Source organism: Phoenix dactylifera, chromosome 14 (genome assembly GCF_051530095.1).
Source record: "Phoenix dactylifera cultivar Ajwa chromosome 14, Ajwa_hap1_PhDact_Kaust_v1.1, whole genome shotgun sequence".
NCBI classification, from domain to species: Eukaryota; Viridiplantae; Streptophyta; class Magnoliopsida; order Arecales; family Arecaceae; genus Phoenix; species Phoenix dactylifera.
Window position 1 is genome coordinate 22,308,580 of NC_143203.1, and position 71,695 is coordinate 22,380,274.

The 71,695-nt window shown below is 40.9% G+C and overlaps 4 protein-coding genes and 1 long non-coding RNA gene across 5 annotated transcripts in view; 2 read left to right on the top strand and 3 right to left on the bottom strand.

Annotated features, from left to right (window-relative positions):
* Positions 1–5,039: 5,039 nt before the first annotated feature.
* Positions 5,040–10,906, top strand: LOC103709935 (stem-specific protein TSJT1-like). Its single transcript, XM_039132281.3, has 5 exons — positions 5,040–5,319; positions 7,723–7,963; positions 8,049–8,169; positions 9,819–9,928; positions 10,626–10,906. Exons 1-5 carry the CDS (start codon positions 5,117–5,119, stop codon positions 10,659–10,661), a joined length of 711 nt encoding a protein of 236 aa, XP_038988209.3. The 5' UTR covers positions 5,040–5,116; the 3' UTR covers positions 10,662–10,906.
* Positions 10,907–25,401: 14,495 nt separating this feature from the next.
* LOC103709920 (RNA-binding protein Y14A-like) lies at positions 25,402–39,572 on the bottom strand. Its single transcript, XM_008795455.6, has 4 exons — positions 39,219–39,572; positions 30,315–30,451; positions 27,134–27,279; positions 25,402–25,783 (listed from the first exon to the last, which is right to left on the bottom strand). Exons 1-4 carry the CDS (start codon positions 39,496–39,498, stop codon positions 25,735–25,737), a joined length of 612 nt encoding a protein of 203 aa, XP_008793677.1. The 5' UTR covers positions 39,499–39,572; the 3' UTR covers positions 25,402–25,734.
* A 4,367-nt stretch (positions 39,573–43,939) lies between these two features.
* LOC103709936 (transcription factor MUTE-like) lies at positions 43,940–46,660 on the top strand. Its single transcript, XM_008795471.6, has 3 exons — positions 43,940–44,035; positions 45,042–45,434; positions 46,392–46,660. Exons 1-3 carry the CDS (start codon positions 43,940–43,942, stop codon positions 46,470–46,472), a joined length of 570 nt encoding a protein of 189 aa, XP_008793693.2. The 3' UTR covers positions 46,473–46,660.
* A 10,453-nt stretch (positions 46,661–57,113) lies between these two features.
* LOC103709921 (uncharacterized) lies at positions 57,114–59,970 on the bottom strand. Its single transcript, XM_008795457.6, has 3 exons — positions 59,395–59,970; positions 59,070–59,145; positions 57,114–58,843 (listed from the first exon to the last, which is right to left on the bottom strand). The coding sequence occupies exons 1-3, from the start codon at positions 59,431–59,433 to the stop codon at positions 57,537–57,539; spliced, it is 1,422 nt and encodes a 473-aa protein (XP_008793679.2). The 5' UTR covers positions 59,434–59,970; the 3' UTR covers positions 57,114–57,536.
* Positions 59,971–71,420: 11,450 nt separating this feature from the next.
* The window catches only part of LOC113462589 (uncharacterized), a 3,224-nt gene continuing 2,949 nt past the window's right edge, over positions 71,421–71,695 (bottom strand). Inside the window, exon 2 of the long non-coding RNA XR_003385278.3 lies at positions 71,421–71,675. This is a non-coding gene — a long non-coding RNA (uncharacterized LOC113462589). The remainder of the gene's footprint in view (positions 71,676–71,695) is intronic.

A 71,695-nucleotide genomic window follows, 5' to 3' on the forward strand; every position in this document is an offset into this window, starting at 1 on the left:
TTTGGGTCAGACATTCGTATCCATAGTTGAATATATGGCAAGCAAATTAACCCTTCCTTGCATCGTATTATGTATATCGTTTACTTGTATCTTTTGCGCAAAAGCATGATTGATCTTTACTTGCAACATCGACTACTGGATCACACCCTACACAAATTTGAAAGCACTCCAAAACTCCATTATATGCCTGCATAGATCTCGAAGCAGCTATTGCACGATCCAACGGTGGATTCATGTAAAAGATGATGAATCCTTCTTTCACACAAAAGATACAACCCTGTCCTCTTCCAAGCTCCGAGCCAAAAACAACAGCAATGGGAAAGAACTATTCGAGATGTTCCCATAGAAAAGATACGGGATAATAATAATAATAATAATCTAATTGCATTTGGTCCTGTAGGACCTACCACTAATTCGCCATGTACTAATCTCCCTGTCTTCAAATATCCTTTGTCATTCGCTCACATGCCTCAGATTCTTTCATGTTAAACTAACACTAAACCATGGCCTAGAACTCGTATGATACCTTTGCTATAGGCGTCTACAGGGGACACGGTCGCTCTCAAGTCTCAATGATACAAAAGGAAGATAGTGGATCCGGCCCAAATCCCAAACCACGGTTGCATCCTTGACCTCAAGTCACCATTTCCCCCGGCCCACGCCCAAAATATTCTGGGTCCACCGTCCACATCAACCTCCCTCGGAATATTCTGCTCACTTCTCGAGATTTCCAACTTTTTATCATTATCATATCATTATTTTATTTTTACATAATTACATGAGCACCCGCCACATCATCATCATCATCATCACCATCTCTATTATCATGGCTTCAGTGTCCCCGTCAACCTTTTTTTTAATATTTTAAATTATTAGTATTTCATCGTATCAATTATCATCATGGCTGTCCCCTAGATCAAATCCTTCCAATAAAAACCATTCTATTATTTATTAAAAAATTAAAAATAAAAAAAATAATATTCCATTCATCATTTTTTGATAAATCTTTCTATTCAACTATTAAATGTTTTATTATCCAATTCTCATGGATATATCTCGAATGGTTTAATTATCTATTTTATCGAAAGAATTCATTTATTCAACTTTATCAAACCAAAGACTTATTTCAATAACTGGATTAAATCATTTTTGTAAGATAAAATGTTATTAAAAATTTGTCTATGAAACTAGATTGGGACTTTTGAGGAATAGCACTCCAAGAGAGACGGGGTGATGTTAGTTAATTTGCTAGTGTGGTGCACAGAACCTACGTTATTCTATGGTTGTAGATTCTTCCAGCCGGCTTAGATTTTAATTTGCGAAGTCGGCGAAGGATTCTCTCGCAACCATTAAATTGGATGCATCCAAAAAAGAGGCTGCTGGTTGCTAGATTCGATGCTCTGAAAGGATAGAAAGCAATCAATTCTTTAGTCCACCAAATAGACCCGAACTTTCCAAATAAGCTTTTTAAAGTGAAAAAAATTGCACTTTGGAGGTATTATTTTTCTTGGGCATGATGGTAGTTTTACCGTTACATATTCTTCTCGTTTTGGCTCTGACATCCTCATCAGGTTTAAGAGTTTAAATTTATTCAATAATCACAAGCACCATGATCGGCCTATGATCAGTTCTGATACCATTTGTAGTAATTCATGACCTCATCTAAAATGGTTAGCCAAAAGATATTATTTGAATTTTTTGATCCTATATAAGTATCCAAGATCTACCCAGCGAATAATCGATATGGAACTAAACACACGCTCGCATGGATCCTCATAATATGGTAGGTGCTCATTGGATGGAGACACTCTAGCTTGAAAATATAAACAAATAAAAATGGCTAGAAGCCACAACCATGCACCAATGCACGAAATATATGCATCCTGCCCCCACTAGGAAAAGATTTTTCGTATTGCAGTACCCAAAGGTCTTAGTTGTAGTAAAAATGCCCTACAAACATGGAGTACATGGGAAAGGTTTATTGATAGATGATTAATGGAACTCTTGACCATCATCCAATACATTGGGAGGTTTTAAATAGAGAACCGAACTTTGAACTACGAATCTCGTAATCTTGTTAAGCTATTAAAGCTTGTCCACATAACCAATTGATTATTCTTTTTCTTTTGTTGAACAAGGAGGTCAGAGATCTCAAGAAAACAACTACATAGAGTGGAAATGGATACAATCTAAAGCGTTATGCTGAATCAAACGAGCGAACTTTGAAGGAAAAAAATGAGCATCCAATAAGATTCAAGTCTGTATGTCTTCCAGCAAGACAGTCTGTACGAAAGTCAGCTTCTTTGAATACATGATGCACCTCGAAATGTTGTAATTGGGATACAATTTGACTTATATCTCGAAGCAAAGGATGAAATGGGTTGACCGCAGAAGCTTCTAATATCAATTTAATAACAATAAAAAAGTCCCCTTGTAGGATGATTTTACTACAATATATATAGTTCATGATTACTTGACATTAATCCTCTCCATGCATCCTGGAGCTCATGAAGAAGAGGAACCGAAGCAGAAATAAAAAAATTCTGAAGTCGGCCAACAAGACTTGACCAGGATGATTTCTAGCCAAAAAACAAGCGCCCAGCCTATACTATATCGAACCAAAGTGGAGTAATTAAGTTCAAAATGGAATTTGCAAAATCATTTCTGTAGCAGAATTGTTAAAAGCTACTATTTATAATTTCGGGGGTCATGGAGGCTCTTCTCAAACCAAGGCGATTCATTAATACCTACTTGACTCCATAAGATCAAATGCCTAGATTGTGCATGGAAAATATTTTCAGTCTGGTTGTAGACAGTGACAATGATCACATTGGTTTACATACGTATTAATGTCTTTACAAAAATATTAAAGAAGGCAACAATTAATCTCTGTATGATCATCATGCGACCTGAGAAGGAAGTTTTCCAATCTTCTCGACAACCATATACACTATTTTCAAAGACCACTAAATGGATTATGTTGGTGATCAAAAACTTATAAATGTGGTAGACGTAGGAAGAAGGGGATATACAATTTTAGAGAGACCATCATGTAGACCGAAGATAAAATTTTCCAAATACCTTGGCAACTCTTTGTGCCATTTTAAAGATTACCATCGGTTTTGTCGGGATCGAAAGATGACAGAATATGGTCGACATGAGAAGAAGGTGACATTTAATCATAGTGAGATTGTCGCATGGACTTAAAAAAAGTTTTCAAATAATCATATATGCTGCTTTCGAAGATCATGGTGGATTGTATAGGCAATCAGAGACTAACAAAATATAGTGAACATGGAAAGAAGGTGCTATTCAATCTTAGCGAGACAACCACTGGACCAAGAAGAAAGTTTTCCAATCCCCTTGGCAATATGTTCACAACTTTAAAAAACCATGGCAATATTCTCCTCTCGAATCAATATGGACATGAAACTTCTCTCCAACCAAATGGCTGGAATGGGAATCATTCATTTTTATTCCTATTCAAGAGTCTAACTCTCCCAACCAAACATGCTCTGAGTACACATACATTTTTCAGACAAAAAACAAAAAAAGACATAGAATGTTGCTCATCATATCATCCTGAAAAATGCAAATAAGCTTTATGTATTTGTGGACAGCAGGGCTAGCATGATAACTATAATTATCTAGAAATATGTACTAACGGTCTAAATTATATTGTACGAGGCCGGTAATAATGATGAAAGTTTTTTTAAAAAATATTTTTGAAATGCAATAAGATGTCAATAGCCAAATTGTTCTTATAATGAAAAAATCATTTCTAATGATGGTCGAGCATATTAATACTGTTATTAGCATCTATTGTATATTAAGCAACAAACTTTAATGCTGACGGATCGTATTAATATCAATATTATTAATACCGGTGTAGCCTCTATTTTAGATAGGGGTGGCAATCGGGTCGGGTCAGGCATAAACAGGTCGGGTCAAATACAGGTCGGGTCAGAAACTATAAATCTGAACCCGACCTGTTTATTAAACGGGTCAGGAATTACAAACCTGAACCTGACCTGTTTATTAAACAGGTAATCCGACCCGACCCGTTTAACCTATTTAATAAACAGGTAACCTGTTTACCCAACCCGACCCGACCTGTTTAACCTGTTTGCCCGACCTGACCCGTTTAACCTGTTTAGACCTGTTTAATCTGTCCAACCCAACCTGTTTAACCTGCCCAACCCGACCTGTTTAGACCTGTTTAACCCGTTTAACCTGTTTAGACCTGTTTAACCTGTCCAACAGTTAAACGGGTTAAACGGTTTAAACGGATTAGACATATAAAACCCGTATCCGACCCAATTAATAAACAGGTTAAACGGGTCAACCTGTTTACGACCCGAACCTGTTTAGGCCAAACCCAAACCTGTTTATGGCGGGTCGAACACGGGTCGGATTGGCGGGTCGGGTCATATTTTGCCACCTCTAATTTTAGAGATATTAGATATGTACAATATAGTTGTATTGAAAGCTGTAATGGAGTTGCCACCAAGGTAGTAGCCTGGTGGTAAGGGGGCGATAATTCCGCCCAAGTTGTCCGGGTTCGAAACGCGCGGGCGTCGATTAAATTAGGGGACCGGATGCCCCACGCCCGGCTGGCTTGTTGGCGGTTATGCTTTCCTTCCACTTGTACCAAGGTGGCGCTGGGGTGACGTACCCACACGTGAGGCGGTGAACCCAGTGGGGTGAGCCCACGGGTCGGGGAAGGCACGCGAAAACCTGCGACCTGTATCGAACATTCCCTGGTGGAAGGGGGGCCCAGTAATGGGGCTGCTACGCGGGTGGGCTGGTCCCTCCCCCTCCCCTCCTATTTTTTGACCAAAAAAAAAGCTGTAATGGAGGGTTTTTGTTTTCTTCTTTTTCTGTGATATTACCCAATCTTGTTTGTCATTTTGGGCAACTTTGAGGTTATCAAAGGGTAGATTTAGATGGATGGATTTGAGAGAGAAATGGGAAAGAGGAGTGGGGCCCAAACACCTCACAAGCTCCGCTATATAAGCCAAAACCCATGTTTCCCTTCCACCTCTACCGTTCTGTGAGCATCGTCTAACCTTCGTGACGTGTTGTTGCGACGTCGATTGTGGCAAGGGAGGCAGCGATGTTGGGTGTGTTCAGCGGCGAGGTGGTGGAGGCGCCGGCGGAGCTGGCGGCGGCGGGGAGCAGGACGCCGTCGCCGAAGACGCGGGCGTCAGAGCTCGTGGCTCGATTCATCGAGAGCTCCGTCCCGGCGGTGTCGATCCAGATCGGCTCCCTCGGCCACCTCGCCTACTCCCGCGCCAACCAGTCTCCCTTTCGCCCCAGGTTACATGCTTCTATTACTCCTATCCCTTCCCTCATCTATTATACTACTGCTTCTTGCTACCTTGTCCTCTTGGTTTCCTTTTCCTTTAAATCGGTCATCTCTCCTTCATCATGGGTGGGTGCTCGTGTGTTTGCTTTCAAAAAAAAAAAAAAAAAAAAAAACGATGCTTAAATGGTGGTGGAAGTCTATAAGCATGCATTTCAGAGACTCCCCCATAATCTTTTTGGTATTCTTTTTAGCTTTTTTTTTTGCCTTTTAAAATATTAATTGTTGGTTTGTTCTAGAATTTTGATATAGTGAGAAGTATGGAGATTTGGATGATTTCTTCGATCCAGGATGATTTGTCTTCAAGGTTTTGTAAAATCATGCATGGTTTTTATTTGTTTTGTTTTCTTTTTCGCAGGAATGGATTTCTTTTTCTTTGTCGATGATTTTTTTTTCCTGTAAGAAGCTTAAATAAGTATGAGTTGAATAAACTTCTTTTTTTTGTTTGTTTAAGAAATAAGAATGTTTTCATCGAATGGTGCAGAAAATGTGTCATTGCTAAAAAAATTAGGGATAACGATATAGAAGTTATAAATATATAAAACTAACTATATTTAATTTTTCTTTTTATTTTTTTAATAATAAAATATTATATTTACGTTACCGTCTGGTTTTGTTGGAGGTGGTTTGGAAGGGCTTCGTGACTTCTGGAAAGCACGCCCACAGGTCGAACAAAGAAAGAATGCGAAAGGGAAACCGGGCTTTGGAAATTTTTTAGTAGCAAGCTATATATGAGACAAGTTATTCGTTCGCATGCGTCCCATTCCTGTGAGGCCAAAAAAGTCAAAAATTTAAATTTAAACTTATTTATTTTTATTTATTTATTAAATAAGTCAAAAATTTAAATTTAAATTTATTTATTTTATTAAATATATAATTAATTTAATTTATAATAAATTAAATCAAGTTAAACGAGTTAAACAATTAAATCTAGGTCGCAATCTAAATCCTAGCTAATAGGTTAGTTGGTCTATAGAAAGAGAAAAAGGATCATAGAATTCTTTTTTTCCTCCCATAGGATTTAGGTTTCGGATTCAAGTGGTATCTTTCGTGAGAAAAAAATGATCGATCTTTTTTTATGACATTAATTATTGGATTACATCTTGCAAAAAATTTTCGAGCTATCCAAACTTCTTTATTCATCCGCATGCATAGATTTCGAAATGATTGTTGATTTGTTGCACGATTCAACAGTGGATTGGTGCACAAAAAGATGCACCCTTCTCTTGTGTGAAAGATATTTGGGTTAATATGGATGATATTCAAATAGCCTATTTAATCCAGGAATATAGTGGAAAATCCAATCTAATATTGCTGAATTTTTCAAATAGACTAAATATACAAATTTTTGTTATTTTTGTAAACAAGCTTTTACCTACGGGACAAGGCCCCAAAGAAGACTACGGAACCTTGCCCCCTCTAAAATTCGAATATATTCTTGATGCACCCCTAGTTTAGGAGATTCATATAGCCTAGTACTACATCAACTTTATTGATTGGAAGGATTCCTGAATTCGACTCTTAGCTGCAATCTAGTAGAAAGGAATGGCTTATTAAAGTCTTCCATGCGACCAATTCCTGTAGCTTGGGCTGTACAAGATTCGTTTTGCAAAGTTTGTGCAACAAATGTGGCATGGGATACTACTTTATCTTAACCAAGTTTAACAAGTTGGCTAGCATCAAAATACTTGTAGTACTCTTAAAGCATTTTATGTTCCAGCTTTAGGTGTTCCTCCAATTACTTAATACGAATAATTCTTGCATCCTTTATATGAAATAAATGACAAGGTGTTTGTCCAAGTATGTAATATGGAATAACTCTTGCGTCATTTGTATGGAATAATTGACGACCCTTCTACCGTTGGCTGTACTCCTGAGGTTGAATCTTAGTGCTCTTATAATACTTAGTTAGGAAAAAAAAAACCTTAGTGTTTTTTGATCAACTATACTATTTGCTGAATTGCATGCATCTCATACAAGATTTACCATCTTAATACCAGATTCTGTACTGGTACCATACTAATATTATCGGTACGTTATGGTACAAATTTTTTTTGGCATATTATATCATATATCAGTATCGAACTGGTATGATATGGTACACCTCATGTTGTCTGATTTCGAACCGGTATGGTCCCATCGCCTATCCATTCATATAATAATTTAGCTTATAGGGGGAGATGGGTGGTGTTCAATGCATGTATTTGCTCAACTAATAATTGAAACGTAGTCCTCAAAGCTTCAAACTAATTTTATACCAACTTCTACACAAAAATTTGAATCTCAACGGATCTCTTCCAAAATATACGACACCTTCCTTCTCTTGGTGTGAACTGGTGGTGGTGATCTTGCTGCAGGTCGTTCGCTGCAAAGGATGATATTTTCTGCCTGTTTGAAGGAGTGCTGGATAATCTTGGCACATTAAGGAAGCACTACGGCCTCTCCAAGAGTGCCGATGAGGTGATCCTCGTCATCGAGGCCTACAAGGCCCTCCGCGACCGGGCACCGTATCCACCGAGCTCCATGCTCGCCCACCTCTCTGGCAACTTTGCCTTCGTGCTCTTCGACGAGTCCATCTCTTCGCTCCTCGTAGCTTCTGTAAGTTATCATCCCAAGTAATCAGCATGCATGCAGCTCCAGTGGTTGATATATGATATGCTGTGTCGTAATTGTAATGTAACAGGATCCAGATGGAAAGGTTCCCCTGTTCTGGGGAATTACTGCAGATGGGTGCGTGGCCTTCGCTGACAATCTGGACTTGCTTAAGGGATCTTGTGGCAAGTCTCTCGCTCCATTCCCTCAAGGTAATTGAATTACTGATCAGAAAGTTCAGCATCTATTGGCTTGCTATGGGATCAAGGCTCTGAGATTATGCAACAACGCACTGAGCTATGATTCAGTGTAAAATGGAGAAACGTGATTGATAGATAATTACCAGAGTTCAGGAACAGAGTATATGCATGATTATATAGTACTAGATGGTGGCTAAGAAGAATTAAACTAGCAGCACAAAGGAAGAGAGTGCTGAGATATCAGGAAAAGATTTTATGGTCTACTCAAAATAACTTTGACTCTAGACATCCGGTTGCCTACAGCCATTTCAAAATCCCAAAATCAAGAAATGATCTATTGAACAATCTTTACCCTCCTATCATTATTAGAAATAAATATCAAGTGAACCTAATTAAAGCTGAATTTGTTGGCTAAATTGAGCGTGTTCAACTTCCAACTTTTATAGTAGTGGTTTACTCCCTATACCCCAAGACCGCTTCTTGACCAGTTGCTGCCGGACACGAGCTACATGGCCTTTCCCACATCCTGCCTTTCATAAATGAATCATTCCGGTTACACCGTCCTCTTGTATCATCCATGATATAATCTAGTATTCTAGTTGCACAGGTCTCTTGTTTCATTCCCCATAACCTTTCTCTCATGTTTGATCTCACTCGATATTGTTTCACATATAGATCAATGATTTAGAAATGAAAATTCCAATATCTGTAGGCAGATAAACATTGTCTTCATTGCCATCAATCATCTTAGATGAATCCCCTTTTTTTACTATGCATATAGACTATCATATTTAGTTAATTTCTCATTTCACAAATGTATTGCAATCATTAAACCTCTTTAGCTGACTTCACCAGTTCGATGATTGTATACTTGTTAACAGCCTAATTATATCAGCAATCACTTCATGCGACTATTTCCATCATCACTGGAGCTTATGTAATATCATGGCCTTCTCAAAGAGTCATGTAGCCGAGTGTTCTATTATAATAATCACATCAGCTTGTGCAATGCATCTTCTGTGAAGGCATTAATTCACAAATAAACTCGCAAAGACTACCTTAATTCATGGTCATGAAGATCTGAGTTAATAGCAGAATGATAGGAGCATCATATGATGTTGCTTTACAATGTATAAAATGGCTCAACTTGAGAATTCTTTTAATAATATCTAGTATGGAATTATCTCTTATTGGCAGACAGAAAAATCCACACCAAGTTACCTGTCCTTTTTCTGCTTGAAATGTTTGCTTTTTTCCTATGATCATGCGAGGCTGTTTAAATCTTTCCTTCAACTGACATGGTAAATCTCTTCCCAACATTGGTAGGTTCACTCAGTAGAGTGCTTGCTCGACTAAATTGTTTTATGCTGCATGAAGTCCAATGAGGTAATTACAAGGTTCAGATCTGCAAGCAAGCAAACCAAAGTTGTGCATATGCATGACTTAATGATTTCAGAACTTTAGTGCTTACCTTAACTTCTAGAATTCACAAGCATGCTTCTATATGGTCTTAATACCTCTGAGATTATTAGAAGTGATTTGTCCTTGATGAACTTCCCATATTCTCCCATGTGTTAGGATAATTTTAATGCCCTTTGAGCAACTGGTCCATACAACTCGTAGTATTCATCTTTACATAGTTGTTTGTGGTTGGACTGCAGGATGTTTCTATTCGAACACTCTGGGAGGGTTGAAAAGCTTTGAGAACCCAAAGAACAAGGTCACTGCTGTTTTAGCAGATGAAGAAGAGATATGCGGTGCCACTTTCATGGTAATTAATATACTTTCTCTTCTATGACAATCTGCAAGTCTACCGTGTTCTAATATTTTGAGAAAACTTTTTTTTTTCAAATATTGACTGTAGATTATGTGAAATATATAATATGAGAACCGAATTACATTAGGTGTGAAATAAAACCACAAATATTAAACTAAATTAAATGACCCTTATGACATCTAGCTTTTTTTTCTTGAGTATCCTGACTTTCTATTGTATCTGAAAGTCACTTAATAGATATCGTTATATAGATCCAAGGGGAATCATGAGTGAGACTAATATCTTACAGTGATAGAACTGAAGGCATATTGATGGGTGAACCCTCCAAGATCAGGTTTGGATCAAACTAAGAATCAGATCATGCACTTATGCTGGTGTTAGCAGGGACTGAAAAGGTGGCCTTCTTTGAGCTTTTTACCAATGAAAGGAGGATCTAAATGGGTTGGATGAAGGGGCCGGGAAGCTTTGAGGTGGCTTTTATGATAACTTTGCAATAGTGAATCATCCATCTCAGTCTGCTTTGCAGCTGGTTCCTTTTCAAGTCCTTTCCAAGAAAAAATACAATCTGCCATCTGATTGCATCACTCATGCTAAGAAAATAATTTATATGTTTTTTTGTGAAATAACTTGTATTATCTTTCATCTTCCTTATAAAGTATAAAAGCCTAATTTTCTGCTATTATATATACAGGTGGAAGGATCTGCAGTCCTCACGGCAACACATTAGAAGCAAGTTGCTCGTGGCGGAGGAGGATCGAATCTGGTTGTGAAGGGATGCACAGGGCATGAAGTTCCCATGTATATAATGTTGGAATGTCATGAGTTTAGCTAGGGTTTTGCTTTGTGCTTTGATTTAGAATAATCTTTTAGGTGCAATTGATCCTCCTCCATAAGTGCATTGTAATCAGACTTTATGTATGTAAATCTAGTTATACTCAAAATAAAATGTTGGAAGTAACTTTTTCCTAGTAACTGAAATTTATTTTTAGCATATCATCTTGAGCACTTATTACAAAAACCATGGCAGAGTTCATCTAAAAAATAAAGAAAATCCCATGTTAGAGTTTCTCTCCTTTTACTTCCAATGCCTAAGGAGGGAACTGAAAAACAAATCTCTCCTTTAAGCCAATTATTCTATGGGAATATACTTGCACTGTCCATGGAAAAAAACAATTGGCTCATTTCAACATAATGGCGCTCACCACCGTCTTCCCCTCCACCTCTCACTCCTCTACCTCAACCTCCACCTCTGATGGAGAATTGGAAGGTGTTGGCATCTTCGACATGGGCTCTCTAAGGTCTCATCTCCCCCTAAGTAAGATCCCAATCTTAAGCTCATGTATCCTAGTTTCATGAATATGTAAACACACATACATATACATTTGTATGCATCTTCAAATATGTTCTTTGTCGGTTGTTTCGATGCAAACTTTTGAAAAATTGTTGCATCAAACTGAAACAATCTCTTCCTACAGCATCTAGTAACTGTATATTGTCACTACTAGCCTAGCATTGGAATCCAGATTTGCCATACCAGTTGGTACCGATGCATACCAACTTTACCAAAATGTACCGACATCAAACTAGCATATGATATAGGGGATGTACTGATACTGTAATAGGATAGCACTGGTATGGGGTGTGATATCGAGACGGCGAATCTTGATTGGAATTTAAGGCATCGGCTCGATGATTAGTTAGCTATTGGTTTGCACAATTGGCTTATGTTTGCTCCATAAGAGATACCAGAGGCAAAGAGGATGAAGTATTTGGAGAGGCTATGTGCCATTCTCCCCTCCCGACTGAGACAACTAGTAGTTCCTATTGCTGGTCATACGTGGGAGTGTAGGGTCCGGAGAGAATATTTATTTTCGGATTTGTACAGAAATCAAATATTAAAAAGCTTTTCTTTTTCTCTTTTCTTTTTTTTTTCATTGTTACAAAATCCAATACTCCCGTTCTTCGTTCACAGCTTCTTAATTATAAGTCGTGTCAGTTAATTAGTTTATTGTGCAAAGATTCTTGACGTAGTTTTTATTGTTCCTGTGAAGCTAGAGCCTAGAGTTGTCCCCGTTCCTTGCTATAATACAAAAATGTAGCTAATAATTTTGGAGTTCCCGCTAGCCAGTAGGGAGACAATATGGCCATAGTTTTATACTTGTGTTTATTTATTTGTTTATCTATTTATTTATTTACTTGTTTGTACTGGGAATCAATGCCGTAGTTACATTGCCTTCAATGTCTTAAAAGTTGGTCCGAGATGTTCCTAGGATATCCTTCGACTTTTTTTCTTTTTACCTTTTTGAACCTATCCATTAGCCCTATTATTACATGAATATATGATTAGTCATTTGGTATGGAATTATCAATAGCCCCTAGAACTTCTAAACTCACACACTTATACCTCTTTATACTGGGACCGTTGCCATTTTGCCAATCACCTTCCCCATGAAATCTGCTCTGATATGTATGTGGAAGTTTGCATTAGATATGCGGAAACTTGCATCTAATAATATGATTAAACATTAAAAAATATTGATTGTAGCAAAATAAATATAAATTGAGTACATTTTGAATATTTTCAATATTGAACTCACTTTGCATTTTAGAAGCACTAAATGTAACTACCTATTTGCTTATAAATAGTGATTGGTGGTGGATCAATTTTTATACATTGAACTCTTGTTCTTCTCCGCATAGTAATCTCATCGTTGCTAGGGTGCCATCTGACCAGGTTGGTAAATTTGTTGAATCTGAATGCTTGTTGTTGCTGGAAATTGGACCCGGGGGCGACCGTCGGCCGGAAGGGGGAGGCTCCGCCGCCTGAGTGGGGAGTGGCAGTTCGCCGGCGGGCGGCGTCTTCCTGGAGACCTGCAAGAAGCCGGTGGCCGGGCTCTCCGGCACCGGCCCTCCGATGCCTAAGTCAGCACAGGGGGAATATGTGGAGAAAAATGGAATGAGCGAGGGAGAGTCAGAGTTCGAGAGAGAGAGAGAGAGAGAGCGGGGGCCCCTCCTTCAGTGGAGAAGTGCTTCTCTTATAGGAGGGAGCCAGTCCACCTGTGATGTAATAGAGTTTGCCGTACGATCAGTCTTTTAATGCTCGATCATGTAAGTCAATGTCATCATCGCAGGAGGTTAGGCCGGAGCCTAAGTCAATCATGGAGTCATGCCGTCATTTATGGGCGCGAGTTTGCCGTGAAAGGCTGGACGTCCGTAGGCGATGGAAGCCATACGCCTTAATTGTTGAGTAAGCTGAGGGCCTGTGAATGCTATGCGTTTTAATTGTTGAGTAACCTGGAAGTCTGCACGACTCGTATACATCGGTTGTTGGAGAAGTCAACACGTAATCTCCCAACTAAGCTGTGGGAGGATGTGGCCTTAGGATATGGTTCGGGCATCCTTGGGTTGGCCAAGTGTTGCTGGGTCGGGCCCCGCCCAGGGGTTCGCTCGGCCGGCTCCTGGTCGGAGGAATGCGCTCGGCCGGCTCCTGGTCGGAGGAATGCGCCCGGTCGGCTCTTGGTCGGAGGAATGCGCTCGGCCGGCTCCTGGTCGCCTAGCCATAGCGGTTTTTCCCTTAACACTACCCCCCGACTTCCGAGCTCGAGCTGCTCGGGAGTTCGAGCGCGGGAAGTAGAAATATGTTTAAGAAAATTTTGAATTATCGCGCGCTTCAAGGCGCTTTAAATAGGCGACGACTTCTCTTCCCGGAAACGTTTTATCAAGGTACCCTTCCGCCTTTCAAGGCGTCCTCGCGTTGTGGACTCATAATGAGACCGCACGACCTGATGAGACGTTTCTGCGTTCGAGACGTCGGTTCGGATTGAGTGCGGCTCTTTAATTTTCAGGCGGACGCGCGTCATGATCTGAACGGGGAGCAGCGCTCTGCTCCGCAAATCTGGTTCGTCGGAAGGGGCTATATATACACACTCGTTTCTCTAAGTCTTTCTTCCTGCTTTCTTCCTGTTTTCCTCCCAGTCCGAAATAATCGTTCTCCGGCGAACTTCCGACAGGTCCTTTGTTTGCTCAGTCTTTCCTCCTCTTCTTTTCCTTCCTAATGGGGTCCGGTCCAAATGATTTTGGGTCCACCATGACTGAGGTCGAGGTCGGGATAGTCGAGGAATGGTTTTTTCCTCGGCGGGGGTTTCGCTTGGAACCCGCCGGACCGGAGGATCGAGTATCGAACCCTCCGGAAGGCCGGATCGGAGTGTATCGTGAGGCACTCTGGGCCGGCCTACGGTTCCCTCTCCACGGATTCTTGAACCAGCTGCTCGCGGAGTACCAGTTGGTCCCGGGGCAGCTCGCTCCGAATGCGTGGAGGACGATCGTCGGATTCCTATCACTGTGCTTGGCGCATGGGATCCTGACATCGGTCAATGTCTTCCGGCGGCTTTTCGTGTTAAAGTCGAACCCGGGAGACGGGGAGTGGCTCTACGTCGCCCTTCGGGCGGGTCGGCCGCTCTTCCACGGTGCTCCCTCGTCCATTCACGACTGGAAGAAAAAGTTTTTCTTTCTGGCCTCTGAGCGGACGTGGGGGTTCGACCCCAGGTGGAGGCCGTGCCGACTCAGGGCCGCTAATAAAATCCCCAGGCTCTCCACGCGCGAGCAAGAAGCCCTCGACTTCATTCGCGGTCTCGGGGACGGAATTCTCCTAAACGGTCTCATAAGCGAGGACGCTTTGGTGAACGTGGGCCTGAGCTCGGCGCGTCCTCATGGTAAGGGCAAGAGTAGAAGCCTTTATTTTTTTGTCTTTTGATACTTCGGATCCCTCAGAGTTTTTTCTCTTTTTTTTTTTTTTTTGCAGACGTCGCGAAGATGGTTACCAAAAGCGAAGTCATGTACGCTCGGTACAGGAAGAGGGCGGCCGAGCTTGGAGGGGAGCCGCTCGAGCCCAAAAAGAAGGTGAAGGTCGCTCCCCAAGTCGACCCTCCCGAGGTCGCCAAGGGGGGATGTTCGAGCTCCGAGCCCGGAGGCTCGGGTGAGGCGACCCTGGCGCTCCCGTGTCCGGCGCCCATCCCCCGGGCTCCTGATCGGGTTCCTGTTCGATCCGAGGGCCCGGGGTCCGAGTCGAAGAGCAGCCAAAGGGCTGCGAGACCAGAGGTGGCGGGTGCGAGCCTTCCCGACCCGGCGGGAGACCAAGAGCGGCGATCTTACGTCGTCGAGTGGACACTGTTCGAGGACGACTCAGCCCTCGAAAACATCGAAACGGCGCGTCAACTTTTCCGCGCCGTACTCCTTCCGGCCGACAGAGCGAGGATTCAGGCCATGAGCCAGAATCAGTTCTTGGACTCGGCCCGCTTCTCCGCTGTTCGGGTAAGTCTAGTATTTTCTTCGCACAACTTTTCCTTCTCTTTTCTCTCTCTTTTTTTTAACTTTTATTTTGTTTGCAGCACCTCCACGAGACCGAGACCTTGATCGCTCTCGTCGCAGACTACCGAGATCGGGCCCGTCGGAACTCGCAGGCACGGGAGGCGGCCGAGAAGAGGGCGGAGGAGGCCGAGAAGAAAGCGGCAGAGCTCGAGCTCCATAAAAAGGAGCTCTTGCTTAGGGTGGGCGCTGCGGAAGACGAGGCCAAGCTCCTGACGATGGTGCTGGACGAGGAGAAGGCTACCCACTCTCTGGCCAGGTCAGAGTTGCGGGGGGCCGAGGCTCGTCTGGCCGAGGCGCGGTCCTTACTCACCACGCGTGAGCAGACAATAAAGGAAGTGGAGCTCAAGATCAAGGAGCTTCAGGCTCAGCTCGGAGCCCAGGAGGAAGAGGCCCAGAGGCGGGCGGTTCAGGTCTTCCGGGAGTCGGAGGAGTTCCGGGAGCTGCTCGAGGAGGAAGCCGCGAATGGCCTCGTTCAGGGGTTCACGGACTTCCGCAACCAACTACGCCGGCTCTGTCCCGACTTTGATCTCGACCAGCTTCAGCCCGGAGCCGGGGTCGAGGGCCTCGAGGGGGAGTCGGCCGAGGCGGCCTCCGAGGTCCCTGGGGGAGAGGCAACGTCTTCAGTCCCCGAGACTGCGCCCGAAGGCGATGAGGTCGGCGAGCCCGAAGCTACCGCCGAGAGGGTCGAGGCCGAGGGCGCTGAGATCGAGCCCGGGGAGATTCCGGCCGAAGACGCCGCGCTCTAACTAATAATAATTTTTTTTTTTGTAACTCGGGGCCGGTCCGCGCTTGTCGCATGGCCGACCCCCAATTTTGTACTTTAGCCTTTGGGCTTTTTCCAATGAATGCGCTTTTTCCCAACCCCCCTTTTTTTTTGACTTCTCAAATGTTCGTTCAAACCACCAAGGCATTTTAGGTCGGACTCGGACTTGCCGAGCTCCTGAGCTTAGATATTCCACGATCGTAGGGCTCGGAGCCTTAGGGAGCGTCTTGCTCTGACCACCGAGCCTCGAGCTCGAGACCGGCCGCGAAACCGAGCTAAGGTTTAAGTAGACGCGTTTGACTTTTGGCTGAGGACCCCGCTACCAATCGAGGTGTTCAAGGATATAAGAATGAACGGAGCATGCATATCGAACAAGGCGAACGCTATTGGGGCGTACCTTTTCGGGGCTATATGCCCCGTGCTGCGAATTGGTCCATGGAGAACGGCTCCGAGCTTAGTCCAAGGCACGGGGTCGTCACTTTCGAGCTTGCACACGGAGCAGCCACTCTAGCACCAGGTTCAGGATGCCTGGATCACTTGAGCCGATGGAGATCGTGCCGAGCACGATGGCCGATGGAGATCATGCTGAGCACGATAGGTAATGGAGATCGAGCCGAGCTCGATGGTCGGTGGAGATCGAGCCGAGCTCGATGGTCGGTGGAGATCGTGCCGAGCTCGGTGGTCGGTGGAGATCGAGCCGAGCTCGATGCCTGATGGAGATCGAGCCGAGCTCGATGGTCGATGGAGATCGTGCCGAGCACGATAGGTAATGGAGATCGAGCCGAGCTCGATGCCTGATGGAGATCGAGCCGAGCTCGATGGTCGATGGAGATCGTGCTGAGCACGATAGGTAATGGAGATCGAGCCGAGCTCGATGCCTGATGGAGATCGAGCCGAGCTCGATAGTCGATGGAGATCGTGCCGAGCACGATAGGTAATGGAGATCGAGCCGAGCTCGATGCCTGATGGAGATCGAGCCGAGCTCGATGCCTGATGGAGATCGAGCCGAGCTCGATGGTCGATGGAGATCGTGCCGAGCACGATAGGTAACGGAGATCGAGCCGAGCTCGATGCCTGATGGAGATCGAGCCGAGCTCGATGGTCGATGGAGATCGTGCCGAGCACGATAGGTAATGGAGATCGAGCCGAGCTCGATGCCAGATGGAGATCGAGCCGAGCTCGATGGTCGATGGAGATCGTGCCGAGCACGATAGGTAATGGAGATCGAGCCGAGCTCGATGCCTGATGGAGATCGAGCCGAGCTTGATGGTCGATGGAGATCGTGCCGAGCACGATAGGTAATGGAGATCGAGCCGAGCTCGATGGCTGATGGAGATTGAGCCGAGCTCGATGCCTGATGGAGATCGAGTCGAGCTCGATGGTCGATGGAGATCGTGCCGAGCACGATAGGTAATGGAGATCGAGCCGAGCTCGATGCCTGATGGAGATCGAGCCGAGCTCGATAGTCGATGGAGATCGTGCCGAGCACGATAGGTAATGGAGATCGAGCCGAGCTCGATGCCTGATGGAGATCGAGCCGAGCTCGATGCCTGATGGAGATCGAGCCGAGCTCGATGCCTGATGGAGATCGAGCCGAGCTCGATACCTGATGGAGATCGTGCAAAATGGAGATATCGGCGTTCCGAGTTTTTGTGGCGGTCCGGCCTCGCTCGGTTCTATTTGCATCCGAGCAGGGTCGTATACACGAACTGGGCCGGGCCATCTGGGAGCATGCAGACACCAGGAGAAATTTATCACAGTTAGATAATTGTAAATAAGTCTCAACTTGACAATCGATGTGGGGGGATCCTTCGGGACATCATTGGTAATACACCCGAAGATTTTCGGAGCTCCAACTCCGAGGGATGGGAGTCCCATCAAGAGATTTTAGCTTGTAAGCTCCGGGTCGCTGGACACGTGCGATCCGGTAGGGTCCTTCCCAGTTCGGGGCCAGCTTCCCCTGCTCGGTCGGTTGGGAGGCCTCCGCCCTTCTGAGGACGAGGTCCCCCTCTTTAAAGGATTTGATCTTGACTCTGGCGTTATAGTACTGCGCCGTCCTTTGCTGGTATTTTGTCATGCGAACTCGGGCGGCCTCTCTTACTTCTTCGACCAAGTCGAGATTATTCCTGAGTTGCAAGGAGCTGGAGCTGGCATCAAAATGCTCTACCCTCGAAGAAGGGAGCCCGACCTCCAGGGGGATGACGGCTTCCGTCCCGTACGTCAGATTGAAGGGAGTTTCGCCGGTGGGCACCCGGAACGTGGTCCGGTAAGCCCAGAGGACGTTGTACAGGTCTTCGACCCATTGTCCTTTGGACCGGTCGAGCCTGGCCTTGAGCCCCTGCAAGATTGTTCGATTTGTTACCTCGGTTTCTCCATTTGTCTGCGGATGCGCGACCGAGGTGAAACGGTGGTCGATGCCGAGTTCGGAGCAGAACTCCCTGAAGCGGGCGTTGTCGAATTGGCGGCCATTATCTGATATGAGGATGCGGGGGAGCCCGAACCTGCAAATGATCGACTTCCAGACGAAGTCCCGCATCTTCTGCTCGGTGATTCGGGCAAGCGGCTCAGCCTCCACCCACTTCGTGAAATAGTCAATGGCGACAACGATAAATTTTCTTTGTCCAGTCGCCAAAGGGAATGGTCCCAGGATGTCAATCCCCCACTGGGCGAATGGCCAGGGGGAACTGATTGAGGTCAGTAGGGCCGAGGGTCGTCGTTGGATGCTGGCGTTCCTCTGGCACCGGTCGCACTTCTAGACGAAGTCCAGGGTGTCCTTCTGGAGTGTAGGCCAGTAATATCCTTGGCGCAGAATCTTGTGCGCTAGTGCTCGTCCCCCCAGATGGCTTCCACAAATTCCTTCGTGGACTTCGCGCATTGCATAATCCGCCTCGGACGGGCGGAGGCACCTGAGGAGGGGGGAGGTGAAGGACCTTCGATAGAGATTACCTTCGTACCATATGTACCGGGTGGCCAAGCGCTTGACTCGGCGAGCTTCTCGTTCGTCGCTAGGGAGGACATCATCTCGCAAGTAGCTGATGAGCTCGTCCGTCCAGCTTGGTTCAGCTTCAATGCAAAGGGTCGACTCAGGCTCCTCCGTGCTGGGTCTTTGGAGATACTCCAAGGCCGCTGCCTTCGGGAGTTCGCTCATGCGGGAAGACGCCAGCTTTGAGAGTTGATCTGCTCTGGAGTTTTCCGTTCTAGCGATGTGTTGGATGTGGAAGGAGTTCAGAGCCGAGGTGAGGTCCCGCACCTTCCGGAAGTATTCTTGCATAGTGGGCTCTCTGGCCTCAAAATCACCCAAGATTTGGTTCACGACCAACTGGGAGTCACTGAAGGCCCTTAGGTCTTTCACACCCAGCTCCCTGGCCAACTTGAGCCCGGCGACAAGTGCTTCGTACTCTGCTACATTGTTGGAGGTGGGAAATTCGAAGCGCAAGGCCTGCTCGGCGATCACTCCATCTGGACTGGTGAGGACGAGGCCTGCTCCGCTACCCCCCGAGTTCGAGGAGCCATCGACATGTAAAGTCCAGATCGGGCTCGAGGTCTGCTCGTCTGGAGCTGGCCTGGCTTCGGGCTCGTCTGGCACTGTGCACTCGACTATGAAGTCGGCGAGCGTTTGCGCCTTAATCGCTGGCCTGGGTCGGTACTCGATGTCGAACTTCCCAAGCTCGATGGCCCACTTTGTGGTCCGACCGGCGCGATCTGATCGCTGCAGGATCTGCTTCACCGGTTGGTCGGTTAGTACGGCTATAGTGTGGGCTTGAAAGTACGGCCGGAGCCTTCGAGCTGAGACGACCAGGGCGTAAGCGGTCTTTTCCAGCTTGGAATATCGGGTCTCAGCACCCCTCAAGACCCGGCTTGTATAATAAACCGGCTTCTGGAGCTTGCTCTCCTCCCGGACCAGGACCGAGCTTACTGCTACAGGAGAAACAGCTAGGTACAAGTAGAGGAGCTCGCCCTGGTGAGGCTTTGTGAGCAAGGGAGGAGAGGCGAGGAGATGTTTGAGCTCCTCAAAGGCTTGCTGACATTGGGCCGACCATAGGAAGTCTTTGGGCTTCTTGAGGGTCACAAAGAACGGGAGGCAGCGCTCGGCCGATCGGAAGACGAATCTTCCGAGGGCTGCGACCCGGCCCGTAAGCCGCTGCACTTCCTTCACCGTCCTCGGTGGCGTCATCTCCTGAAGCGCTCGAATCTTCTCGGGATTGGCCTCGATTCCCCGCTGAGAGATCACGAAGCCAAGGAACTTGCCCGAGGTGACTCCGAACGCGCATTTGGCCGGGTTGAGCTTCATTTGGTACCTCCGGAGTATGGAGAATATTTCGCTGAGGTCGGTCACATGGTCTTGCGCCACTTTGCTTTTTACTAGCATATCATCCACATAAACCTCCATGTTTCGGCCTATCTGATCTTTGAAGATCCGACTGACCAGCCTTTGATAAGTCGCTCCAGCATTTTTTAAGCCGAAGGGCATCACCTTGTAACAGTAAGTGCCCCCATCAGTGATGAAGGCAGTCTTCTCCTCATCCTCTGGTGCCATCCGGATTTGATTGTACCCGGAAAAGGCGTCCATAAATGTCAGCAGCTCGTGCCCCGAGGTGGAGTCCACGAGCCGGTCGATGCTAGGGAGCGGGAAGCTGTCCTTTGGGCAGGCCTTGTTCAGGTCGGTGTAGTCCACGCACATGCGCCATTTTCCGCTAGCCTTTTTGACAAGGACCACGTTGGCGAGCCACTCCGGATAGGATATTTTCCGGATGAAGCCAGCCTTGAGGAGCTTATCAACTTCCTCAGCTACCGCCCGCTGCCGCGCTGGGGCGGTGTTCGCTTCTTCTGTCGCACAGGCTTACAAGGCTTCACCTGGAGTCGGTGGACCGCGACCTCTGGATCTATCCCCGGCATGTCTGCTGGCGACCAAGCAAAGACGTCCGCGTTGTCCTGCAGGAAGTTGATGAGGCGATCCCTCTCGCGAGCGTCAAGGCCGGAGCCGACCTGCACGGTTAGCTCGGAAGAATTTTTTTGGAGGGGAACTTGAATGAGCAGCTCACCAGGCTCCACTCGATTCTTCTGCAGGCCGACCCGCGCCTCTAAGGTTTCGGCCGGGGGTTCATCTTTTGCTGTGGTCGACGCCTCGGCCGGCCGCCTCGCCTCATGGGTCGCCACGTAGCACCGTCTGGCTACCATCTGGTCTCCGCGGACTTCGCCGACTCCATGGCTGGTGGGAAACCGCATGAGTAAGTGGCGGGTTGAGACTATGGCTTGGAGAGCGTCGAGTCCTGGTCGCCCAAGGATGGCATTATAAGCCGAGGGTAGGCGCACCACGAGAAAATTCATCTTCACGGTGCTCTCTCGGGGGGCGAGTCCGACCGTGACCAGGAGGTCGACCTCGCCCTCTACTGGGACTGAGTCCCCAGTGAAGCCGACCAGCGGGGCGTTCATCCTCCGCAGTTGATTTCCCGTCCTTCCCATTCTGGAATAGGCATCGAAATACAAAACGTTCGTCGAACTTCCATTATCAATCAAAACACGTTTTACATCAAATTTGTTCACAACCATGGAGACGACCACAGCATCGTCATGGGGAGCTTCAACTCCCTTCAGGTCCTCATCTGAGAATGAGATGGCCTCCGAGGCGCGTAAGCGCTTGGGGGCAGTTCCTTCTGGAGCTCCTCCAGCCGAGGCCTCGCCTCGGATGGTGTTGATGGTGCCGGCGATGGGCCTGTTGGCATTTGGATCTTCGGGCTGTGGGGGATTCTCCACGAGCCTTCCTGCGGGCCGGTTCTGCACGAACCGGTCGAGCACTCCTCGGCGAATGAGTGCTTCGATCTCGTCCCGGAGCTGGAAGCATTCCTCCGTGTCGTGGCCGTGGTCCCGGTGGAAGCGGCAATACTTACGGGGGTTGCGCCAGGCCCCGGGATCCCGCCTCGGGGGCGGGGGTCGGAAGTAGTCGCAGCCCTCGATCTCCATGAGGATCTCGATCCGGGGAGCGGTAAGGGGAGTGTAATTTTTGTACCTCCCGTTGGGTGTGCGGGGCCGTTGTGGTGGCCTCGGGCGAGGAGGGGATCTCTGCCGAGGCGGTCCTTGCAGCCGGGGTAAGTGCTTCAGGCGAGGGGGGCGCTCGGCTTGGTGCGGGGACGGGCTTCTGGGGCGACCGCGGTCCTCGCGACGCCTTTTCTTAGAGGTCTGCTCGGCCCCGCTCCGCCTAGAAGCGACGGCTTCTTCAGCCTTCGCGTACTTTCGCGCCCGAATCAACATCTCCGTGAAATCAGCGGGGAAATTCTTCTCGATGGAGAAGAGAAATCTGTAAGACCGGGCCCCGGTCTTTAATGCCGACATGGCGATCGACTGGTCGAGCTCCCGGACCTCCCACGTTGCAGCAGTGAAACGGTCCAGGTAGTCCCTAAGAGACTCTCCCTCCTTTTGCTTTATGTCAAGGAGGGAGTCGGAGGTCTGCCGTTGGGGTCGGCTAGCGGCGAAAGTGCTGGCGAACTGCCTGCCGAGCTGTTCGAAGGAGGAGACGGTGCTAGGCTTTAGCCCAGTGAACCAGAGCCGAGCTGCTCCTCGGAGTGTTGCTGGGAAGGCTTTACAGAGCAGGGCCCCCGTGGCTCCCTGCAGGGCCATCAAGGCCCGATACCTTTCCAGGTGGTCAAGAGGGTCGGTCCTGCCACTGTAGGGCTCCACCTGGGGCATCTTGAACTTCGGCGGGACCGGCTCGTCCTCGATTTGCTGGGAGAAGGGGGACCGCGTGCTGAACTCGAAGTCACCATCGCGTCCCATCTTCCTGCCACGGAGCGCCTCAATCTGACGCTCCAGGTTCTCGACCTTCTTGTCAAGCTCATCGCTCGGCGGGATCGCCGCGACGGTGCGCCCTGGCGCAAGTCGTCCTGGGACCGACTCGGCTTCCGACGGTAGTGGCCAGTCTCCAGGGCCCCTTACCGGGTGTTCTCCCCAGGGGGAGACGGGAACATGGTGATCTTGGCCGGGGAGGGGTGGTTCACTCGCAGAGGGCGCCGGTTGAACTGGGGCTGGAGGGGGCGGCATCGTCGGGATGCCCCTGGGCTGCAGGCCTTGGACAACAGCGGCCAAAGCCTGAACCTGCTGTACCAGGGCGTCAAACTGCTCCGGCCGAACTTGGGGAGTCGGATCAGCCGGAGGTGGCGAGTTCTGGACAGAATGTCCGGGGCTAGGTGGAGGACGTCGGGAGGCATTGGAAGCTCCCTTGCTTCTCAGTTTCATGGTCGCAACTCGGTCCCTTCCTCTAGCGCCAACTGTTGCTGGAAATTGGACCCGGGGGCGACCGTCGGCCGGAAGGGGGAGGCTCCGCCGCCTGAGTGGGGAGTGGCAGTTCGCCGGCGGGCGGCGTCTTCCTGGAGACCTGCAAGAAGCCGGTGGCCGGGCTCTCCGGCACCGGCCCTCCGATGCCTAAGTCAGCACAGGGGGAATATGTGGAGAAAAATGGAATGAGCGAGGGAGAGTCAGAGTTCGAGAGAGAGAGAGAGAGAGCGGGGGCCCCTCCTTCAGTGGAGAAGTGCTTCTCTTATAGGAGGGAGCCAGTCCACCTGTGATGTGATAGAGTTTGCCGTACGATCAGTCTTTTAATGCTCGATCATGTAAGTCAATGTCATCATCGCAGGAGGTTAGGCCGGAGCCTAAGTCAATCATGGAGTCATGCCGTCATTTATGGGCGCGTGAGTTTGCCGTGAAAGGCTGGACGTCCGTAGGCGATGAAAGCCATACGCCTTAATTGTTGAGTAAGCTGAGGGCCTGTGAATGCTATGCGTTTTAATTGTTGAGTAACCTGGAAGTCTGCACGACTCGTATACATCGGTTGTTGAAGTCAACACGTAATCTCCCAACTAAGCTGTGGGAGGATGTGGCCTTAGGATATGGTTCGGGCATCCTTGGGTTGGCCAAGTGTTGCTGGGTCGGGCCCCGCCCAGGGGTCCGCTCGGCCGGCTCCTGGTCGGAGGAATGCGCTCGGCCGGCTCCTGGTCGGAGGAATGCGCCCGGTCGGCTCCTGGTCGGAGAAATGCGCTCGGCCGGCTCCTGGTCGCCTAGCCATAGCGGTTTTTCCCTTAACACTTGTAATTTAGTTTAGAATCCTCCAAACTTTGATTTCGACCAGGCTTTCTCCTATCCTAGTTCACTGAAAAAATAAATAAAGAATGAAAGAAATAATGGCATCGTTCTACGCTCGATAGCTCTTCAATGTTTCTACATTCCGTCGTTTTTTATACTGTTCCATTCAGTCCAAAACACGAAATTTCGCACCCCAATCTACTATATCAGCATCTCCAATAAACAGGGAAAAGGGGTGGGTGGGGGGTGGGGAGGAGAAGAAAATCTCCTAGGGAAGAATAAATTAACTACTTACATTAAACCAAAATAGCCAACTTTCCAACTATTAGTGCAATATTCAGCCTGATAAAAATTGTTCCACATATTTGGCTTAGACAACAACTAGTGACTGAAATTTTGCCTCAGCTTGAAGATGTCATTGTAGAATGTGAAAACAGAGTTTCTTGACGATTGTAGCTTCTAAGCATCTTTCCAATCAATAAAATCATGGATTGGCTCAATAACGCCGAAGCAAAATGTCACCCCGTACTTGCAGTAGAATGGTTCAACGAGAGCACATGTTCACCTGATCAGTTCAAAAAGTGCAGATCCAAGAATAATAATCTATAATCTGATATGACTCGAGAACAATTTGCTACTGGATCAGGACTAATATAACCAGTAATGTCTTATTTGTATATTGGCTATTGTGACTGGTAAACTGCAACCCAAAACAAATACTTGTGTTTGGTGATGTGAACCATCAATAATACTCAATGCGTACCTGTTGACAATCACGTAATAATTAAGATAAGGAAACCGGATATGTTTGCTGAAAATGACATTATTTATTGCCAATAATGAAAATTATTCAAACAGAAAACTTTCTGATTGATCACACCAAAACCATATGTACGAACTAGTACAAATATGATCAGCAGCTAAAAGAGGTATAGTTAGGAATCCATAGATTAATGCACATCAATTACCGATATCTTTCTCCAAGAAAAAGGTATTTACAAACATTGAGAATGAACAAAGGCTATGGGTACTGGGTAGGCTGGACCAGACCTGACTGTTTTAACAAACACGAATCTATTCTAAGAGTCCTGCCAACATGCACTACATTGTCATCAAGCAGCAAACTGAAAAAGCCACAGTTTGCACAGTTGGAAGCCTTGAGTCTCATTCTATGTGCATTCTGATGAACCAGAAAGCCATAGTATCACAGCACATCTTTCGAACCAGCATCTTGAAATTTGAATGGCCTATATTACATCACATATCATAGAATTTTGAAGAGTCCATCTCTGCATTTCCAGAATAGCAAAAGATCATTCGATATCGTACAGACAGGGCACTGGTTAACAAAGACCTTCAATTAACTACATCATCAGAATAAAACAGCTCCCAAAATCCATACATTGTTTAAGATGACACAAAAGAGAAAGGGCAACAACTATAACTGTCAGTTGATGAAGCATACGGATGATCCTCAATCCAAGTAATATGTATCAAAAGGTGTGTTGGCATTAAACAGACCGAAAAAACAACTGATCTCCAAATCCCAGATATGAAAACACCATAGTCTCACTTGAGTTTGATAGATTAATATAGTTCAATATCTCCGCCTAGGTGGGCTTCTTGAACGGTGAGCACGTGGTGATCTGCAGAGGATTGGCGAGAAAATGTCACACTACACAGAACAGTACTGTATTTTACTGATAAACATTTGGAATTATATTAGCATGCAGCAACAGGAAATTAATAGATAACTTGAATTGAGAATATATTGAATGAAAGAAAGAAATCGTGTTATCGGTGATGGCTTTAAACAGAATGAGGACCAGTTTCTGGAGATCCCAATGACTATGGAGATCCCAATGACTATAAAACCAGGGTCCACCAGCATCATCAATAATAGCAAATATTTGGGCAACTAAAAAGTCAATATAGTCAGCAAGGAAATCAAACTATACTCTCAGATGAATTCCATGCATATATGATGTATATTTGATCCAATGAGGGCCCGAAAAACTGATGACCACACAAGGTCGGTGGAACTGTCCCGAACCGGGCGGTTCCGGCCATACCAAGCCGTCCCCGGCGGCGGATCGGGACGGTTCCGACAATGGAAACAAAATCTGTCGCTAGAGGGGGAGAAGGAGAAGGAAAGAGAGGAAAAGAGAGAGCGAGCGAAGGATGGAGGGGGAGGGAGAGGGAGAGGAAGAAGGAGAGGGAGGTGGAGGCCGGCGAGCTGCACAGAGGGCCGACAGAGGCCGGCGAGCGACGTGGAGGAGGCTTCTCCGAGCTCCACGGCCGAGTCCCCTATTTCGTTCGAAATAGGGTCCGGCCGGTTTTTTAATTTCGCGATATTTAAATGAAATCATCAAGCGATTTACCGACTACACTTAAAAGTTGCAAAAATAAAAAAGTGATCGGATCCCTTGTTTCGTTCTTGCCGACTTCACTTAAAAGTTGCAAAAATAGAAAAAAAAAATTGTCGGACCCCTGATTCAAATGAACTAGGAGACCCGGCCGCGGGCCCTTCTCCGCCTCCTCCGCCCGGGTCGCCGGCCTCCGCCGACCCTCCTCTCTCCCCCTTCTCTCTCTCATTTTCTCTCTCCTGTTCGCCTTCTCCCCTGCCTCCTCTAGTGTGTTGGTGCCGTGCGGGCCTGTACCGACAACCGGTCTGGGGCCGGTACCGGCATGGTAAACATTGTGACCACATCTAATGTACTTTTTCACTTGACGTGTGATCAACAAGCTAGGAGCATTTAGGAGCCTAAAGATGATTCTTCGATCATGTGAACAACAAAACAGGAGCCTAAACAAAGAGTACTCCCAATAAGGCTTAGAACATTTAGAGCATATAGATGTCTCAGAACAAACATTGATCAGATTAACCGTACAAGCATATGAATGCAAAACAGTCTCTAAATACTAATGCAGAAACTAAAGTAAAGCTCCAAAGAGACCACTAGGCTGATAACAAGGATAAATATATAGAATTCTACCTCCTCCTTGCATTTCTGCGCTTGAATGGGCCATTGCTAAATGCCCAGTCAACGTAAATAGTTTGTGTAAGAAGCTCAGTTCCATTCAGCGCTGCAATTGCATCTTGTGCTTCCTCGAATGTCTCATATTCAATGAGCGCATACCCCTATCTCACAAAAAGTTTGAAGACGTAAATAAAAGTGGTAACTATAGAAGAAAAAAATACAGAAATTACTCAATGCATAATTTGAAATTACTTAATGAAGAGGTTGGGCATTGAGTATATGCTCCTCCAATATCATGCTTTCAGATTAATTGTAAAAATACAGGTGGTTTTTCCTGTGCCTTATCAATACAAATTTTGCAATTAGTGTAGTTAGATCATAAGACATAATACATGAAGTATTAAGATCTTGACTTTTATTTTTATTTTCTGAAAAGCGTATATACTGGGGAATCACAAAAATGAAGAAGTCTATGCAGAGTACTGGTAAGGGATAAAAGATGCAAATGTAGAATCTCTTGTATTGACCGGTAGAACAACCCTTCACTATACTATCACAAGTTATGATGAACTCTGCATTATCAACAATATCTTGTGCATGGGTCTGTATGGTTACAATTATATGAAGTGCTTATGGAGAGTTTTCCGGAAGCTAATTAACAGAAAGTGAGTTATCCTTTCAGGTATCTAGCTCAACGAAAGTAAGATTAAAGAACTGTCAAGCAAATTTAGTCAAACACAGCAATAGCTAAAAGATGGTCATTGTTACTCCATAACTTTAGAATTTGTACATCTACCCAAGATGAATGAACGCATATTGAACATATAAAGTGATTCCAAATTTTTCTAAGAGGAATCAAGAAATCACTAGTCACATTTGAAGTGAAAGCTCAACAATATATAAACAAATGAATACACACAATACATACATATATATATATATATATGTTAAAAATAGTGAATTGCAGTCTTTAGGTATGTCAAATCTGCCCACAGGTGGAAAATTTATTTGTTAGCACGGGAAAATTAATTATATGATTATTAAAGGTAGGCAGTTTTCGAAAACTTATCTGCCCTTATCTTCCTCATTCCTCAAACTCCCCTTATATATAAGAAAGAGACATCTTGCCATCGAGGTCAATTATTTGCATAACTCCTTGATCTTATATATTTCCAAATGTTATCCTTCCAAAGAGATTCAAATTGTTATAGAATGTTTTTTTCTAACATGTATATCAAAGTGCATGTACACAAATATATATAAAATTCCATCTACATGACAAAACCAGACCCAATAAATCAAAAGTTCCATTCTTTTCATCTTAATAAGTTAAAAATATCCCAAGTTAACTTCTCAAATACTCTACCACAAATCATTGCAGATGCCAATTAACAATGGATGGTACTAGCTAAAGTGCAATCCCCTCTTTATCTTCAGATATAAATTGACCCCAGTGCCACAATAACATTAAATGTCATCCTTGTAAGCACTTCCTATATTTGTTTTTCTGCAACACAGAAAGGTAGTGCTCTCCACTAAAAAGGAATATCTTCGGAAGCTAAGATATGTTTGCACAAAGTAGGTTCAATTCAAATACGAAGTAATGGTTGTTAGGAACTTGGCAAGAAAAAAAAATTTGAAAAACAGTTAGGTTTAAGCCAAAAGGTTCAAATCGACTGATTTTTCATTTGAACCTAACGATGAGATACTTTAGCAAACCTTGTATTTTAATATATGACGTGTAGTATCTTTAAATTGTTGTTCAGGGACATAAAAACAAAACATTTGAATATGCAACATCCCTTGCCCCTCATTACTGGGAATGATCTTTGTATCCCCCACCAAATTCCAAAGAAAAGCTTCTGTTTTATAACAAATGTGTCTTGATTAATACTTCCATCCTTATCCTTATGAAAGATTTAAACAGGGAAGGAATGGTTCATGAGACACAACCTGAGTGGGTAAGTGAAACCAGACCACATCAAACATGATCATTAGGATACTTAACCTAGGCTTACAAGGCAAAAAAGAGATTTGACAACCAGACCAGATTAAGAGGCACAAGTCTAAAGCCTAAGAAAAAGCAAACTGAACCAACAAGTTGTGTCCTGCTGCAATAGGCACAGACATGATTCTATGGATTAGGGTTCAACATCATCGCCAAGGACAAATGGATCAATGATTCATCAATGTCAATGAAGAATCAAGCAGAATATATGAGAGATATTAAATAGTCATGGTTAGTGGTAATCATGTTATAAAAATAGGTGCAATGGAAGCATGGTTTGAGTTTTTATGACATAACCTTCTTGTTCAGAATGAAAAGATGCAGTTGTACAATCATATGCTCCATTTTTTTGTCAAGATGATGGAGCTAATATTAAAATAAAATGCTATTTGAGCAATTTTTAGTATTTTTCCCCTAAAAATTGTGAAATGTGTTTTCAGGTAACTAATAATTTAATAGTAAATCAATAGACTTGCCTCCAAACCAATTGAAAATTTAATATTGTATAGGGAATTCATGACTAATGTCTCATCATTTTAGAGTCATGGTGTTAATTTCAATGAAATTAAAAATAATAGTATTTTTAATTAAGTTCCTTTGTAATTAATATTGTTGTCCATGACCTATGAGGATTTTAAGGTGGATGATAAGAAAAACTAGGAAGGACATAGTGAGAAAACAGATGTACTAGAGAGACTGTAGAAATTATACCAATGGAAGAAAAAAGTGAAGGCTAAGCAACCAAGACAGTGTGAGCATGTAAAGCAAAAAAATAGAGAACGCTAGTAAGAGGTATTAGAACATATGCAAAGGACCTGGTCATAGGAAGCAGAGTCATTAAGGTAATACGGATGGACATTGTGGGAACGCACATGAGAAAGCTTCCATTAAAAAAAAAAAAAAAACTAGCCCTAAGTAGGAGTAATTAGTGAATGAGCATTCATGAAATGACCTCAAATAGCTGGAGCAAGACTCAAAGGTTATGGATATTGGTACAAATTTCAATATGCAAGATTGCCCTTACAGGAGAATAAAACATTATAAGAAACAATACAAGAACCGATTGCTCAAGTGAGAAGAGTCCTCAAGTTTTAGGATTGGAAGGAGATGTCACCGTCTTGGCAGGTGAGACCATTACGATCCTTTTAAAATCCTTTTAAGCTATTAGAATGGAAGTAGCTAATTTACCTTGACAAATCCAGTACGACGGTCTAGGTTTAGATGCAAATTCTTGATCTGCCCAAATTCACGAAAAGCATTATGGAGATCGTCTTCTTGAGCCTCTTCATGAACTCCAGTGACCAGTACAATCCATCCCTCAATAGCTGTACAAATTACAAAACAAAAATGACAAACATATGAAAGCCCAGTAACAAAAGTAAAAAAAATCAGCACTTTTGATGACTCAGTCGGCATATATGTATCCTTAATATATCAAGAGCAAGATAAGCTTTCTTGCAGAAAGCTAATAAAATCTTTTAATGAGTTAATCATAATATATCATACTGAAATTCAGAAAGATGCATAAGCATGTGGAAAATAGACAAAAAATATGAGCTTGAATAGAAATATCATGTCATGAAACTCAGAGAAGCACAGCACAAAAGAAATTATTCATAATATCATGTAAATTACAAGAATAAACCTTAAAAGAATAAGAATGATAGGATTGCTATGGAAAATTATAGAAATCTAGAAAAAGGCAGGAAATAGGCAGAAAGATGTAGATTAATTTCTCTTAAGCTTTGCTTTTTCCTATTCCGGATATGCATCTGCATGAAAGGAGTACAAGGATAAAACTCATGATGCAATGTCTACAACATAGAATAACTAATCATACAGAAAATGAAAATGGACAGCCCAAGAATAGTACAATTTAGTTTCCAAGAAACAAAACTACCATATGGTTTTACCATAAAACAAGAAATGAAACTACAACTTCCACATTTGTTTCTAAACACAGCATAGAAATACATTACAAATTTTATCAGATTGAAGCACTTCAAAAAAAAAAAAATATGACAACATGCCAATAAAAAATGTTCTTCATTTGCATTTGCACTACTTTATTCTATAAAAAAATAATTTGATCAATATAGTAAGGCTTGTTCTAAACTTGCCACCCCAAGGGAGAATCAGAGAGTTCCTCAAATGAAGAAACGTGATCAACAGATTAGACCACAACAAAATGAGGGAACAAAACTTGGCAGTGATATCTTGCAACAACATTCTATATCAAACGCATAGTAAATAAAATTGCCTCATATTATTTCAACACTTCATGCGATCAAAACCTCACAACAAGATGTTTTCACTATGTTTGATCTTTCCTCTAAAATGTCAATCACTCATATTTCCCTAGCATTGTTTTTACCATGCAACATGGAACTCTAATATGTCAATGATTCATTTTCCGTACAATGCATCTTTTCAAAAAAAATGGCGTTTAATCATGTATCATTTTTTCTTCTTATGTAAACTGTTAACAAATATAAAAAAATCGTATACTAGTATTAACACAACCAGTTGCTGGCAACACATCAACCTTCTCCCCCCCAAAAAAAAGCTGCTGCCATCACAATGTTATGAAGCCATGTAATACCTCTTCTTTGAGGCACCAGGCATGAATGTTTACTTGCTTTGGAAAGGAAGAGGACCAACTTTACCGACACATAAGTACAGTCAGCACAACAGAATTTCATCAAGAACTTGTGTGCTTGCATTGTCTATAATTTTTGAGAACTGGGATGGGCCCGCATGGCCAAAAATCCAGCTGAAAGCAGGATCAAACACAGTTCACATTAGTTATATCAATGACATAAAGTAAAGGAGAGGTGAAAAAGTGGAAAGAGGGGGGCTTTACAGCACTTTTAGGCCTAAGACTTATACAATACTAAAATGTATAATACGAAGAGAAGCAATCAGCTTTAACACTCTCCTTCAATAGCTTCTCAAAGCAAATTATGACTCCAAAAATTGTCTGTCGTGAAAACACTTCTTCTATCATGAAAATCTTCCCACTTAATAAAATTACTACCACCCAGTTAAGCTAAGTAAACCAGGGTCTACCGAACTAGGCCGAACCGGCCGAACAGCCCGGTTCAGGCAGTACCGAGCTGATCCGGTGCAAAATCGGGTCGATTTGGTATTTCCATTCGGTTCCAGCCCCTACCGATTGGAACCCCTATTGGACCGGTTGGAACCGGTCCTTTACTGGCCAGTTCGATGACGACTCAGTGCGAACTGGTCCTTTACTGGGATGGGCCCGCATGGCCAAAAATTCAGCTGAAAGCAGGATCAAACACAGTTCACATTAGCTATATCAATGACATAAAGTAAAGGAGGAGTGAAAAAGTGGAAAGAGAGGGGCTTTACAGCACTTTTAGGCCTAAGACTTATACAGTACTAAAATGTATAATACGAAGAGAAGAAATCAGCTTTAACACTCTCCTTCAATAGCTTCTCAAAGCAAATTATGACTTCAAAAATTGTCTGTCGTGAAATCACTTCTTCCATCATAAAAATCTTCCCACTTAATAAAATTACTACCACTCAATTAAGCTGAGTAAACCAGGGTCTGCCGAACCAGACCGAACCGGCCGAACCGCCCGGTTCCGGCAGTACCGAGCTAACCCGGTGCAAAATCGGGTCGATTTGGTATTTCCATTCGGTTCCAGCCCCTACCGATTGGAACCCCTATTGGACCGGTTGGAACCAGTCCTTTCCTGGCCAGTTCGATGATGACTCAGTGCGAACCGGCCGGTTTCGAACCGGGTTGCCTGTGGCATTATTGCCCCAATGCCGGCGTTGGGAAGGCCTCTTCATTTTTCCTAATATAGATGGAGAACCAACAATAAAAGCATGTGCTAATCGGCAACTGATTATACTACAACAAGGAATAGAAAAGACATGTCAACGGGACATTTGGAATGCTAACTACGAGAAATCATCAGGAAAACAAAAATTCTCAAGTTTTAGCAAGTTCAAGTCAATGTCGTGCATGAGTTTCAGCACCACTATTGATGTATGTTGCATAGACATGGACACATGAATCATTCTTTCTAAAAAAATTAAACTCTCATTTGGTCTATACACAAATTTTTATGCACCTCAAGAGAGCTTCAATGTACAATAATTACTTTATGGAATGAAAGCTTCACTCATTCAATTATCTAATTTTCATGCTTTTCTAATAAGCCACTTTCATTAATAAGAAAAAAACTCTTTGATTTTTCATAATATAGATGGGGAACCAACAACAAAAGCATGTGCTAATTGGCTACTGATTATACTACAACAAGGAATAGAAAAGAAAAATGTCAACGGGATATTAGGAATGCTAACTATGAGAAATCATCAAGAAAACAAAAATTATCGAGTTTTAGCAAGTTCCAGCCAACATCGTGCATGATCACTCATGCAAGATATTGATTGTTTGTACTAAGTACATGTTACTTACCATAACTGCAGATCATTTTGTCTTTAAAAAAATTTGGGCCTGTTTGGCATCATTGTTGTTTTTGTTTCCATACCAATTAAAGAAATGTTGCATGGAGATTGATATTGAAAGATAGCATTTGCAAAAACTCATGATATTCTTGGTTCTATTTCGACTCTTTTTTGAAGGCAATGAATCTTTGCTTGCAAAAGCTCTAAGTATTTTACAAACAGTTTCAAAAAAAAACAAAAGGATTTCAATAGACATGTTGTTCAGTCTATTTCATTTTTCTTCTTAGGTTTTTGGTAAACAAAAAACAAAAGCAAAAGCAACACAAAATGGGCTCTTAGTTTCTTGATTTACTATTAACAAAGTAAAATTCCAAACATCTCCTTCTTCTTGTAAGGATCAACTCTCTAAATTCTTAAAAAACTTAGGTTACTGCAGATATACTAAAGGTATGGCTGATTCGATTCCACAAGAATCTTAAGATGATAGAGCATTTCCTCTTCTTTCATCCAAAAAGAGAATTACACTAGCAAAGTAAAACACAACCATATTCATCCAACAAAACTTCAACTTCAAGAGATTTCTACAGAATCCATCAGTTTTTTTTATATAATTTAGTGCGAAGTGTTCTGATGGGACTCATCAAGAGGAACAAGCTAAGTCAAGTATATCAAGTGATCATTTGCACATTCCAAGTGGGCCTATTACAAAGTCCCGGGCTAAAAGACTTAGAGAAGCTCTGATTGGGCTTGTTCTAAACATATGAGCTAGGCAAGTTTCGAGTGAATCTACAGCTATAAAGTTGGGCTTGAGCAATTCACAAGAAGATTCACAAGAAGTCATCAATGTCATTCAAGTAGAAGATGAGAGCTGTTGAAGACACTTAGGCCAAATCTACCATAAATGAAGAAGTCTTGCTGAATATCATACATGGGCTGATTCATTTGAACCTGGACTTCCTTAATTTGAGCTCAACATGGTGTTTTTATCTTCATTTTGATGCTCCAAGGTTCCTGTCTACCTCATCTCTGCCCTTAGGGCCATTTCTTCTATAACCCCTTCCATGCCTAGCTCCTCTAGGCCGATTTCTACCCATTTCACAATCAGACTCATAATCCTCCTCATTCCCACTTCCTGCTTCATATTCATCATCAAATTCATCCACAGGTACAAGTTCTCGCCTTGCAGGTCTTCTAGGATTAGAATTTTTATTAGGCTGCCCTCCTTGTAAATTTGCAATCACCATGTCTTGTCTATCCATCCTGTCCCTGAATTCACCGAAAACCACATGTAAACGTTCAAACTGTTGTTGCATGACATTTATCATCAATGCCATATTTTGTGTATCTTCCTAGTTAGATGTAGCTTCATCCCCATGAGACATTGTTAAAGCTGCAAGAAAATGTTAGCGAAAATAAACCTTACACACTCCCTCACGTAGTTACCCTCAAAAGATATCTCTCCACTCTTAGCTTTCTCTTGTAGCTCTTTAAAAAACTGATCAACTCAAACAAAGATTTACTCAACCTTGCAAAATTCAATTCAACACTTAACTTTAAGGAACAAAATCAACCACTTTAATCAGAAAGCAATTGATCCCCAAAGGAACAATCAAATTCAATATCACTTGTGCCTGCGATTACAATGGCAAATTCCTTTCTTTTTTTTCTTTTTCTTTTTTTTTTGAATCTAGATATATATACTTTTTTTTGAATCTAGATATATATACTTTTTTTTTGGAATCTGGATATGAATACTTCTTTTTTTTTTTGGCTATATGCTCAGGAATTCAAATGAGAAAACAGAAATTGGAGCTGATGGATCAAGATAGAAACAAGATGAATTAACTCACTTGATGTTTAAGAAGAAAATAGATGAAAGAGTATGATGAACAGATGAAAATAAAGGATAGTAACCTGATTTTAGGGCCGAAGCTCTGATACCAAATGATGCGAACCCACAAGGATTAGATCCTTAGAACCCACGAACAAGATGTTATTCTAACCCCAAGAAAGCTAAAACCAAATTTGGGATGATCCACTAGAACCCTTGAATATGATGAAACAAGGACCCAAAGTGCTGAAACGCCATAAAGTTGATCAATCCTTGATAAGTTTAGGCAGTTCAATGAAGAACATAAGAGCTTCTCTCAAATTTGAAATTCAGAACAAACTCATTGTTTTCCATTCTTTACATGACCTAAAATATAAATACTACTCTTAGAACACCCCTCCAAGCATGGGAAACACAAAGCATTAATTAACTACCTTGGAACACCCCTCCAAGCATGGGAAACACAAAGCATTAATTAACTACCTTGGAATATTCCTTCAAGCATGGAAAACACAAAGCATTAATTAACTATCTTGGAACATCCCTCCAAGCATGGAAAAGACAAAGCAACTAATGAGAAGTTTCAAATGATGAAAAGTCTTCATAAATTCGTACAGCCCATTAAATGAAGATAAAAACACCATGTTGAGCTCAAATTAATGAAGTCCAGGTTCAAATGAATCAGCCCATGTATGATATTCAGTATTTATGGTAGATTTGGCCTAAGTGTCGTCAACAAATCCCATCTTCTACTTGAATGACATTGATGACTTCTTGTGAATCTTCTTGTGAATTGCTCAAGCCCAACTTTATAGCTGTAGATCCACTCGAAGCTTGCCTAGCCCATATGTTTAGAACAAGCCCAATCAGAGCTTCTCTAAGTCTTTTAGCCTGGGACCTTGTAAAGGCCCACTTGGAATGTTCAAGGAAAGTTGAACAAAAGGCATGCTCGATGGCTGGAATTTATTGAAAACTTCCCGTACATCATCAAATACAAGCAAGGTAAGGAGAATATAGTTGCAGACGCCTTATCCCGAAGGTATGTTCTTCTTACTTCTCTAAATGCAAAGTTGTTTGGTTTTGAGTATGTCAAGGAATTGTATGCCAATGATCATGACTTTGCTGATGTGTTTGTTGCTTGCGAAAAGGGAGCATTTGGTAAATTTTATAGAGTTGACGGATATTTGTTCAAGGAAAATAAGTTGTGTGTACCTCAATGCTCTATGCGTGAGCTTGTCAAAAAATCACATGGGGGAGGGTTAATGGGGCACTTTGATGTCAAAAAGACCTTAGCAGTCTTGTTTGAACATATCTTTTGGCCTAGAATGCGACGTGATGTAGAACGAATCTGTGATAGATGTATCACTTGTAAGAAGGCTAAATCCAGGGTCTTACCACATGGGCTTTATACACCTTTGCCTGTACCTAGTGAACCATGGGTAGACATCTCAATGGACTTTATTCTGGGGCTGCCTAGATCAAAGAAAGGTAAGGATTCAATATTTATGGTAGTTGATAGGTTTTCTAAAATGGCTCATTTTATTCCTTGCCATAAAACTGATGATGCCACCCATATTGCTGAATTGTTCTTCAAGAAAATTGTGAGACTTCACAGTGTCCCTAAAAGTATTGTTTCTGATAGGAATGTAAAGTTTCTTAGTTACTTTTGGAAGGTCTTGTGGGGAAAGCTTGGTACTAAGTTGTTATTTTCTATAGCTTATCATCCACAGACTGACGGTCAAACTGAGGTCGTTAATCGAACTTTAACTCAATTGCTTCGAACTGTTATTCAAAAGAATTTGAAGAGTTGGGAAGATTGCTTGCCTTTCATTGAGTTTGCATATAATAGAACTGTGCATTCATCTATTGCATATTCACCTTTTGAGATAGTTTATGGTTTTAATCCACTAACTCCTTTGGATTTGCTACCTTTGCCTATTGATGCAAGAGTTAGCCTTGATGGGAAGAAGAAAGCTGAAATGGTGATGCAACTTCATGAATGTGTTAAACAGCACATTGAGAAGAAAAATGATCAATATGCATCTAAGGCTAACAAAGGACAAAAGCAGGTTGTTTTTGAGCCAGGTGATTGGGTGTGGGTGCATATAAGAAAGAAGAGGTTTCCAGTACAAAGGAAGTGCAAACTGCATCCTAGAGGGGATGGTCCATTTCAAGTTCTTGAGAAGATCAATGACAATGCTTACAAGATAGATCTTCCAGATGAGTATAACATTAGTGCTACATTCAATGTTGCTGATCTTTCTCCCTTTGATGTAGGTGATGATTCGAGGACGAATCCTTTTGAGGAAAGGGGGAATGATGCGACTCATCAAGAGGAACAAGCTGAGTCAAGTATATCAAGTGATCCTTTGCATATTCCAAGTAGGCCTATTACAAGGTCCCAGGCTAAAAGACTTAGAGAAGCTCTAATTGGACTTGTTCTAAATATATGGGCTAGGCAAGCTTCGAGTGGATCTACAGCTATAAAGTTGGGCTTGAGCAATTCACAAGAAGTCATCAATGTCATTCAAATAGAAGATGGGAGCTGTTGATGACACTTAGGCCAAATCTACCATAAATGAAGAAGTCTTGCTGAATATCATACATGGTCTGATTCATTTGAACCTAAACTTCATTAATTTGAGCTCAACATGGTGTTTTTATCTTCATTTAATGGGCTGCACGGATTTATGAAGACTTTTCATCATTTGAAACTTCTCATTAGTTGCTTTGTCTTTCCCTTGCTTGGAGGGATGTTCCAAGATAGTTAATTAATGCTTGGTGTTTTCCATGCTTGGAGGGATATTCCAAGGTAGTTAATTAATGCTTTATATTTTCCATGCTTGGAGGGGTGTTCCAAGGTAGTTAATTAATGCTTTGTGTTTTCCATGCTTGGAGGGGTGTTCCAAGACTAGTATTTATATTTGAGGTCATGTCAAGAATGGAAAACAATGAGTTTGTTCTGAATTTCAGATTTGAGAGAAGTTTTCTCTTATATTCTTCATTGAATTGCCTAAACTTATCAAGGATTGATCAACCTTGTGGCGTTTCAGCACTTTGGGTCCTTGTTTCATCATATTCAAGGGTTCTAGTGGATCATTCCAAATCTGGTTTTAACTTTCTTGGGGTTAGAATACCATCTTGTTCGTGGGTTCTAAGGATCTAATCCTTGTGGGTTCGCATCATGTTCCTTCCAAATTGTTTAATTCCATAAAGAAACCTAATGCACAACAGCCATGGACAACTAACATCAACAAAAAGATGGTCCTGGCAAATTTTGTCATTCATAACACTTCTTTAGTTTTAGGCATTGTTCACAAACATCAGAGCATAACATACCACAATTTTTCAACGCAATGATTAGAAACCAATATTATCAACTGAAATGAGTTAATATCAATTCTTGAGGGCACAATGTTATTCTTACTCTCATTTGTTGCTACAAAGCATCAAAACAAGCAATCTTTGATATTTCAACTGCTAAGTAAGTCGCACGGAAACCTCACAGAAAAAGTATCGGCTTAAATCTCCTATAAAGTTGTATGCTACTTTCACTTCTCAGGATCAGTCCAAGCCTACCCCTTTAAAACTGGGAACAAAAGCCAAGGGAATGCAGACTCCCTATCGCTAAAAGATCTATAAGAAAAGGCCGAACCAGAAAACCTAACCATACTAATCTAAAGGCGCCCAAATCCAGAGTGAAAGATGTCGGCCGTGTCAACATAGCAACATGATTTAGAAACCCTAGAACGATTCCACCTAGAAAACCCTAGAAATCAGAGAGGAAAAAAGATCAAGGGAAGAGGACTGACATCGTTGGGGGCCGGGGCCGCCGTCGGAGTCGAGCGACTCAAAGTCCCTGCCGGCGAAGCGGCTGTTGCGCTCCACGGCAGCAGCTTCCTCCCGGAATCCGCGGCCCTTGGTCTTCTTGGCGCCGGCGGAGGGATCACCGCCGGTGATGGTGGACCGGAGCTTAGGCTGGGGAGCGGCGGCGGGGGCGGTGTCGATATCGGCACCGCCGTCCTCGTCCATGAGATCGTCGTCATCCGGCTCGAAGTCCACCACATCCACGTCCGCCGCGTTCGCCGCCATCGCCGCCCCCTTTCTCTTCCTCTTTCTTTCTCAATACTTTGGCAAAGAAAAGAGAGAGAAAGCCAAGAAATGGAACAGCGGCGAAGATATTACTGTTTTTCTATAACTAGAGTGGGTCACGTGCCATACGGACGTTTAGGGCTCGCTTGGTTTGCCGAAAGAGGAGGCGTGAAAGTGTGGCCAAAAAATTTTTGAAAAAAAATAAAAAAATAACTTTTCATGGTAGAAAAGAAATTATAAATTTAATTTTTATTGGTTCAAAATTGAGATAATTTTTTAAAAATATTTTTAAATTTTTAGATGGAATAAGATAATATATTTTTTATTAAAAGCATAATATATATTTTATAAAAAAATAAATGTTCAACTCAGCATAAACTATTTTAAAATATGTTATTTTGATCAATTAAATATGCAAACATTACTTTTTTAGATATCACATATTTAGATACCAGTTTTCTAAAAAAAAATATTTTAATAAAAAAATTATTTTTACAAACCAAACCATTTTTTTAAAAAAATTTCACATCCATATGTCTCTTTCTATTTCTATCAAGATTGGCTAGTTGCATAACTGATGGAAACAAAAAATAACTCAGAAAGTGACTTTTTAAAAAATAATTTTTACAACAAATAATGTTCTGCAGTTTCATTTGTTTGAAAAGTTAACATTAAAAATTATTATTCTGCACCCTAAACAAAATAATTTATTTTATTATTATTATTATATTTAAATAATTAATTATATTTCTATTATTTCTAATTAACTACATAATACTAGTATTCTTAATCTTTTATAATATGCTAAATATTATTTATCATAATTATATAAATTAATATTATAAACATAATATTTTTAAAATTTTAAATAATAATTGTTTTACTATTCTGGCTACAAGTTGGGCTCGGGCTCGGATTTCTGGCAGAGTTCAGGCCGGGCCTAGCAACAGCCGATCACGGCCCATTTATTCGGGCCTTATTTTTAAGTCTAAGCATGACTCGGTAGTCTCGGGCGGGCCCAGGGCCCGACCCAAAGCCAACATTTCTAGCCCTACCCGCACTTTTGCCCGTTAAAAGTATTCAAATAAGGGATGAGCCCGAAATTTTTGGATGAAGTATTAAGATTCAAAAGGCTACCAGACTAACAAAGAGCAAAACATCTAAAATTCGATTTACTATAATATGAACCAAAATAAAATCATTTACTAATATATGAAAAGAAAAAAGAGCATGAAAAAAAGCAGATGATGAATGAGTTTGTAGTTGAATGAAGAGATACTACACTTCATCTTTATTTATTTATTTATTTATTGCTAGTATCAGAGGAAAGTAAAATCTTATATTTTATTTGATTTTTCTACTCAGAGCTTCACCACAAAAAAAAAGACTTAAAAACATACATGACTAGAAAAATAGTCATTCCATTCAAACTCAATCCAATTAGATATTTAAAAACTTAAAATAATTGAGTGATAAGGCAATCATCCTAGGGAGTGGATGGCCCATTTGTTACTGATCTTTTCTATCAAGAAAAAAAATCTATTAGTCATATTATTTGGTAAATGCAATCCCACCTGTACTTGTTATACTAATGCTATATATTCTCTCTTAAAATGCACCACTTTTTCTTGATATACCAATGCTATCTTCTCTTTAAATGCATGCATGTACATGCAGGAAGATAATAGAAAAAACTAAGGTACATGCATTTAAGATAGGATTATAAATTCATAAAAATGGCCTGAAGAAGATGGATGATAGGGAAGCACACAAGGTAAGATCAGCTTAAGAAAAAGTTTGTCCCCAGCTCAATCCATACTCTTATGCACTTAGGCCAAGAAAACCATATTTAGTGTGATGCGCTTGGCTCGAGCGTAGGCCAACGTCTTGTAGACGAGGAGGTGTGAAAGCTGGATGGCTTAAGTGTGGATGTTAATGGTGGGATAAGTAGGCAAGAGAAAAGGGTTTTGGGCCTCGCAATATAAAGGAACTTTGACTTGAGATGTCTTGGAGAGTTTAAAATCCAAGCGATGACTTTAATTTATCAGTTTTACACTCTACAATCAATAATATTTTTTAATATGATATATATATATATATGTATATATATATATATATATATATATATATATATATATATATATATATATATATATATATATATATATATATAGGGGGGGGGCTAACTTTAAATTCTTTCTCTATTTTTATTTTATTTTATATTATTTTATTTGATACAACGGTAGCTCATCCATGTCGGGCAGACTGTTTTTATTTTTTAAAGAAAAGGTTCCCTACCCATATCATAATTTCTTGGAGTCAACTAAAATATTAGAATTTTTTTAAGGAAAAAGTTAACAGATTCCCTAGGACATTCGTTAAGGTATAATTTCTATTGACTGATTAGCTATAGTTGAGTAAAAAAAATTTTGACGGTGCTTGTGCGTATATATAAAGTTCATTAGGTCCATGATCGTTGATTTGATTCCCATTTTTGGCAACAAATCATACGAGTTGCACTTATATGCCCCATGATAAGAAAGTTGACCATGTGCATGTAAGGATCCTTGAAGTATTATTCTAGTTAAATATATCATTTTAGATATTGTTTGGTTTTTAAAAATATGGAAACGAAGAAAAGAACGGTAACGTTATTTCTATTTTTTATTTTTTAGAAAAAACTACTTTGTAGCTTCTAGAAATTGTGGAAGTTAAAAAATTAATTTTTAAAGTATTTAAAATTCAAAATCATCTATGATTGCTGCCTACAACTACCACCACTATTGTCAATCCTACCATCATCGCCGGTTATTGTCATCATCACCACCCTGCTAGCTGCTCTCATTACCACCGTGATCGCTATCGCAATGGTTGCTGCTTCCTTGACCACGACCATTGCTACAACCATTACCATTGCTGTAATCACTACCAAATGCAATTCAAATGGCTATCAAACAAATTTCAGATTTATAATTTTTAAATAAATAGAATTAGAAGCTTGATTTTTATTTTTTATGAAACCTAAAAAATAGAAATAGTACTAAAAATACTATAACTATAATTGTCCTTTCAAAATTGCTCCCGGAAATTTTCTAAAGTCTCTCCATCCCAATCACTAACCTTCTTGTATATTCCTACTAGCAAAACATAAACGCATGCCAATTATAGTTTGATTTTTCGAAACTGATGGATCCCTAGGTCATAATTTTATTTTTTTTAAAAAAAATTAAGTAATAGTTTAATAGTATATAATCATCAAAATTTGAACTCTGTATCCTTTATAGTAAATGCAAGTTCTTAAAAGGGGTGTATTTCATCTGTGAGCCCCCACCTCCGAGTTTTCTCAATATCAGCTTTGACGACGCTATCTTAAAGGACGACGGGAAGGGAGGAGCAAACTTCGTCATCAGAGGCCCGAGTTCCAGGGTGGTCGCTGCTGGCGGCCATCAGATCTTTGATATCTCTGTGCCAGGTGCAGAGCTGCAGGTGGCTTGGATCAGATTATGCCATGCCAGGTAAGTGTTTCGGGCTACCTCAATCATATTGGAGGGTGACTCAGCCACCGTGATCAGTTGGGTCCAAAAGGCCTGAGCGGTGTGGAAAGGGTACACCCCTTACTTTGAGATATTTGGGATATGGTGAGTGATGTGGTGGCCTTTCAGACTAAACATGTGTATCGAAAGACTAACGGAGCTGCGGACTGGATGGTGGCGTATGTCACGTGCCACTCAGGAGATACTCTATGGGCAAGGGAGGAGGGATTGCCTAGGATACTGTCTAACTTAGTTTTCGCAGATTCTACTGGATGTATTCATTTACGTAATATATGAAATACCCGTTTTAAGCCAAAAAAAAAAGGGAAAAAAGAAGAAGAGAGAAGCCTGCTAATGAACTCATCATAAACCTGCATGCTTGCTTGCCAGCAGAATCAAGTCTGCTTTCTTATTTCCGAGCCAGTCATTTTTGGCTCATCTACCCATGACTTCAACAAGGACTCGAGCTGGAAGCATGCCGAGGCTGGTGAAGACCCGTGAGAAGGTGAATACGTAATCAATGCAGATAGGCACGAGGTTTAGGTTAGGGGCCAAAAGGCTTGCCTTGCCATAAATTGTGAACGCTTCATTCCTCCCTTGGTATAATAGAACGGGCCAAAATATGTGACACAGAGATGGGAGCCAAAGAAGACGTCCCGTTTGCAGCCACACGCAGCGAGAGAGAGAGAGAGGGAGAGAGAGGGAGAGAAGGCGCAGCTCACGGGGGCTCAGCGCAGCCATTAAATGAGAGCACGTAAAGAGCAGCCATTCTAACATTCCTCACACCACCAAGGTCTGCATGCATGCGTGTATTTATACGTGAGCAAAGGCAAAGCTAGCAGGAGAAAGGTGGCAAGCAGACAAATAGTGGCCTGTTTGTGAGTTTGGGAAGCAAAAAAGGAAAAAAAATGTCTCATATTGCAGTGGAGAGGAACAGGAGAAGGCAGATGAATGAACATCTCAAGGTGCTGCGCTCGTTCACGCCGAATTTTTACATCAAAAGAGTATGTATCATTTTTTTTTTGATCCGTGCAAGTTATAATGTAGGCGGTTTTTGGATTCATACAGCTTAAGCCATTTTGTTCTTTCTCCTAATAGGAGATATATAATCTTGTATTTTCAAAACTTGCAGTACTAATAGATACTTGGTCTGGTATGCAATTTCGTACCATAACGATACTCTTGGTGCTTTTCGCCGTCTTCTACCGTACCATATACCGACACTATAATAGAATGGTACCAATATGGGATATGGTATCGGGACAGTGAATCTTGTTGTATTATTTTATTTCTTTCAATAAAATTTGGTGGCTTCGGCCCTTCCTTCCCTTAAAAAGAAGAGGGGAAAAAAAAGGAATCCGAAAGGTCGTAACCTTGGCATTTGAAATATTATGGTGCAATATACATAGCTTAGGTTTCATTCCATGCATCTGATTGAGGGGAGAAGGGGGAAAATATATAGATGATAAATGACTTCATGATCGGAAAAAGTACATTTAGCTGAGCTCTCATGAACGCATAATGTAGCACTATGGTCCATTAAGCTTTTTTCTTAGCTGTCCTACAAATTCCTATTTTAGTTGTTGAAACACCACACAATTTATAATAACATGAAAAGGACTTGGAGAGTGTATTGAAAGCTGCAAGAGAGAGTGCAATAATGCATATTCGTTAAAAATGCTCAGAATTACTTTCCTAATAATTCCAAATAATTTTCAGAGAATTAAGCTATATCTATATCCAAGTGGCGGTCTGTTAATCATGAATAAATTATGTTTTTGCATTAGTAGTTTTTCTTTTTAACGGAGAATCATTAGAGCTAATGATCGACGACTTAACAATAGTGAGATCAGGTTTATGAAAATTCGAATGTGTTTCTCAAGAACGGGCTTCAACTCTTTCAAAGGGACATCATCTTCTTCACCTAGCAAAGAATAAAGTAGGACTTATTTCTGACAAGATTACTATGGTTTATATCGGTTATCTTTCTTTGTTATTGATCATAATAAGGGAGACCAAGCATCTATTATTGGAGGAGCCATAGAGTTCATCAAGGAGTTGCAAGAAGTTCTACAGTCGTTGGAGGCCAAGAAAAGAAGGAAGAGCTTAAGCCCTAGTCCAACTCCTAGCCCAAGGCCATTATTGCAATTCACTCCCTCACCACCTTTGAGCAATCCTTATGACTCGGACGTCGTTAAGGAACTTGGGGCATGCTGCAACTCACCAGTTGCAGATGTGGAGGCAAAAATCTCAGGTTCAAATGTTCTTTTGCGAACCCTTTCCAAGCGCATTCCTGGTCAAGTCATCAAGATAATAGCTGTGTTAGAGAGATTGGCCTTCGAAATCCTCCATCTCAACATAAGCAGCATGGAAGACACTGTACTCTACTCCTTTGTCATTAAGGTACAAGAGATCCATTATACTTTTTAATCTGTTGTTTGATGAGTGCGTCTTCGCATTTAATAAACATACAAATGAACATAATATCTTTCACTAAATCATAAAATATCACCATGTTTAGGAAGAAAAAAAAAAGAAAAGAAAAGAAAAGGATAGCTTAGGAGAGAGAAAGCACACTTTGTCTAACTCGCTTTTTTTTTTTCCAGTAAATCGGTTTGTTAAATCAGTTTATAACAAATTTACATATGTAGAAATCGAAAAAGCACCATTCTCGTTTGCTAGGCCTCCAACAATACTTTGAAAAGCGTCATCTTAGAGAAAGATTAGGCCAAAAATAATTAGACCTCCGACGACATTTTCTGAAGCGTCGCAGTAGTGCACTAATGCTTCCGACAACGCTTTCTAAAGCGTCGTCTTAGATAAAGAATAATGGAATGGCTTTCGACAACGCTTTTAAGTGTCGTAGGATTCCGACGATATGCATTATCTTATGAGCGTCGTCTAATCTGAATCTTTTCTAACGCTATTAAAAAGCGTCCGCAAATTTTGGCATGGTGGCTAAATTGCCAACACTTTTTTCTTGGTTCGGCAGTTAAGAGTCGGAAAATTTCATTTTTGCTATAGTATGGCAAGTTAAAGGAAATACATGTCACAACCGTCAATATACCCCAGCCACTTTAGGCACACCATATTATATTTTTATAATATTACTAATACACGAAATGAAATACTAATATGTGGAATATGTTTTTGAGATAATGATTCTTTTTTCTTAAAAACAAACTTTTTTTTTTCTTTCTGCACCACCTGCAAGGTTACAAGCAAAGGGGCCCCAAGACAATTAATTTTTAAAGTGGAGAAAACTACATTTTTAGATTTTAAATGCTATTGATGGTGTATTTTATGGAGAACTTAAATCTAGTCGAACTTATTTATGTTTTTCACTTATTGAATCTGCAGATTGGATTTGACTGCCAACTTAGTGTGGAGGAATTAGCTCACGAAGTCCAACAGAGCTTCTATCAGGATATTACATATTAAAACAAATGGTATTTGTTTCGGTTGCAAATATGAAGATCTATAGGTGTGCTACATATAAAATTGTTTAATTTTGTGAAGTCAAGTCAAAATCTGTAATGGATCTTATCACTTAGACTCGTGATAGCCGTAAAAATTAATAGTTATGTTGCATTGTCTGAGGAAATGCTAATTAAGCACTATTTTTTGAAATAAACTAAGGTTGTCACCTTCTAGCCAAAAATTAAATGGTTTTGTTGTTTTCTTTTTTTAAAGAAAAGAAATGGAATGGTGTCTTTCTTTCTTTTCTTTTTTTTTTTTTGCTAAAAAAAAAAGAGAAAGAAGGGGGTAAAGAGAACCTCACTTGCATAGCAACCCTCACTGGGCCTCCTTTCCGCTGGAGAATGTTTGATGCGGGTGGAAACTTTTTTACTCATACCTTTCGGAAAACCCACGTATGAGTACGTCACATCAGCACTACCTAAGCATCCGACAGATCGATAGCGATTCCACTGGATAAATCAGGCAGGGGGTATCCGGTCTCCACATTTAATCGATGCTCGTACGTTTCGAACCTGGGCCACTCCGGTGAAATCAACGCTTCATTCCCACCATGCTACCACCTCGATGGTATGAAATGGTGTCTTTGTCAGCTAAGTTTTGTTGACTTATGTCTTTTTAGCAATTTATTACCTTCTTCTTCGATTTTACTTTGCTTGCAACAATTACAAACTAAAGGATGAAACCTAGTGGCAAATTTAACAATCTTAAGAGCCAATGTTCTCAAAATTTTTAGTTCCTCTCCGAAAAGCAATTTTCATCATTTCCGCATTTTAGGAGAAAACTAATGGTAGTTGAACTTGTTTCTCAAGAAAACTAAAGACCACACTTATCATTTTTGCATGTATACCAGTACTAGCCTTCTACATATTTCTCATTGTATTACAGCAGCCATGAAGCAAATAAAGCTATCCACCAAGGCACCAATGAGATGATGGTTGGAGAGAAAGGAGGTTGCCTAAAAGAAACATAACGAATAACTTTCTATCTTCAAAAAGTTCTATTTGAACTTGATGCAGTTTATCCTCTCATTGCATGGACACAGACATATTTCCCACTTCCTTCTCAAGTTCCCAGGGTTTGAGGCAAGAATCCATGGACAAAATTCAGGAACGTGGACAGCTTCGCTTCTTGAATTGATTTTGACTTACAAATAATAATCCATTCATGGCAGATGAATGCAAGGTGATTGTGATACGCTGATACTGCTCAATTAGTTTGTGAAATAGGCCCATAGTTTGAAAAGAGATGGTCCCTTGTGGTCCAGCTGAAATACCTGGATTTAATTAGAACCCGAGGTTTTGGTCATATGGATCTGACCAAAACCTTGAATGATTTTGGTCCCAAAGAGTTTGGTTGTTCAACCTTTCCAAAGGGTTCTCACTAGAAGAGTGGTTTTTGTTTATCTTGGTTGGTTTAGGTGATCAGCATCTGTAGAGTCGCCTTGTGAATGAAGGAGACAGTAGAAACTCAACTACACTGTTTTCCAAGTACCATGTAATGATGATTCAATCATGATCTTGAGAAACTTCCAAGCTTAACTAGTAGCTTAAAATCAATGGTAGAGAAATGACTGAAATGAGAGGTGACACAATTGGATCCTCCAATGTACGTACGAGGCCAGCCATGCAACAATGACATATGCAAATCATCTGATTGCACTGTATTATGCGAGAGGGGCCACATATGGGTGATTGAAGCACCGATGTGAGCTTAGCTCATGCATGGGGACCTCTCCTGCAATGTTCCAAGGTCATGTGTTCGAATCCTGTGGCGATTGTCATAAGGATTGGAGTTATTGCAAACAAAATGTTATTGGATGCATTCATCATGCAATTATATATATATATATATATATATATATATATATATATAAGTTGTTGGCATGTTATATACTCTAGGGTAGTTTGGCCTCATGCCTACAATAGGCTTCATGCTCATAATTTGTCATGAAGTTGAAACCTATAATGATGATCTATGATTTCTAAGTTATTACAAAAAGAATGCGCCCGGACGGATTCGTCACATGATATGTTACTTGTTTTTGGCTTGGTGTTTAGGGGTAATGTGGATTCATGCCCATGATAGGCCAGGATAATTTTGAATCCAGCCTTTTAAGCTTAATAATTGATAAGAAAAAATACATGATTGATGTATGATAAATAAAAAGCCTAGTTCATAATGATGATGATGATTTTTTTTGGCGATCGATAATGATGACTTATTGTTGATGCATTTTACTTCTATCTGATTGCTGGTCTGCTATTTGCCACTGGTTACTATTTGACAGTCGTTCATTAATGGCTGCTTGTTACTAGTTACTGATTGATAATTACCATTTAAATTTTGTTGATTGGCTTTTTTGGATTGTGCTACTAAAGAGGACTCAAATTCACCATGTGATCAGCTATTACAGTCATGACATAGACCTTAATCTGATTCTTAAGGCCTTCATTGGATTGATTCATTATCCACTGTCATCTTCTAATAAAATCTTCATCACATTCAAGGCCTATTTTGAATGATCGAAAATGATTGAAAATTAGTAAAAAATTTTGTTAAGGATCATAAGATTATATCTAAAATGATGTAAAAAAATCTAAAAATGCAATATAGATAAAATATTGCAATTAGTTAAAGACTAAAACCTACATGCTTTAAAAAAAAAAGCATAAAATTAAGATACAAAAAAAAGATGATATAGAAGCCAATCCAATGCAGAAAACTAAACCATTCTAGAGTTGATGTTGTGAATTGAGAGAAATCCTAGTTAATAGCCTCCTCCAACATTTATAGAGGAAAAGTTGGGTGGTTTTTTTATCAATAGCTACCATCGAGTAGTTATTTCCAGCAAAAACTACCTTTTGGATAGTTATTTCCTTGCAAGATTAGATGTTGTTCCCAGAAGGTTACTTCCAGATATCTTTTTCTACATAGCGCCACTTGTTCGTCCGTAGAAAAACCATGTATCTTATTCTGATTGTCCCAACAAATGGTAATAAAACAAGTTATAATCTATCAGATAATTAACTGATTAACATTAATTAATTAATCAATTAACAAAGTTCCTGCACAAATAGATAGTCAACACTTTATGTAGTGTAATTGTAATTTATTTTTCTTAGCTAAATGGTCCATTCTCGGGACACCAAATCTCAAAAGGAATTACTAGGCCCTTCCATTGGGTATATATTAGATCTCCACTCACAGAATTGCTCATTGCCCTTCTAAAGTTTCTTAGCCTGATATAAAAAATAATACTTTGGTCCCCAAAATGAATCATGGCTCTTGGACCGCATGAAGCAACTACCTACGTATATAGATCATTGAAGCTGCATTTATTTGGAGAATAAGAAAAACTGGAATAGAAATAGTTACTCCTTGCTGAATAGTTGTTTTACAAATTATTCCTATTTTTTTGGATAAAGATGTTTTACTTCAGAAAAAAAAATCTTATCCTAAGAGCAAAGACATTTTGTCTTTTCTTGGAATGTTTAATTTAGTAAAAACAAGTTTGATTGGAAAACTATTCTCCCTTAATTTGCTTTTTTTTAAACTCAAGTGACGGAATAAGACTTATTCCAAGTCTTATTCCAGATTCGTTTCTGAACCAAATCCAACACGAGGAATTGAGATGGAAACAAATGTGATGCACTCTTATTTGTTGCCTTGTTGGAGGCAGGCCATCAGATGTGACAATAATTGAACGCTAATGTAAAGGAGATGAGATGACAATATGGCCTCAACTCTCAAGATGGCATGATAGAATAAAATATTTCTCAAGGTGGCCTTTGTTCAAACCTTGCACCTACTTGTCCCAATGCTCTGAATTGTTGGGCTTTTGCTCGCATTTCTCGGGACTTGTCCAATTAAAGAGTGGAACCAAGATTTCCTTTAGAAGGATAGCCTTTAGAATAATGGTATAATAGCTAAGAGCTGCAAACAATTAGGGGGCAGGCCACTGATGGAATCATGGGAACAGTTGGAGATGGAGGTAGTCCACTCTCCAGTTTGATGAGAGGAGGATTTGGTTATTGAGCTATATTTTTTTAAACCTCTTTTTCGAATCGCATGCATGGATCTTGAAGTGGTTATTGCGCAATCCAACGATTGATATCATGAAAGAAGATGAATCATTCTTTCCCACCAAAGATACAACCCGAACCTGGCTCTCAATTTTATCAAGGACAGGAGATGTCTGGATATTTAACCAAATTTATGGGCTTACATGGTTCTGGGTCAACTCAAGGAACCAAACTGGCTCATTGGGTTAGTCATATTAATTTGGGTTTAAGCGCATATTAATTCGATTCCCGTTTTCTTTATTGAAAACCTGATTGGATATCTATTCAATTATGGATCAAGGGGTTAATTAACAATTCTTCAACCTCAAATATTTGAATCTAGGTAATTTATTTTAGATGGATCTCTCTCTCTCTCTCTCTCTCACACACACACACAGAGAAAAGTGTGAATTCCCTTCTTTCTTTCTTTCTTTCCTTCCTTCCTTCCTTCCTTCTCTTTTGTTATGGAGCAGAAGTCATTAAACCATGTTAGATCATAGCAATCCAATCATGGATGGTTTCAAACTTGTATAGAATCATGTTACTGTCAATACCCTCCTAGATTAAAACTACAATGTGCACCTTTTGAATCCAAGCAACATGCAAACTCTTGGCTCTTCTACCAAACTATCAAGAACCATGCCCCAATCTTTCAAAAGCATGCTTATAATAAGTCATTGTTGTAGTCCAATTGGCAAAAGGTCATCCAAGGGCTAATAGCATTTTATCATATAATTTTACCCCATACATTCTTTCGGGAGCAAAAATTGTACACCATACATCTAACTTCAGAAGAAAGCCACGAGACAATGATAAATGGGAGACAGCACGGCGAATGGAATGCATCTTTTGAGATAACCATAGACAACAAATCTCGAGTTCAGATTTTCTGCAGTTCGTGTTTTGTACAGTAAAAAGCTGTACAGTTCTGGATAGCTACCACATCATCTATCTGAAATTCGAGCAGTAACGTGCGGTGCCAAATCCGGCAAGCACATCCATCCTCAGAGATGATGGGAGTAGTACAGCTCTTATATTCTGGCAGATGCAAAAGAATCCAAGGGACTCAAAACATTGAGAAGGCCATTAGCTGGCCTATGAATTGTCTTGCCAATTTTGAAATGACAATGTAGAGTGGATAGCCTTGATAACAAAAAAAATTACTGAATGATAGGGTTTTTTTTTTTTTCACCATACTGTTCCAGAAGGATAACCATACGAAGAGAACACACGAGCAAACAAAATTTTGGTCACTAGTAATGAAGGGAAGATGCGGTCATTGCACAGCCACTGGGAAACACAGTGGAGAAAGGTGACATGGTGAACAGTGGTGCATGAAGTTCGTATGGTGTCCAGTCCTGGTGCTCGGTGATAGTATATTTATATGGTGGGTCCAACTTAGCCAAAACATCACAATCTTTGGTGGGATTTTTGACTCCACTGGTCCCTCACCATGCATGGCTCTTGGACACATAACGGAAGAAAAAAGTGGGAATGGACCCATCGACAGCAACACCACCACCACCTCCGGATCCAAAGAGAGACAGGGAAGACAGCAAGCAGTGCAACAGTTCCATTCCTCTATCTCCTCTGGATGGAGGCCACCATTGCTCCCATTCCATTATGATTGAGAGGGCCAAGCGGGCCTACTCGGCAGTAGCAGAAGTTTGACTCAAGGTACGGTCTCGCAACCACTCCACCTGAGGGTAAGAGAGAGATAAGGATCGGTGGGGTGTAATAATCCGTCACCAATGATGGCCACCATGTAGTTAAAAGAGAGAGCTAAATAAAGAGGAGAGACCGGGGTTTGAATTGTTTCTGAAGGGTGCCTTTTGCTTTGCCTTTTGACCTTCTGAAGGCACTTCGCTGAGTGGAATGATGGGATCATATGTTAAGAGTGGTTATTGACAGTGGTTCTTGGGAGGTGTCGCCAAGAAAGAAGTTAAAGAGAGAGATAGAGATAGAGAGGAGAGAATCAAGGAACTTTGTCCCCTCGCACGCACATGCTCTGTTGAATATTTAACAGCTTTATATAACATATGCATGCGGCAAGATGCTGAAAATTTATTAATTTGTGTCTTTGTGAATTTTGTGTATGATTTAATGGCTTGTGTTAATGGAGGAATTCAAAACTTGATTTCACCTTTGGTTTTATGTTTCTTCTAACTAGAGGTGGCAATACTTAATCGTTTATTCTGCCTAACTTAATTCAACCCATTATAGTTTAGATTATGTTGGATTCGGATTGACAAATTTTTGATCTATTTTGTATTTGACCTGATCCATACCTAGTCTGACTTGACCCGATTGCCACCTCTACTTCCAAGGCATATCATTTAATCCGATGAAACTAATCAGATTTGTTTCCAGATCAGTCTCCTATGAGATGCTGAGTTACACATGGAGGATCGCTCCACGACAGAATTGCTGATTGGTTTTGATGTACCTATGGATGGATGAGATGTGTTTGGGCGGAAATCACACAGGCAGCATCAAGGCATTTTCAGAAATCTCAATGCATGCTTGTGTGAGGAGACACACAAACTTTGGCACCTATGATAAACTTCACCATGCATGCCTCAATGTAATTACACTTGGCTGTCCCACTTTGCAAGGAAGTATCATTTAAGGCCGTAGCAAAAAGGGTGGCCAAACGAGGAGTCAAAAGATACAAATGACCGCAGTGTTCCGTGTGTACTTTTCATATAGTTTATAGTAGATATCCCTGAATCTAAGCTCCAACCTTTGCCGGAAATGAAGGGTCCGTTCTGTCCTTGAGAAGAACTTTAACACTGGTCCATAACACTCCACCATTCTACAAACCATCCCATGGACCAGTCACCTCATGAAACCAAGCAATCTCTCTATTGGACCAGCTCAGATTAAATTCACTTCCAAAAGTACCTGCATCTACTTTTTCCATAGTAATAGAGCAACAGAAGTTTACTTACAAACATTCGTCTCTTAAGGCAAAAACAATACCACCTAATCGCATGGGGGTTGCATCCATAGCTCTCGAGCACGAGAAGTTAAAATTAAGAAAGAAAAATCTTAATAACATTGTACATAGCTTATGTGTGACTTCACTACCATTAAAGAGTTGCCAGTAGAAGTACATAATAACTATTCATGCACCATTTTTATGTGAGATTTTCTCTGTCACAGAAGCAGTAATGCTCCAGTAGCACAGGGTATTGGCTCCGCCGACTGTACTGAGTTTGAAAGCAAAGAAAGACTGCAAAGGAACCATGGAAGACAATAAAGAGAAGAAATATATATGTAGAGAACACCGGAATATAAAGGGGTGCACTGAGAAGGCTAGGTGTGTCATCATTGTTTCTTCTTTTGCTGACTGAGTTGTTTCTTGCTTTGCTGACTGTCTCCTAAAGTTCATACTTTTTTCAAAGTGAAATTAAAGAGGTAAATGTTCATAGGATTGGAGTAGGATTTAAAATAAATTAGGTAAATGTTCAGATACCCATTGTTTTCCCCAAGAACAGAATAAAAACAATTTCAGCAATATCATTGTTATAACAGCTGTTATGAATGTAATTTTAATTTGCAACATTAATGGAATAAAATGATACTGTAATAGTCAAAACAAATATTTTGGAAGAAAAAATGTTATTTCACTAATAATATCCATCTTTATTTATTCCCTTAAAGTCATGTAACTAGTTTTTAATAAATGGAGTTGTGAACAGGACATGCATAGCCACTTTGTGAACTGAGTCCATGGATAGCTTAGCTTGCAAACATTTATGCTATTCATATGGTTCTTTTTTTTCCCCTTTTATTGTCCATCTTGGACTGTAAACTGTTGATAGTGACAAAGATAATGAGAAAGCACCACAGTAGAGGCATGTTTGCTATCACTTTTGTTTTCTCTTTTTATTTACAAAAGTTCAAGAAGAAAGTTGAATTAACCGATCAGATACATATCGTAGAACTCCTTGATTTTTTAGATTGTTTATAAAACATTTAGAGATTTTGGTAACAAAATTTTATCGCTTTCAAAAAGATGAGAATAAAAGTATGGAGTGGATATATATATATATATATATATATATATATATATATATATATATATATTAAATTCAATACCAGTGCACCGAATATTAGTTATGCCATTAATGGTGTTAATATGACCTAATACTCGAGTCAAACTTGAATGACACTATTAAACCTTAACTGGTTTTGACACACCATACTTGGCGGATCTAAAGCCTGTCTGCTCTGCTTTTAATTCTAAACAAAACCAGATTTAAGCTTGATCAATATTTCTTAACTTCTTTTCACCTTATCAAATAGGGCCCCACTAGATCTAATTGGATCCAGTCCAATTGGATGAGAGTACCTAATCTAATTTCATTAAGTTAAATAACTTCTAGGCCTTACTCTGGAAGTCAAAAGCTGAAGAAAAAAAGTTCATCATGAGTCAAAAAGCTTATTTCTGTGAAATTACCTGCACAATCTCTCTGAAAAGAGCCTTAAGCCTAGAAATTAGGGATCTTTTAGAAATCAGAAGTCATGAAATTCCAATTATCCAAATAAGTCATGAACTTTAATATGAAAAATTCAGATCGTATGGTTAACTACAATGTCACAAAGATTCTCTAAGAGGTGATATTTAGAATTTTTTTTTTATTCATACAACCCAAGAAAATTCATAAGATAGGGTGTCACATAGGTAAAATAAAGAAAGTAATAATAAAGCCAAATTTTAGTGAGGATTAGTAATTATTAAAAAAGAACAAACGAAGTATCGGATAGATGAAGATTCTCTTGAGTATGATGCAAACTCTTAGAAGAAGAACCTACGCCCTACTCAGGTCTCCATAGTCCATAGCAAATTTGAGGGGATGACATGAAGAATTTTCAATTCCAATGAGTATGAAGTTGGTTTTAAATAAAAAATGAACATGATTCTTTTAAACATTAGCCGACAGGGCTACAGAAGAAGAAGATTCATGTGATTCCAAATCCAGTATTTTAATCTCCTCATCTCTTCTGCCACATTAACTTAATCATATATGCAACCAGCAAAGCCAAAAAAAAAAATGTACATTAGGGTTTTATTTTATGTAATAAAGATTCCCAAAGATCGCCTCATAAAGCAATTCTAAGATGATTAAACAATGTAGAAAGCATATACAAGATCATGGAAGAAGCACAGAATCGGCGAAAGGAAAATATGCGAAACCATGCAAACATAGGTTGCATTTATATTCTCTGAATTCATATAATGCCTTGATGATGCTGCTTGAATCCACCAGAGTGTCAATGATCTATATGATGCATTTAATCTTAGGATACCTTATTGGTTCATCTCACTTGAAATGAGGAGATTTGTGCATCAGCTCAAAATTAGAGCAAGAGGACATGTTGATCATGATAAGTTGAGCTTTTGCATGACTTCACGATCCATCTTCACTAGATATTTAGAAGGCTATCATGCTTCTAAGAGGGGTGGCCTGAAGTAGGTCTGCAATGCCAAAACTTTTGCTTTAATATTAAGTGTGATGGTCCTATCTAGCATCTACCACTTATCATGCCAAGCGGATGCTTCTTGAGGGGGATTCTTCTGTGGTGATTGACTGGATCCGAGATGTGGATAGATATGGTGATAGCCATCCCTTCATTAGAGAGACTCGGAGACTGGCTCAGGAGTTGAATGGTTTTCAGGCACAGGGCCGGCCCAACCCTTAGGCAACTGAGGCGGTTGCCTAAGGCACCGGCCCAAAGAAGGCCCACTGCAGGAAATGCCTCAAAGACAAAATGGAAAAAAAAGGCCCCCTGTGAATTCGCCTTAGGCCGGCCCACTGTATAGAAGGCCTCAAAGACAAAACGGCCTTACGCCCCCAAATACATTGGGCCGCTCCTGTTCAGGCAGTACATGTATTTTGAAAAACGAACAGGGCAGCAAATTGGATCGCCTCCTTCGTCGCCCGGCACTCCAGAAAGTTCCTCTGAACATCTATAGAAGATATTTCATCCTCTTTGTACTTTTTACTTTCTTGTGATCTTGTAGGATGTACTCATATTAGAGCTATATAATTTGTCATTTTTATCAAAACAAAAAAAAAAAAAAAAAAAAAAAAAAAAAAAAAAAAAAAAAAAAAAAAAAAAAAAAAAAAGCAGCAGTGGGGCAGACACACAAGAATGTGACGAGCATACAAGCAGAGGAAATGCCCTCATCCGGCGGACAAGAGGGAGGAAAACTCGGGAGTAAATTTGGGCAGTCCTCTTTTAATAGAAGATTGCTTAAATGACACCCACTCTACTTTTGCACTAGAGACATTCTCAACTCCTTTTGGTAAAGCGAATGGCAACTTTAATATTGTTTCATTATCACTCATCATGGCAGCCATGAGCACACAACCAATCCCCCTCGCTTTAATCCAACACAGAGAACATCACCAATGCGTCACAACAACCTGCTCCCCAGCTGAAGTGTGAAAGCGCCGATAGCAACAGTTGAAGGCCAAAGGGATTGGAGGCTAGGAAAAATATAAATCACCACAAAAAAATTCACACATCATTAGATGGACCATGCTTTCATTATTATTATCATCATCATTTTTAAACTTTATAAACACATATCAATACATCCATGAAAGCTAGAGCTCTAGCTCCCACCATAACATTCGCCTTTTTTCCTTTCACATCTTATAGAGCCCACAAGATAAACCAACTCTCCAACTCCCTAAAAGCTTCAATATAAACCTCATATAGATCTATAAATACACCTATACCTAACTTCAACATCAAGCAAAAAGTTCTTTAAAGAAGATGAAAAGGAAATTAACAGCAGAAAAGGGAAACTAAGGAACCCAAGTTTCTCATGTATATCCAGCAGACTCTCTGGTCTACCTCTTGACACCCTCCATCACTTGAAAGGAACCTAAAGAGAGAAGAAACAGAGGAAGGAACACCACCCAACCAAGCAAACTCCTTCCTTTCCTCACATAATTGAGCAGCTATTGGGGTTCTCATCACTGAAGAAGTTTGTATATGAATCACCATGAGGGGGCGGCATCGGCGCCATCGGCGCGTATGGCGGCGGCGGCCTCCCATATCCATATGCCATCTGCGGGTATGCGGCGGCGCCAGCTTGGCCATTCATCATCATCCTCTGCTGCTGCATCAAAGCAGCCATGTACTGCTGCTGCTGGTAGGGGTTGGCGGCAGCCATCATCTCCGGCGGCGGCGCCGCCATCCCTCCCTGGAAGTATCCGGGCGGCGCGGCCCCGGCTGGGAGGCCCTGGACTGCGGCGCCGGTCGGAATATTCCCCATGTGGCCCATTGGGGCCCGAGGCATGCCCCCCATCTGACCCAGATTCATGCCTTGGAAGGACTGGCCCATCATGTTGGGGTTGCCCATTGGCTGGACCCCTCCCACAACATCATTCTTCCCACCTCCCTTCTTCCCTCCAATGGCTGGATTGCCATTATTAGCATTACTCCCACCATTGCCATTGCCACTGGGAGCCCCCTTGTTACTGTTTCCTCCTCCATTTTTACCATCTTGGGGCCCGCCACCATTTTTACCACCACCTCCACCGCCTTTCTTACCTCCCCCATTGCCATTATTACCGCCCATAGCCTTGGTTTGCACTGGAATTTCTACACCACCCCACTTCTTACCATTGCCACCGCCTCCGCCCCCACCGCCACCGCCACCCTTCTTGTCATTAGCCATCCCATTCCCGTTAGGCTGAATATTCATGGGCTTCATCATCTTGGGATCATAGTCGAAGTCATCGTCGAAGCCATCCATGTCATCGAAGTCATCGTCATCATCAAAGTCATCGAACTCGTCGTCGCAGTCGCTCCCTTCGTCGCCATCTCCCTCAGGAAAGCTGAACTTGACTTGTTTCTGATCCTTTTGGAAGGGGAGCTTGAGGTCCTTCATATGGGGGAGCTTCATATCTTTGAGACCTTTCATCTGCTGTAACAGTTGCAGCTGCTGCTGTGGAGTTGGTTGCTGGCCCTTCTGGGCCTTCCCACCACCACCACCACCGGCACCACCTCCTCCTCCCCATCCTCCACCCTTCTGCTGCTTGCCATCGTCTTTCTGCTGCCCTTTCCCATGCTCAAGCTGGAGCTTTTGAAGCTGGTTGCTGAGATGTTGGTTGTTTCCACCCTTTGAGCCCCAGAACTCTGCATGCTTGCCAGCCTTGTTTAGCTTTTTTATGAGGGTGGCAGGATCAACATTGCCTGAGACAATCACCTTCCCCTGCTCCGCGTCTATGTTGGTCTGGTAGACCCCTGAAAATTAACAGGAAAAAGAAAACATAAAGAATTAGAGGCACACAGAGGGGAAAGAAAAAAAAAGAAGAAATTCTGTGCAGAATGTTGGACAAGAAGCCCTTACCATGGTAACATAAAAAAAAAGAACTAATGACTCTAGACAGAAGCAGTAAATCATAGACTAGCACTCAAAATGGGGAAGGGTAAACTAAAATTTGGTAAAAAAAAAAAAGAGTGGGAATACCTTCAATCTTATGAAGCAGCTTCTTCACCTTCTTCTTGCATCCATCACAGTGTATGTTCACTTTGAGAACACATGTCTGCAAGTAAGGAAAGAAACAAAGGGAAAGAAAAAAAGAGGGGAGACAACTAAGAACACATACCAAGCACAACAATCATGAAACACAGTTATAGATGAAGAAGGATAAAAGCAAGAAACACCATTATAGGAAAAATAATTACATGGAGAACAAAAGGACATGAAAACAAAGAAACAAGCATGTGATGCCATTGAGCTCAGAAGAAGCAAAGTGAGAAAGAGTGTGAAAAAGGGAAAAGAAGAGGAATACCTGTATCTTGAGGAAGTTGATATTATCTTCTCTACTCATCCTCGCCAGCAAACAGATCAACCAAACCCAGGAATGTATTCAAAACAAGAACAACTCCTCAGAGATCTGGGACACAGAGCAAGTGAATCAAAGGAAGCCAAGGCCTAACAAACAAAAACCTACAAACCAAATCCCTTCCTCTTGGCAGCTTTCCAAAGCCCAAAAGAAAAACACACAGCACTAAGTAGAAATGCCTTATATCAAGAAGATTTTAAAGCACTTAGGTGGGCATCAAAAGGACACTATGCCCAAGCCTTGGTTTTTCTAGCCTCCTCCCTTTAGAGAGAGAAAGAGAATGACAGTGAGGAGGAGGAGGAGGAGGAGGAGGAGAGGGAAAGGACCATTTCCATATGGAGAAAGAGAGACAGCCAGCTATGGCCTTCTCTCTTTCAGCCTTTATTTAGCCTCTTTTCTAATTTTTATTTATTTTTCTTTATGTTTTAGCAGTGCTTTTTAGTTAATAAATTTCCCTTGGATTTTCCTTTAGTCATCACTCATCAATCGGGTTGGTACTCCCATGATGTCAAGCTGGCTCACGGGGATGGGTCAGGTCACCGGTGGTAAAGATAAGATGAGGTTTTTTTCTGGCTGTGTCAGAGAAACGGCATCCCGCATTAAAATCGGTGTCATTATGCCACTGTCGCATTCGAAATTTACGTAACTACCCGCCTTGTCTCGGCCATACCCCCCCGGCTCCTTCTAGTAGTTCTTGACCGTCCGTTCAGGTGGATCCGGATGAGGCGTTTTGATAGATCCTGGAGATGGTTAGGGGGTTGCTTTCTTAGTAATAGAACCAACACTTGCAAGGTGGGTCATTTTGCATGTGTTTATCTGATGGAATGGGGCATCCAAAGACAAGTACACCAAAAATACAACTAAGAGCCAGCCCTTGTGATCAACCAACAAATTATTTGTTGAAAGGAACTTATGTTTTAGAGGTGCATACTTAGATAGCAGAATCCCCTACATAGTTGCTCTTTATTGGCATGTTGCAAGTCGATCTCATCATGCTTGTGAAAATGGCAAATAAGCCGTGGTCCATGGGATTCCCATGCTCGGTTTGTCGCACTGAACTTGTCCTACTCAAGATTTCATAATTAAGATCAGATTATTTGCCTACTTAGATCTATCAATATACAGCTTTTATCTTGCACATTATACACAATAGTCCTAATATGGTTTCATAAACTTTTATTATTGTTATTATTATTATTTTGCAGTTCGATGAAGGCAAGATTGAATGATGAATCCGTCATTTTCTTCTTACTTATCTTTCATTAAGCGGTTCTACTTATCTTTCCTCTTTTTTTTTTTCCTAAATAAAGAGAAACTCAAAAAAGTGAGAAAGTTGAATATACATGAATCGATTATTAATGACAAGAAGGTAATTTTGCTTGCAAAAGACAATCTAAGATGTCGAATTTTCGACTAGGAAATCTTTGCATCAAGAAGAAGTAACTTAGAAGTGGGTGAAATCTTGGGACCAGATTTGGGCGTGCAGGGTGGTGGAGCCACAATATAAATAATTAAGTTTGAGGTGATACGTATGGTGGCGAAGTATGATTTCAGTGTCTCTTCGTACCTCTGTTCAGGAGATAAGAGGTTTGAGAAGAAACCCTGTAACGCCCGTGTAGTCTCTTAATTATGTGCTTCTTTTTTATATATACATAAAGCAGTGTCTTCATTATCTCACACACGCAAGTGGACTCTTGGATGCCTAAGATAATTAATGTGTCACATCATGCATGGTTACTGCTCAAACTATGATGAGCACCCTTGCTTTAACTCTGAGATAAGTACTGAGAAAAATAGCGATACTTCTGTTATAATTATCTTCTGGTAAAGTTCTCAACAAAATGATAATAATAATAATAATAATTATAATAATGTTGAGTAACTTTTACGACTACACTTCCCTCAATCACGTTTCTTTCTCTTGCATACACTATGGACATGGTGGAAAATTATTTATCCCACTCTAGTATGGTTTCTTAAGTACTTGTCTCTTGTAAAGAGTTTTGAAAGCTTTCACAGAGAAGGACTAATTCTGTTTGGCAGCAAGGTAAGGCATAGACAAGGAAAAGAAAACAAAATTCCTTTCCATCTGAAAAGGGAAATTTGATTTTTCCTGATTTGCTTAATTTGCTAGAAAATTTTATAATCCTGAAAAGGGAATAAAAAAGTTAATGAGGCAGAAAGAATGATTGAATTCTTTTGGCTTTCAGACACTCCTATTTAACAGACACGAACTAAATTAATTTTTCAGCATACATGGCATATTCCTTCTCATTTATTCAATTTTACTTGCAAAACAATGAACAAAAGAAAATAACTAATTTTTTCTCCTTGCTTTTTTTATTAAGGATTGTTTTAATATCATGATGCATCCATTGGAGAGGCCCTTTTGAAACATGGAGAACTCAATATCCTCTCTTTGTTAATTGGGTTTCTATGGTAATAGATTGCCACAGTGAAGGAGGAATAACTTTTTCTAGAAACAAATATGAGTAGTACAAATAGGCATAATTTAAGCATGCTCTGTCCTCTAAAGCTTGAGTCGATCCATTTTTAAAATCTATGGTTGTGCACCACTTATTGCAGAGAAATTGATCACTAGTTTACTGCCCATCATTTTCCTTTGAGAGCATGGGGCCTCACTCTTTTGTATTTAGGAAACTTTGGGCGCAAAAGAGAAAGTTATTGCCTCCCCTACTTGAAAGTGTTCGCCACATGATAAGAGTAATTTTAGGGTGAAGTTCTTCGATATTGTTCAAGAGTTCCATACTGGTGTTGCAAATCTAGTGGAGATTCTTTATGGTCATAAACAAGGTGTTTGATGTCTTAATGGAGAAGGCTAAGCCAACACCCTTCTTATTTGTTATTATGATCTTACAAAATGAAACATCTAAAAATAAGTTTTAGCTAGGACAAGATTATGTCCTTCCAAAAATCGTATCACTAAAAAAAGAATATCTCAATCAAATGTTAAATCATTCTATTATTCTTGTGACAGAGAGAACTCCGGCAAAAAGTTATCATCAAGCATACCCTATAAATTAAAATAAGCCCGGTTGGATCACATGTACCCGCATCATCCTAGCATTTTTTCTTTTTTTTTTTTCTTTTCTTTTTTAACATCTTGTATAGCTTTAGCGCCAACTTAGGGTTTTGTGGCTCGACTTTTTTTTTTTCGGTTAGGTTTCGATTGACCTCTTAGACTACCTAAATTTGGATTTACTATAACCACTAAAATCAATAGTAGCAGTAACATAATTTAAAAATGTCGGGCAATGTAGTTCATAGCCATATGATAAAAAATAAATGCACATCAAATTAAGTCATGATTGTGAGTAAAATCAAATCGAAAGATCGAAAGTTGAACAAACATAGTTGAACCCTAGTTGTTAAAGCAATCAATCATGAAGCTAAGCATTAAATTCCCCTAATATGTTTTGTGCTAGATCCAGACATTCTTGGAAACTGACATGTTAGTAATTATGAACAGTAAACTAATTATTCTCAACCATACCTCTCTTATGGACATGCACTCCTTGATCTAATTACCGGAATTCTAAATCCATGCTGTTGCTCACGGAATCCACCTAAATTATTTCACCTCAGCTAGTGAGCGAGCTCTTGTCGACACCATTAGCTAGATTGCGTGCACTACCTTATATAGACCGCTACAATTCCCTACTCCTTATGGTCTATGGTTTCACCCTACCACGTGGACCGTGCATCCCCTTCAATGCGTCGTGAGTCCTTTTCCTCCTTCCCTAAAGAACTCAAGCATCGCACCTTCTAAAGGTCCACAAAGGGAATGGCAACCATTAGCTTTAGAAGAAACGTTACGGAATTAATAACTGAAACATACGTTACCAGCCTTTGCGTATTTGTCCTGCTTCCCATAAGCTCATGCAACCAATGACGCGTTTGGTCCATGGAAAAAAAAAAGTAGAGGAGAAAGTGGGGTCAACAAAACCTCATAATTGGTTAAAAAATTTTTAAAAAAGAGAGAGTATAATAAATATTTTATATTTTTTTTAGAAAAACAGATGCTTTTTTATGATAATCAAAAGTATAAAAAAATAGTTTTTTTGATATTATATACCTAGACATCAATTTTTAAAAAATAATTTAATAGAAAATATTTTTACGGTGAACCAAACGAATCCTAAAGCAAAAGCTTGTGCAAGTAGCCCACCAAACTCGCTTGCACTTGGGTCTACATGGTAAAACGGAAACATGAGGAGGTCCAAAACAACTTGGGTTGTCTGTGGCCAGTGTGGGCCCACCCCATACTTGTCCTTTAGGAGTCGTGAGAGGACGAGTTTGGACCGTTGGATACTTCAGGGAAGCATGGGAGGTACAGAGTGTCAGTGATTGTCTCACATTAGTGCAAGAGATCAACAGCGGAAGAAAGATCTTTTCGGGCTCTCTCTCTCTCTCTCTCTCTCTCTCTCTCGGGAGAGGGTAAAAAAAAGATCAGAAAAGAAAAAGAAAGAAGGAAGGGAGAGAGAGAGGACACGGAGTCCAAAAAATGCCTTGGAATTGGGTATTGGTGCTGTGGGCTTCAGGCCAAGCTATCGTTCAAGGACCTTCACTTCGATCAGAGTTGTCGGGAAAAACGCGTTCCCCGTGGCTTTAGAAAGGCCTCAGACAGACAAACTTGAACGTTGGAAGACTTTCTTTTGGAGCAACGCCACAGGGGTGCCGCTGCGTCACCCACTCCTTTCCTCCACTGACCTGGCAAAGAGTAATTGGTGCAGTTCGCTACATCAGATGCCACGTTGGATGGAAAAGTGAGTCGGCAAATAGGTGATGCTTCTGGATCCAGGGGTTCGAGCGGTGGTGGGGTGGTTCACCCCCTGCTTCGAAACATCTGGATAATAGTAAGGAATGGATAGTCTTTTAGACTAAGTATGTATTTAGAAAAGTAAACGAGATCGTGAATTGGATGGTTGCTTACGTGGCTAGCTATTTCGGAGACACGATGTGGGCCGAAGAGGAAGAGTTGTTTTCTGACTTTATTAAATGTACCGATACTCGTGTGGTATGAAATACCTATTTTAGCGCAAAAAAAAAAGTGATGCTTCTTGATATTCTTCGTTGCGGAAGGGTACGAGGTTTCCTCCCTCGCTGCCAACTTGGTAAGGAATTATGTTTTTGGATTTGCATCAACAGTACCAATTTTTCAGAGATTTTAACTTTTAATTGATTCTGTAAGAATCATACATTTGTGATCGGAAAAAAAAAATCTTAATTGGATGTTGTTGGAAGAATTGATCTTATTCTCCTTAGAGTGAGTTCAATTGCTTGCTTTGAAAAAAAATCCGAGATTTTCCATGAGGAAAAAAAGAGATGCATTATTACCTCGCACAGCTTGGATTTATGTTCTTCAGTGACATGATTTATTGTGCCAAATAAGATTTTATGTCAAGAGTATATGAGCATATAACACCGTATTATGTTGAGAATCCTTTTAAATTGTGGCTATTTTTGCATTCAGAATGTACTTTCCTCAAGTTAAAAGAAGAAAGTTTTCTCCAATGGAAAAGAGGTTTAAGGCCATTGTCAGCATTGCACCTCATGATATCAAAACTGAGACATTAGGCTTGTTTATTGGATTGTATTATCTTATATATAAATCAATTTACTTATACAGACAGACACACACACACAAGAGGTTAGCTTGTTGTGTTTGGATCCAATTCGATCACCCACCATCTATGCTATGATAAGTGGTAGATTGTAGCTAAGAAGCCTAAATTGATGTGGGAGAAACACTTGTAATAGGCTAAATAAGAATAGAACAAAGCGAATGAAGAAAAAAAAAAATCAGCCAGAATTTTCTATGGTGCAGCCTATGCACTATAAGATACTATGCATCCTTGGATGATCATCATCAGAAAATGAACAGTTATTAAACAGCTGTGCCATACATGATACGGTACATGCTCATAGGCTGTCTTGTTTAATAACCGTTCATTTCTTGATGACGGTCAATCGTGATAGTATCCTGCATGCATAGTAGAAAATGTGTATAAAAAATTTATATTAGTATTTATCTTTTATCAAAGAAAAACTATTAAAAAGTGACAATTCAAAAAGAAAAAAAAGGAGTGTTGTCTGGTGTAACAGAAAATAAAATGTTGCTTTTCATTAGTTAGGGCATCTGGTGTGACAATGATTAATATTAAAGGATGCATTACCAAAAGTCCACCCGTCAATCCACAAATAAAAATGACTTGCTGGTTAAAATCGTCGGTTTAAGAAGATAAATAGGACTGTAGACTGGATGGCGTCCTTTGTAACCAACCACTCTGGAGATCATCTTTTAATAAGAGAGGCGGAGTTGCACCATACTTCTGTTTCAGGAAAAAAAAAAAAAGACAAGAAAAGGAGGAGGATGCATTTCCCAATCTTCCCATCCCTTGGCACGTGAATCTATTGTTTGCCGCTGCTCATTTGGCACCCAAGAAACGGATGGTGACAAAACACTCTTTAACTCCTAATAATGGATCCTTTCTCCCCCCCTCGTCACAACTAATAAATCTTTTTATCGTTTCTCCCCCTTCCCCTTCTACCGGCCGGCTCTCGGGAGCGGTTTCCATTAATAAACGGCGAGAGATAGGCTTGTTTTATATTTGAGGTAGTACTGCTGCTCGACTTTATTTGTTCCATGCGCACCTTCCTATGTTCCGGTCAAGCCATTAGATTGAAATCACATGCAACCTCACCTCACGCACTAGATGGTTGTCACGCCCTCCACCCCTCTCTCTCTCTCTCTCTCTAGAAGATAATCTTCAGCCCTAGGGAGAGTGTCCCAAGGATACCGATTTATTGCATCGATACCGATCCATCTCATGATGGCGGCCATCATATATCGCCGCACAGTACTTCAAGATGTAACTACATGCCGCCGAGAATTCTAGGTCTAGTTCGAAAGTTCAAAATTGCCTTCCAATTTTATGATCTGTCTAAGTTACAACTAGGCTTGCAACCAAATACGCTTTAAACCGCATCGAGCATAATTCTGATTTGATTCGGGTTTTTTATATTTTGATTTTAGTTTTGATTTTGAGAGAAAGGAAGGAAGATCGATCTATATGATAATTATCCACGTATGGTGTTAACATCAAGAAAAATGGACTAAAAATGTCTATGAATAGCTTGGATATAGCGCGACAAAAATATTTGATTGGGCACATCCATGCCAAGCTCAAATAAGACATCAAACTCGGATCGTTAAGTCTGGTTTATATAACTGAGCCTCCAAGGTCAACCTGACAAACAGCTCGTTCATTCTAACCGATGAGCTTGTTGCCAAGCTCAAGTCTCAGCAGCTTCTTATTTGCATTCCTGTTGTAATTGTACATGAGTGCTCAATGATCTCACCTGAGGCCATTTCTCTACAGTTCATTCTCATCATTTGAAAGAGAAGTTGGTTATAATCTTTTACAAAAACAATCAATTTTGGACTTCACCAAACACTTATGTCCCTGCCCTTATGACTGCCACAAGAGCATTTCCTGTTATGTGCATCGACCTGCCATTAATGATATGCATGCATCAATGATTCAGTTCCCATAAAGTGCATGCAATCCATCAAGAGATGGAAGGTATAATGGTCGTGTTCAATCCAAAGCAGGTCATTTCCGCAAGAGAATAGTAGAAGTGGCTTGCCAAATAGAACATTAAGTTGGATTTTTTCTCTCCAAAAAACCCACCAAAATCACCTTTAGCCCTTGAGCTTTTGAAAGGAAGCAGAGAATAAGTGGTAGATGGGCATCTATCCACAAAATTTTTGCCCTGATGGACCGCCTGACTCCATAAATAGCATAGAATTTTTGGGATGTTAGGGGCCCAAATGATCATCAAATCCAATGACTCCATTAATATATCTTTGCATAATCCATAACATACAAGGTAATCTGGTCTTTGTGAAAAATGACAGAAAAAACTATCCTTTTTTTCTCATGAATGAAGATTTTTTTTTCCTTGTTTAACATTTTAAGGGCCTTTGAAGGGCCATAAGAAAAAACCTACTTCAAAATTAGACCATGCTATTTTTCAGATGAATGCTTTAAATTTACTTCTAAGGGGTTATGCCTTTATGCAATGCTGTTGAAAGCAAGATCCACTTGCTCCGCAATCCTGCTATTATTGCACCAAGGGGCAAAACTAGTGTTTAGTTAATTGTGATTTGTGAAGATCAAATAGAAATAATAAAATGAGATTGGTGACTAAGGCAAAGAACATCAACTTGATGCATAAGTTGGAAGCTATCATCATAATGCAAGAGTCGATTGACATGAATATTATTATTTTATTAAGCTGTAGCTGCTTAATCTAGCATTGTAGCTGAAGCAGCAAGCTGCTCTCCTAAGCCAATAGCTCTCTATGATAAACAATTTACCTTTGCAAGTGATCACATTTAGAATCAATTAATATACAAGGGGTTTCCCCTCAGGCAAACTATAAAAACCCATTCTTTGCCATTTTGAGAAAACAGCAGTGTGTGATATTTGGAGGTATCTATTGAGAACCCATTTTCTTCCTAATCTTTGTCAGCATTCCTAGATTTTAGTAACATCATTTTCTCTATTATTTGATACAACTTTGAGCACCTTTTCCACCAGCTCCTCTTCAACAGTCCACCACTTTACATCTTTTGGTCTAACTAATGCAAGTTCTTTACCTCACATATCTGACTCTGTCTTCGCGGCACATATGTTCCTTGGAGCTTTTAGTGCCCCCTTTCTTGTATTTCCCCAAAACCTGTGAACAAGTGCTTTTTCTGGACAAATAATTCCCATATTCTTCAAAGCTTCCTTCGTTTGCATTCATTCACCTAGTTGTAATCTTTCATATTTACTTTTGAAACCCTTTATGATATCTTTTAGTCATGAGGGTTTTTCAGCAATATGGCCAATTACTCTTATATTTGAAGTGCTTGCACCTCTCTTCTTCTAGATCATATATTTGCCCTTTTTTTTAAGGTTTTATTATATTTCTAGTCTCCTAAGCCTTATTTACGTTACATTTGCTCTTTTGTGCATTGTTATCACATAATGACTTATATCATGGCATGGGATACCATTTCGTATCAGCAACCAAGTTAACCATAGAAAGCGCCTGTGCTTAAAAGCTGAAGGCATATAAAATTACTATAACTTAAGAACATTAAATTCCTATCATATTTGCAAGGTCAGAGAGTTAGGATGATAAGGTCAATCTTGAGGTGAAGACTGCATAATAATGCTGCTTTAGTCTTGTTGCAATTGTAATGTCAGGATTTAAACAAGCTAGAGGCACTGAACAAAGCATTCTGTTCTACTAATGTTTTTTCTCCATCCTTTTAAGACAGTCACATTTTTTGAATGCTTGCTTTGCTTATACATGCACTAAATTTTATTAACTTTGAAGGAACGGGTACGAGCATTCATCAAAGATAGTGAGGACCGAGATGTACTTGTGCTATATGTTCAAGATCCATTTCACAGATTATTGCTGCATGGTGTATGTGAAATAACTTTTCCTCTGTTGTGTTTGCAGAAGAACCATGTTCGTATCAAAACTTTAATTTGAAATGCTGACTGTTTGGCAGTTAAGGCTTCACTGCTGAAAGTGGATAACACTGGCACTGAATGGTGCCACTTGTATCTGCTTTCAAAAGAATTAACATGGACTAAAATGAGCATCACCTATGGTTTATTGTTTTTACTAAATCCTAGAAATAAAGGCATTGTAGAGAGAACCAGAGCAGATTTGTTAATTTAGGTTTCTATTTTATGATCCCTGCAAAAAAAAATTGCTTCAAAAGACATTGATTTTTGGTAGATACTATTCTTTTGATCTCACAAGACTCAAGGGTTTCATTATTTAAATCTGATCCTTCATAATTTCTTTACATACAAGCTAATCTCTGCAACTGTGAAAAATCAAGAAGTAAAAACATAGATCTAAAGCATATTTGAATTTCTAATCTAGCTTTCATCGTGTTCCACCGGATTACACCTTTCTTCTAGTCCTTTATTCCGGTTCTACACCCCATCACCCTTTAACGTTGTGTCAAAGCCACAACGAGCGGAACGGAACTTCTATTTTGCTATTTATTTTGTTGAAACTCTGTCAACCCCTTTCGAATTGAATGATTCAGTGTGAAAATCACACTCACTCTCTCAAGACCCAACCAAAGCCCTTCACTCAACTCATAATAGCGTATATTAGAAAGCATATCATGAGTTGAAAGACTCATTACAACTTGTGCTTTTGTCAAGGGCAAGGGAATCACCCAGCTCATTCACCAAGAATCAGCCATTGATTTTATTCTAGTTTGGTCGGCTAAGGCCAAATTGTTGGTAATCCATTTGTGACCTGATCGAAAAGGTCTTAACTCTTAGTTCTTGTTAGTTCAATGGGTTGAGTTTGGGTGTGAATCTAAGATTAGGTCCAGGTCTACCATTCCTCTAGCATGCCTAGTTAAGCTTGTGCGAAATCTTTTGATGTCAATGATAGTCATAGACCAATGAATGGAACCAATAGCTTTATAACTCGACTAAATTAATAAAAAATAATCCATCCCGGATCATCGGATCAACTTAGAATATGGGCCAGATTTGTACTGGTACTTCTTCGATAACAATTTCCGTACATAGAGATGCATATCGTTTCTAGATAGACATTAAGTACGCAAATATATCGACCTACACATTTATGGTCCGCCAATTTATGATAGATATATAATTGAACCATCAAATACGTGGTTTGTTTGTGGAATCTAAGATGATATCAATAATTTACTTTTTTGGTACATATAAATAATTTGATGCTACCAATATTGGTGCTATATGACTAGGTTAGTAAAGTTTTTTTTGTAGGTTTACTAAGAGATTTATGTTCATTTACAGTATTCACCAAATAAAGTACGGAGAGTTAGGAAGATGCCCGTTTATAAAATTAGTGAACCTTTGTCAATTGTATCAGATGATCTGAGAGATCAAATCTCACATTCACCAACATTATAAAATTAGTGAACATTTGTCCAGGAACCTTTTCAATACCATGTTTGAACCCCAAAGAATTCTTCCTCATTAAAATATTTTTAATTGATTGGAGCGGGGGATAAGAACCTCCAGTCTCTCAGGAGTAAAGATGGCTATTAGTCATTAAATTTGTTTTCGGCTTATAGATTTAGACCTGGTTGGTTGCCCGTTCTCGGAGGAGGAAGAGAGGGATGGCGTGGTGGAGGAGGTGGTGAGGCTGTGCAGCTTCAAGAAAATGAGCTACCAGGAGTGGGGATCGTAGTTTGGAGAAGTTGACATTCAAAAATTCATCTTTCTACGGAGAAGGAAAGGTTGGAGATTGGGTGAATCGTTTGAGCCCTGAGATGGCGGAGAGGCTGGATCACATTGTGCAACAAAAGCTGCATGGATCTGGTCTAGCCTACCAGCAGTCATATGAAACGTCCTCGTTCTAACTCCAGAAATCATGATGTCTCTCAATAATAACTTCCTGTTAGTTTCATTTGGAAGAGCAGAGAAATTAGCACAGATGGGCGTTGATTGTCAGAAGTCCAGATTAAATAATTTTACTCTCATTGGTTAATAAATTTAGGGGAAGTGCCTTACCTCCTCTGTCATCGCTCCAGAAAAAAAAAGATTGTCAGAAGTCCATATATTAGCAGAGATGGTTGTTAAATTGTAAGAAGTTTATGTAATCTGAGTTTTTTTTAATGTATAATAGCAATACCACCTAGAATGATTTTATTCTAGATCTATGGTGAACCTAGTCTATCCAATAATTTCTCTTTTCCAACAAGCTAGAATACAAAACAGCGATGGTGTCCAGAACTTTCAATTCAAAATATAAACTAACACCGAACCAAAGTTTTAGTCTATCTGAAAGTAGTGTGTCAGTTCCCACTTCATTATTATGGAGAATTATAATACACCCAGAAACTTAGATTGATGAGTTTAGTGACGTAATCAAATTTCAAGAATCATGAATAATATGAATGAGAGAACAAGGAAAAAGCATCATACCATGCATAGTCCCTCTTGCCTTTTTCCTTCCTGAAGACTTAAATTCCTTAGACTTCTTTTGCAAAATCATTTAATCAACTAAATCTTATGCTATCTCCCCCCTCCTCTTTTTCTAATTGGTTGCATGTTGGGGGAAAAATAACAAGATGCGCTCTTCCGTGTTCTAGTACTCGACAATCCAACATCCCAAACAGTCTGTAAGAAAATAATCAAGC

Coding starts and splice junctions, on each gene's coding strand:
- LOC103709936 (XM_008795471.6), top strand. CDS start 43,940: ATGTCTCATATTGCAGTGGAGAGGAACAGGAGAAGGCAGATGAATGAA. Junction 44,036..45,041: donor CGAATTTTTACATCAAAAGA/GTATGTATCATT, acceptor GATCATAATAAG/GGAGACCAAGCATCTATTAT. Junction 45,435..46,391: donor TCTACTCCTTTGTCATTAAG/GTACAAGAGATC, acceptor TTGAATCTGCAG/ATTGGATTTGACTGCCAACT.
- LOC103709935 (XM_039132281.3), top strand. CDS start 5,117: ATGTTGGGTGTGTTCAGCGGCGAGGTGGTGGAGGCGCCGGCGGAGCTG. Junction 7,964..8,048: donor CTTCGCTCCTCGTAGCTTCT/GTAAGTTATCAT, acceptor GTAATGTAACAG/GATCCAGATGGAAAGGTTCC. Junction 8,170..9,818: donor TCTCGCTCCATTCCCTCAAG/GTAATTGAATTA, acceptor GTTGGACTGCAG/GATGTTTCTATTCGAACACT.
- LOC103709921 (XM_008795457.6), bottom strand. CDS start 59,433: ATGAGTAGAGAAGATAATATCAACTTCCTCAAGATACAG. Junction 59,146..59,394: donor TCAACTTCCTCAAGATACAG/GTATTCCTCTTC, acceptor CCTTACTTGCAG/ACATGTGTTCTCAAAGTGAA. Junction 58,844..59,069: donor GCTGCTTCATAAGATTGAAG/GTATTCCCACTC, acceptor GTTAATTTTCAG/GGGTCTACCAGACCAACATA.
- LOC103709920 (XM_008795455.6), bottom strand. CDS start 39,498: ATGGCGGCGAACGCGGCGGACGTGGATGTGGTGGACTTCGAGCCGGAT. Junction 27,280..30,314: donor GTCGTACTGGATTTGTCAAG/GTAAATTAGCTA, acceptor TTTGTGAGATAG/GGGTATGCGCTCATTGAATA. Junction 25,784..27,133: donor CGCAGAAATGCAAGGAGGAG/GTAGAATTCTAT, acceptor AATCCTCTGCAG/ATCACCACGTGCTCACCGTT.